Source organism: Melozone crissalis, unplaced genomic scaffold (genome assembly GCF_028551555.1).
Source record: "Melozone crissalis strain CALT ecotype California unplaced genomic scaffold, PUWL_Pcris_2 ptg000080l_1, whole genome shotgun sequence".
In the NCBI taxonomy this organism is placed as follows: Eukaryota; Metazoa; Chordata; class Aves; order Passeriformes; family Passerellidae; genus Melozone; species Melozone crissalis.
In genome coordinates, this window is record NW_026535857.1 from 11330 (window position 1) to 82035 (window position 70706).

Genomic DNA, 70706 nt, shown 5'->3' on the forward strand with positions numbered 1-70706 from the left:
GCAGGACAGGATAAACCATTCCCATCCCAGCAGGGCAGGACTGGATAAACCATTCCCATCCCAGCAATCCCATCCCAGGGCAGGACAGGATAAACCATTCCCATCCCAAGGCAGGACTGGATAAACCATTCCCATCCCATCAATCCCATCCCAACAGGACAGGATAAACCATTCCCATCCCAGCAGGGCAGGACTGGATAAACCATTCCCATCCCAGCAATCCCATCCCAGGGCAGGACAGGATAAACCATTCCCATCCCAAGGCAGGACTGGATAAACCATTCCCACCCCAGCAATCCCATCCCAGGGCAGGACTGGATAAACCATTCCCATCCCAGCAATCCCATCCCAACAGGGCAGGATAAACCATTCCCATCCCAAGGCAGGACTGGATAAACCATTCCCACCCCAGCAATCCCATCCCAGGGCAGGACTGGATAAACCATTCCCATCCCAGCAATCCCATCCCAACAGGGCAGGATAAACCATTCCCATCCCAAGGCAGGACAGGATAAACCATTCCCATCCCAGCAGGACAGGACTGGATAAACCATTCCCATCCCAGCAATCCCATCCCAACAGGACAGGATAAACCATCCCCATCCCAAGGCAGGACAGGATAAACCATTCCCATCCCAGCAGGACAGGACTGGATAAACCATGCCCATCCCAGCAATCCCATCCCAAGGCAGGACTGGATAAACCATTCCCATCCCAAGGCAGGACTGGATAAACCATTCCCATCCCAACAGGACTGGATAAACCATTCCCATCCCAGCAGGGCAGGACTGGATAAACCATTCCCATCCCAAGGCAGGACTGGATAAACCATTCCCATGGGGTTGCTGTGGGAGGCTGAGCCAGGTCAGGGGTGCCCAGGGCTGATTCCAGCTGGGAATTCCAAGCTCTGGAGCAGCTCAGCATTCCCTGATCCCATTGTTGATCCCATTTCTGATCCCTCCAGCTGAGCCAGGCAGGTTTGGGTTGGATTTTAGGGAACATTTCTCCATGGAAAATGAGGATGTGGAGGCTGCAGATGTTTTTCAGGATTTATCTGGATGGGTTTGGAGCTGCAGGGGATTCCTGGCACTCTGCAACCCTCAGAGAGCTGCACTCAAACTCAGATTTTACCTCCCAGCAAAACCCAAATCCCACTGGATGGGCAGGGAATTTTAGGGAATTTCAGCAGTTTCGTGTTCCTGCATCCAAAACAAAACACAAAAAATCCTCTTTGTGCCATCAGCAAACCCGGGAGTTTCCAAATTCCCACCTGGAATTTTGCTCCTCCTGTTCTTTTGTTTGGCTCCAACAAAAGAATTCCAAAGGAAATGTTTCATCCAGGAGGGAAAAAACGCTGGAAAATTCCAGCCTGGAGGGGAAACGATGGAGCTTTTCCTGCTGCATTAAAATGTTTCCATTTTAATGGAAAAATTAAAGGGAAATAAAAAATAAAAACTCCCTGGGAGGGTCAGGCTGGATGAGGAGTTGGAATTTTCCCCATTCCTGGCTGGACAAAGCCACGTCCACCCCACTGGGATGGAAAAATTCCTCAGGGCAGGAATCCTCCAGCTAAAATCCATTCCTTGGCTTTTCCAAGAAATTTTAATGGAAAAATTAAAGGGAAATAAAAAATAAAAACTCCTTGGGATGGATGAGGAGCTGGAATTTTCCCCCATTCCTGGCTGGACAAAGCCACGTCCACCCCACTGGGATGGAAAAATTCCTCAGGGCAGGAATCCTCCAGCTAAAATTGGATTTTCCAACCTCCCTCCTGCTCCTTTCAGCTGCTCAGGAAATTCAAAATGTACTTCTGGCACGTTTCACACATTCACTGATGAAAATCAGGAGGTTTTATCCCAAAACTCCAATTTTGTCGCCTCACCCGGGGCTGTGGCTTCGCTCAGGTGACACCTGACTCTCCCCAAGGCACCAGCACTGGGATTTTGGCACTTGGACAACAAAAAAACAACATTTTGCTTGCAAAATCAGCCAGTTCTGGGATTTTTCAGCCAGTTCTGGGATCTTCCAGGGAGCTGAGAAAGCAGCAGTGTCAGGAACAATCTCCCTGAGGCACAGAAATTCCCTTTGGGAAAAGGGAAAAAAATCAAAACAAATCCTCCAACCGCATTCCCTGTGGATCCTCTCTCTGGCTGGGGAAATCACGCCCTGAAAATTCCCAATCAAAACAACCCAAACCCAAAGGTTCCCTCAGAATTGGTGGGGTCTCACCATCAAAAAATATTCCAGATTGGGCAAAAAGCTGAATTTATCCCCCCAAAAAAATCAACAATTGAATTTCTGGTCTTAAAAGGATCCTAAGCAAAACAAGGAATTGGGGACTTTGGGAAAGAAAATCCCAAGGTTGGATTTTAAGGAATACTTAAAATGGGAATGGGGAATATTCAAGCTGGCTCTGCTGTTGGCAAAACCTGCAGGTTTAGGAGCACTAAAAAGAAATAAATTTTATGCAAATTTTGCAAAAAACCAATTTCAGAGCCACCTAACAGGCTGTGGTGCAAGGCAATTAATTGTAATTAATCACAATCCTTCCCAGGGGAGATAAGAGTTTCTGAAATGCTCTGATAACGATTTTTTTTGGCTGGAAAACAACAATTTCTGTGAAATCACACACTTGGTTACAACAGAATTTATATAAAAAATTCCTTCTAGAGCAGAGCAGAGATTTCCAGATCTGACCACAGCAAAACCCCGTGTTTTATAAAAAATAAAATGGTTTAGAGAAACCAAAATGAGCTTGGAGCTGGACTAAGAAATATCCACTTTGGGGTGAACCCATTAATTTTATGTTCTGATTTGAGCAGCCCAAAAAAAGCAGACCACCTCCTGCACCATTCTGGATCATTCTGGATCATCCCAGAACACAGGTTTTTTATTAAAAACCCTTGGTTTCCCTGGAGCAAGGAGCACGATTTACAATTCTTTTTGTGCTTGTTCCATCCATCCCAGATTATCGTCCCTTTAGGAGAGCACACCTGGAGCTGGGCGAGCTCTGCCGCAATCCAAACCTCCGCGGGATAATTCGAGGACAATCCGGGATTAGAATTGCGCAAGACCGGAGCAAAACCGCATTTTTCTCCCCTTATAAGGCCAAATTTCAGCCCTGCAGCTGCTCCAAAGGGAGACCGAGAGACCCCCAGCCCATGAGGAGAGGCTCATCCCCCATCCACGCTGTTTTCACTCCCAAATCCCACTCCCAGCATCACCCAGCACGTGTGTCCAAAAAAGCACCGTGACTTTCCCAGCCGCTCAGGCCTCGGGATCAACCCCTTGGAAAAGCCAACGTGTCGCTGGTGAGCCGGAGAATTTCAAAACCATCTGGGCTCCTACGTGTCCCAGGCTTGCGGGAGCTCGGGGTCGGGGCCTCACCGGCAGCAGCGGGCACGGAGAGCGGCAAAGGCGGCGTGGCCGCTGCTCCGCTCCCCAGGGAATGCGGGATGGAGCCGGGAACGCTCCGTTACCCAGGATGGAGCCGGTAAATGGTCTTTTCCCCGGGGAAAAGTGCGATGGAGAGGTAACCCTTTGCTGCCCAGAGAAGGGCGGGATGGAGGCAGCAATCCCCACTCCTACACGCACATTTCTGCCAGGGCAGGGCGGGATGGAGCCGGGAATCCTCCTCTCCTTAAGGAAGGGCGGGATGGAGCCAGGAACTCTCTTCTGCTTAAGAAGGGCACGATGGAGCCGGGAACCCTTCCCTCTTTAAGGAAGGGCACGATGGAGCCGGTCGCCTTCCCCTCTCCAAAGGAAGAGCGGCATGGAGCCAGTAATTCCTTCCCTCCTAGGGGAAGAGCGGCATGAAGCCGCTCGCTTTCCCTTCTCCCAGCGAACAGCGGGAAGGAGCCGCTCGCCTTTCCCTCCCTCAAGCAAGAGCGGCATGGAGCCGGTAACCACCGCCCAAGTCGCAGCGAAGGGCGCGATGGAGCCCGCCCGCCCTCACCCCCCGACCCCCCGGCCCCGCTTACCCGTGCCCGGCTCGCCGCTCTCCCCACGCCGCCTCTCGCCCATGGCCGGGGCTCGCTCGGGGCCGTCCCTCAGGCCGCCCTCATGGCCGCCCCGCCCGGCCCCGGCGCGGCGCCGCTACCGGGCCGGCGGCATGAGGCGGCGCGGGGCAGCCGCCGCCATCCGCCGGCCCCAGGAAGTGGAAGGACGGAGCAGGAGGGGGAGGAGAGAGAGATTGAGAGGGAGGGAGGGAAGGAGGGGACGTGGGGCGGGAGCGGCGCGGAAAAAAACAGAAAGTGAAAACTGAACCGGAAAGACAGCGAGGGGCCGCCCGCGGGTTTTCCTCTTCCCGCGGTCACCGGCCGCTGGCTGCCCGGAGCCGGCCTGTCTCCTTCCGTCCCTCATGGCTGCTCCCTCGTTATCAGCTCCCGGCTCGGCCATCCGTGTTTGCCGGTGGTGGGGATCTTGCCCCAATCTTGCCCTGTCCTCCTCCTCGATCACCTCTGCCCCTCCATGCCTGACTTCAGCTATCTCCGCTGCCCCTTCCCTCATCCCCTCACAGCATGGGGAGAGACCCCTTTCTCCTCCTCAGTCCTTCCCCAGCAGTGTTTTCTCTTTTTTGAGTCTTCCCTCAGTTTCCCCCAATTCCCTTCCCGACCAATTCAATGTTTGTTCAGCTCTTCCCACTGCCCCTTCCTTCCCTCATTTTTCTGCTTTGAGCCCTCATCTTCCTTCCCCAGAGCCATGTTTTGGATCTGCCCTCAGTCCCCAAACTCCTTCCCTTGTCCCCTCACATCATGGCCAGAGCTCTTTTTCTCACCGCAGTCTTTCCCCCTCAGTATTTTCCCTTTGTGTTCCTTGTTTCGGGCCTTTCCTCAGTCCCAAAATTTCTTTCCTTAATCCCTCACACTTCACATCATGGCCAGAGCCCCCTCCCTCCCCTCAGTCCTTCTCCCTCAGTATTTTATCTCAATCCCCTTCCTGATCCCCTCAGCCATACCTGACCTCAGTTCTTCCCACAACTACTCAAGGACAAACTCTCTCCTTGCTGGGCTGATCTCGGCAGATTCCAGGTGGTGCAGAAAAATTGAATTATTTATCTTCTTTTTCTGCTTAGACATCTATTTCCATGTGTGTGTGTGGCCTGGAGCCACCCTGTGAGGGACTTAGGGGGTATCCCAATCCATGGGGGACAAGGGGACATCGGGAACAGGGATGGGGCTGAGGGAAGCACTGACGTGAGGGACACGATAAAGGGGTGAGGAGATGAGGGAAGGGGATGGAATGGATAATGAAATATGGGAGAAAGGCCCTGAGGGGATCAGGGAAGGGGTTTGGGGATGATTGAGGTAAGGCTCTCAGGGGGAAGGACTGAGGTGAAGGAAGGGGTTAAGGAATGATGTGAGGGGTGAGGGACAGAAGGGATAATGAAATATGGGGAGAAGGCCCTGAGGGAAAGGGCCGAGGGAAGAGCCAAAATGAGGGGCTGAGGGGATCAGGAAGGGGATTGAGGGCAGGGGTTTTGAGGAGATTGAGGGAAGGCTCTGAGGGGGAAGGACTGAGGTGAGAGAAGATCCAAAATGAGAGACTGAGGAAAAACCCTGGGCCAGGACAGATAAAAAATGGGGAAAGGCCCTGAGGGAAGAGCCAAAATGAGGGGCTGAGGGAAAACACTGAGGGGGGAGACTGAGGTGAAGGAAGGGGTTAAGGAATGATGTGAGGGGTGAGGGAAGAGGGACTGAGAGAAGATCCAAAATGAAAAACTGAGAAAAAGCCCTGGGCCAGAACAGATAAAAAATTATGGGGAAAGGCCCTGAGGAAAGGGGCTGAGGGAAGAGCCAAAATAAGGGGCTGAGGAAAAACACTGAGGGGCAAGGACTGAGGTGAAGGAAGGGGTTTAAGGAATGATGTGAGGAAATGAGGAAAGATCCAAACCAAAGCTCTGTGGAAGGCACTGAGGTGAGGAAAGAAGGCTGAGGGGATGAGGGTGAGTGACAGAGAAATGGGGTGAGGAGCTGAGGGAAGGGGATGGAATGGATAAAGAAATATGGGAGAAAGGCCCTGAGGGAAGGGGCTGAGGGGATCAGGGGAGGGATTTTGGGGGCATTGAGGGAAGGCTCTAAAGGGGAAGGACTGAGGGGGAAGGAAGAGATTTAAGGAATTATGTGAGGGATGAAGAAAAGAAGGAATCAGAGGAAGGGGTCTGAGGGAAGATCCAAAATGAGAAAATGAGGCAAAACCCTGGGTCAGAACAGATAGAAAATGATGGGAAAGGTGCTGAGGGAAGAGCCAAAATTAGGGGATCAGGGAAGGGGTTTTGGGGGGTTGGGGGAAGGGTCTGAGGGGCAAGGACAGAGGTGAAGGAAAGGACTCAGGGAATGATGTGAGGGGTGAGGAAAACAAGGAATGAGAGGAAGGGGTCTGAGGGAAGATCCAAAATGAGAAACTGAGGAAAAACACTGGGCCAGAACAGATGCAAAATGATGGGGGAAGGCCCTGAGGGAAGAGCCAAAATGAGGGGCTGAGAGGATCAGGGAAGGATTTTGAGGGCATTGAGGGAAGGCTCTGAGGGGGAAGGACTGAGGAGGAAGGAAGGGATTTAAGGAATGATGTGAGGGAAAGAAGGAACAAGAAACAAGGAATGAGAAACAAGGAATGAAAGGAAAGGGACTGAGGGAAGATCCAAAATGAGAAACTGAGGAAAACCACTGGGCCAGAACAGATAGAAAATGATGGGGAAAGGCCCTGAGGGAAAGGCCTGAGGGAAGAACCAAAATGAGGGGCTGAGGGAAAACCCTCAGAACAGAACAGATAAAAAATGATGGGGGGAGGCCCTGAGGGAAGGGGCTGAGGGAAGAGCCAAAATGAGGGGCTGAGGAAAAACCCTGGGCCAGAAAAGATAAAAAATCGTGAGGGAAGGGGCTGAGGGAAGAGCCAAACTGAGGGGCTGAGGAAAACAACTGGGCCAGAGCAGATAAAAAGTGATGGTAAAAAGCTCTGAGGGAAGGGGCTCATTAAAGTCCCTCCTGATGGTTCTGAGTTGCCTCACCCCAGTATTGAACCCAACATGGGACAGAAAAAGCCAAGGAGGATTTTTAGGCTTTGCCATGCTTGGCAGAAACACCAAAACCACATCCAACAGCGAGTGTTGCAATCGGCTTTGGAGAGGGAACAGGGAGATCTGGACTTGCCCAACCTTTTACACAAGAGGGTTTAGGAACAGCCCGTGCTGAACGCCGGGGCAAAGGTTGTGTTTGGCTGAGCAAGGAGCCTTGCAGGGGATTCCTCTTGGCATTCCTCTTGGCACCGAGACCCGTGGTGCTGAATCCATCATAAATGATTTATGGAGAGGCCGACTCCTGATCCCTGCTGAGCTGTCTCCATGCTCAGTGCCCAGGCTTGTGGGATCTCAGCACAGCAGCCCTGATGTGCAGAGTCACCGAGACCACCCTTGGGGGGCTCGGAGGTCCTGGAACGTTGCCAGAAGTGTTTGGTGGTTGGACTTTGATCCTGCACAGGAAACAACACCTGTGTGAGGATGGGAGGATCCCACGGGGATAAATGGTGAAGGGAGAGGTTAATTATAGAGTGAAACACGGGTTTTAGAATCTCGGTACAGGGGGGTCTAGAGAAACAAGATGGAGGAATTAGGGCGCGTCCTGTCCTCCTTCTTCTTCTTGGCCTCCATCTTCTGTGGTGGTGGTGGCACTTTGGGATTGGTCCTTACTAAAAGTGCACTTGTCAATGAGGGTGAAAGGTATTGGGGAGAAAAGGTAAATATCCTACACGTAGTTTAGGGTATAAAGATCAGTGACCGCCCTGAGGGCTCTCGGTGTGCTCATGGCTGGCGTGCTGTGCGGACCTCTGTCGGGCCGGGAGAAAATCTTGTAGATAAAAACTAATAAACACTGAAGACCGAGAAAAAACCTGAAGATTCCTCTCGTCCTTTGGAGCGCGGGCTGTCCCAAGGCCATCCCGAGCCTTTCCAGGCCATCGAAACAGCCGAGAACGGGACACAGGCTGGGCTTCAGCTCTGCCTTTGCAGCAAAGATTGGCAAACAAATTCAAACATAAGGAACGAAAATGGGCCGGCCCATTTATGAGTCACTCATTAGCCAAATGAGTCAGGAACGGGCCCTTGTGGGATTTCACTCACCCTAAGAATTTGCTAGGGCAGCAGCAGAGTGCAAAGTGCTGCTGCCCAGTGGGGAAAATGAAGTCAGGAGGGAGAAAAAGTGATTTTGGGGGGGGGGCAGGGCACCTTTTATAGCAGTTTTTATAGCATGTATTTATATTATAATATAAATAATATAAATAATAGTATATATTATAATAGTATAAATGTTATATATAATAATATATTATATTGTATTATATTGTATTATGTCGTATTATGTTATATTATATTATATTATATTATATTTATTATATTGTATTATATTATATTATATTATATTATATTATATTGTGTTGTATTTATTGTATTACATTGTATTACATTGTATTACATTACACTACATTACATTATACTATATTATACTATATTATACTATATTATATTATATTATGTTATGTTATGTTATGTTATATTATATTTATTATATATTATATATTATATATTATATTATATTTATTTTATTTATTATATTTTATTTATTATATTTATTATATTATATATTTACATTATTTATTATTTATTGTTATTTATTTATAGCATTTATCACAGCAAATTTGCCAGATCCATGGGTTTTTCTAGCTCCTTCTGGAAGATGAAAACCTGGAATTCTTGCTGAGACAGAAATATGTTCCTGGCTGTCCTTAAAGGGGGGAAAATCCACAGCTTTGACCTGAGAGGTGTGAGGGGGTCTCTGTGATTTTGGGGTTTCCATCTCCAGTGGGATCACCCAGTCACTGTCCCAATGAAATCCAAATATTTTGGTGTTGGGAGCTGCTTCTGGTGAGGAAATGTAGAATTTCAGCTCCTTTTTATGGAGCTGAAATTAGAAAAACAAAAAATTCCAAGGAATTTTATGATCAGTACTCCTGATGGTTTGGATTGAATCATCCTAAAATATTTTCCAATTATTTTAATTATAAATATTTTGTTCCTTTTGCTGAGGAGGTCAGAGCCCATTTAAAGTGGAGTTTCTCTGTCCCTTTTGGTGCCTCATGGCTTTTGTGGGTGGTGACAAGCCAGGCCCATGATGTCACCATGGTGGGGACCTGGCAATGTTTCATTTTGGCTTCTTTGGAACCTTGACTCCAGTGGGATCATCCAGTCAGTGTCCCCAATGAAATCCAAATATTTTGGTGTTGGGAGCTGCTTCTGCTGAGGAAATGCAGAATTTCAGCTCCTTTTTCAATGCTTAGAAAAGCAAAAAATTCCAAGGAATTTTATGATCAGCACTTCTGATGGTTTGGACTGGATCACCCTAAAAATATTATCCCATTATTTTAATTATAAATATTTTGTTCCTTTTGCTGAGGAGAGGAACTGGAGCCTCTGGAGGTCAGAGCCCATTTAAAGTGGAGTTTCTCTGTCCCTTTTGGGGCCTCATGGCTTTTGTGGGTGGTGACAAGCCAGGCCCAGATGTCACCGTGGTGGGGACCTGGTTCCTGGCAAGGTTTCATTTTGGCTTCTTTGGAACCTTGACTCATAAAGTTCTGGTGCACTTAAATGTGAATTTGAAGAAGTCATTTGGAGTTTGATTTCCCTCTTTTATTCAGAAAAAAACTGAATTATCCTGTTGGTTGTTCCATGGAGGAGAAGAGTTGGAATGGAATAATGGAATGGTGGAATGATGGAATGATGGAATGATGGAATGATGGAATGGTGGAATAATGGAATGGTGGAATGATGGAATGGTGGAATAATGGAATGATAGAATGATGGAATGGTGGAATGATGGAATGATGGAATGGTGGAATGATGGAATTATGGAATGGTGGAATGATGGAATAACGGAATGATGGAAATGGAATGATGGAAATGGAATGATGGAATAACGGAATGATGGAATAACGGAATGATGGAATAATGGAATGATGGAATAATGGAATGATGGAATAACGGAATGATGGAATAACGGAATGATGGAACGATGGAATGATGCAATGATGGAATGGTGGAATGATGGAATGATGGAATAATGGAATGACAGAATGACGGAGTGATGGAATGATGGAACGACGGAACGACGGAACAACGGAATAATGGAATAAAGGAATGATGGAATGGTGGAATGATGGAATAACGGAATGATGGAGTGATGGAATAATGGAATAATGGAATGATGGAATGATGGAATGATGGAATAATGGAACGATGGAATAATGGAATGAAGGAATGATGGAATGAAGGAATGATGGAATGATGGAATGATGGAATAATGGAATGATGGAATGATGTAATGACGGAACGACGGAACGATGGAACGACGGAACGACGGAATAATGGAATGATGGAACGATGGAACGATGGAACAATGGAATAATGGAATGATGGAATAATGGAATATTGGAATGATGGAATGATGGAATGATGGAGTGATGGAAAAATGGAATGATGGAATGGTGGAATGGTGGAATGGTGGAATGACGGAATGATGGAATGACAGAATGACGGAATGATGGAATGATGGAGTGATGGAATGATGGAATAACAGAATGACGAAATGACGGAATAATGGAATGATGGAATGATGGAATGATGGAATGATGGAATGATGGAATAATGGAATGATGGAATAACGGAATGATGGAATAACAGAATGACGAAATGACGGAATAATGGAATATTGGAATGATGGAATGATGGAATGATGGAAATAATGGAATGATGGAACAATGGAACGATGGAACGATGGAACGATGGAATAATGGAATGATGGAATAATGAAAAAATGGAATAATGGGATGATGGAATAATGGAATAATGGAATAATGGAACGACTCAGGTGGGAGGAGGGAGCAGCAGTTGCTGATGACATCAGGGCAAAGCAAATAATTAAATGTATTAATTACTGACAGTGTGGGGCAGTGCCAGGAGCCAGGGTGAGAACACAACCTGCAAACACCGGATGGGATCCTGCTCCTGCCCTGCCTTAATCCCACATGGAATTCATCAAAAACCTGAATTTCTCTGCTTTTCCCTTATTTATCACCCTGGAAATTCTGATTTTTCTCCTATTTCTTCATTACTTTGGGTGGGGAGGGACCTCCAACATCTCCTGGTTCCACATTCCAGGAATTCCTCCATGGCCACTCCCACCATCCCAGGGTTCCCAAACTCACCCTGGGCTCCTGCAGGGATGGGACAACCTCAGCTTCTCGGGAATTCCATCCCAGAAATTTGGGTTGCTTTCCCTTCATCTCCTAAAATTTGGGATCATTTCTGTCTCTTCCATCAACTTTTAAACCCAATTTTCACCACAAGGCAGCGATTTCTGCAATTTTCTCCCAAATCTGGGATTTTCTGCTCATCAGCTCAAGTGGGGAAAAATTTTTTCTCCCCATTTTCTGCTCTGATTTCTCTAAAGGGTGTCAAACACAAAAAAAAAAAAAGGCATAAAATGCAAAATCTGGACATTTTAACCCAAAATTTTGCTTTATTCCACACCAGTGCCAAGGGGGGTGTGAACCCTTACCCCGTTCTTCACTCACTCAGAAAAACTCATTTAATCTCTAAGATCTCACAGCAAATTTAATTTAATTTTATTTTATTTTATTTTATTTTGTTTTATTTTATTTTTAAAAATTTTATTTTATTATTTTATTAAATTTTTATTTTATTTTATTTTGTTTAATCTTCATTTTAATAAATTGTATGTTATTAAATGTAATTTTAATTTATTTTATTAAATTGTATTAAATTGTATTAAATTTTTATTTTATTGTATTAAATCTTCATTTTATGAATTTTTTATTTTATTTATTTAATTTATTCATTTATTTTATTTTAGGCCGAATTTTATTTCCCTTTCATTTTGTCACACCTGTCAAAAATTGTGAAAACCATCAAAAATACCCCATGAAAGAGCATTTTAAAATTTCCCCTTTAATTTTCTTAATTCTTTCCAAACATTTGTGAAAACCATCAAAAATACCCCATGAAAGAGAATTTTATTTAATTTCCCCTTTAATTTTGTTAATTCTGTCCAAAAAAATGTGAAAATAATCAAAAATACCCCGTGAAAGAGAATTTTGTTTTATTTCCACTTTAATTTTGTTAATTCTGTCCAAAAAAATTATGAAAATCATCAAAAATACCCCAAAAAAGAGAATTTTATTTTATTTCCACTTTAATTTTGTTAATTCTGTCAAAAAAAAAGTGAAAATAATTAAAAATACCTGAAAAAAGGCTTGAACTAAACCAAATTTATTTGAATTTTGTGGTGCAACTGTTAAACCGCAGAGAATCCTCAGGAAATGACTCAGAGCTGGCAAGGAAGGCAGAAAATTCTCATTTTTTTCAAGTCTTTGCCATCCCCCCCTGCTATTTTTCACCCAAAATCTCAATTTCATCTCTTCATTCTTAAAAACAATAATTCCTGCTGCTGCTTAGCTGACAAATTTACAATATAAACCTCAATTATTTGTAAATATTGAGGTTAAATGTGAATTCTTGACATTGATTTTTGCTCTTTTCCAGGTACAGCTGGAGGCAGCGGATTGGAGATCTTTCCTAAAGGTTTGATCCTGGAAAAAATCTTGGAATTATGGAATTATTTGGGATCTAAAGGGACCTAAAACTCCTCCAATTCCATGGGCAGGGACACTTCCACAATCCCAAATTTCTCCAAGCACCATCCAGCAGTTCCAGGCACGGAGCAGCCACAATTTCCTTGGAAAAAAATCTCAATTTTTTGGGAGATGCCAGCCTGGAAAAATGCAATGGAACAACTGCAGTTTTTATGGGATTATTGCCATGGATTTTCCAGCTCCATCATTCCAAACCAGAATGAATTTAGGGAATTTCATCTTCATGCAGGGGCAAAATTGGGATTTTCTCCCAAACTGTTATTTTCTCCAAAACTGGTATTATCTCCAAAACTGATATTTTCTCCCAAATTAGTATTTTTAAGAGAAAAACACACACGAAAAATCCATATATGAAAAATCCTCAATTTCTCCCTTGGCAGGATGGAGCAATTGCAGCTTTTATGGGATTATTGCCATGGATTTTCCAGCTCCATCATTCCAAACCAGAAGTTTCCCACTGCATTCATGGAATCTCATCCTCCTGCAGGGGCAAAATTGAGATTTTCTCCCAAAATTGGTATTTTCTCCAAAACTGGTATTGTCTCCAAAATGGATATTTTCTCCCAAATTGGTATTTTCAGGAGAAAAATGCACATGAAAAATCGATATATGAAAAATCTTCCAATTCTCCCTTGGCAGGATGGAGCAATTGCAGTTTTTATGGGATTATTGCCATGGATTTTCCAGCTCCATCATTTCAAACCAGGATGGATTTATGGAATCTCATCCTCCTGCAGGGGCAAAATTGTGATTTTCTCCAAAATGGCTATTTTCTCCAAAATTGGTATATTCTCCCAAATGGATATTCCAGTTCTCCCTTGCCAGGATGGGGCAGTTGCATTTTTTATGGGATTATTGCCATGGATTTTCCAGTTCCATCATTTCAAACCAGTCCCCCCTGTTCCCCATCCCAGTGTCCCCAGTGCCCCTGTCCCACATCCCAGTCCCTTCGTTCCCCATCCCAGTCCCCCATTCCCCATCCCAGTCCCCCCGTCCCCCCATTCCAGTACCCCCAGTACCCTGTTCCCCATCCCAGTCCCCCCAGTTCCCCTGTCCTCCATCCCAGTCTCTTGTTCTCCACCCCAGTCCCCCCAGTCCCCCCGTTCCCCATCCCAGTCCCCCCGTTCCCCATCCCAGTACCCTGTCCCCCATCCCAGTCTCCCCAGTCCCCCCGTTCCCCATCCCAGTACCCTGTCCCCCATCCCAGTCTCCCCAGTTCCCCCGTTCCCCATCCCAGTCTCCCTGTTCTCCATCCCAGTTCCCTCAGTCCCCCCGTTCCCCATCCCAATCCCCCAGTTCCCTATCCCAGTACTCCCAGTCCCCCCGTTCCCATTCCAGTACCCCCAATCCCCCCGTTCCCCATCCCAGTCCCCCCTATTCCCCCATCCCAGTCCCATCTCCCCATCCCAGTTCCCCCAGTCCCCCCGTTCCCCATCCCAGTACCCCCAGTTCCCCTGTCCTCCATCCCAGTCCCCCGTTCCCCATCCCAGTCCCCCCGTCCCCCCATTCCAGTACCCCCAGTACCCTGTCCCCCCATCCCAGTACCCTGTTCCCCATCCCAGTCCCCCCGGTCCTCTGTCCCCCATCCCAGTCCCCCGAGTACCCTGTTCCTCTATCCCAGTCCCCCGTTCCCCATCCCAGTCCCCCCAGTTCCCACGTTCCCCATCCCAGTCCCCCCAGTTCCGCCGTTCCCATCCCAGTACCCCCAGTCCCCCGTTCCCCATCCCAGTACCTCCTGTCCCCTATTCCCCATCCCAGTCTCCCCAGTACCTTGTCCCCCATCCCAGTCCCCCGTTCCCATCCCAGTCCCCCGTTCCCCATCCCAGTGCCCCGTTCCCCATCCCAGTCCCCCGTTCCCGTCCCAGTCCCCCCGGTTCCCGCCCCATTCCCCCATCGCGGCCGGTTCCCGCACTACAACTCCCGGCGTGCTCCGCGGCGGGCCCTGCGGCCCCTCAGGCCCCGGCTCGGGACGAGGCCGCAGCGGCGGCTCCGCGGGGCTGGGCCATGGAGAGCCCCGGCGGCAGCGGCTCCCTGAGGGGCGACATCGGTGCGTGGGCAGCGGGCCGGGCCGGGCACACCGCGGGCAGCGCCGGGAACGGGGCTGGGAGCGGGGCCGGCCGGGAAGAGGCGGCAGCTGCGCGGGGCGGCGGGTGCGGGGGCTGCGGGATGGGCTGTGGGGCTCGCGGGGTGGGTTTGGTGGTTACAGTGGGATTTTGGGTATTACAGAGTGCTCCGCGGGTTTAAGGATGGGTTTTGGGGGTTGCAGGAGGGGTTTGGAGGCTGCAGGACGGTTTTGGGGTGTAGGGTGTGATTTGGGTGTTAAAGAGGGGTTTGGGGGTTACAGGATGGGCTCTGGGGGTTGCGGGGCGGTTTGGGCAGCGAGTGGCCTCTGGCAAGGAAAGGGATGAGAGGATGCTCGGGACAGCGTCAGGACACGGCAGCGATCCTTGCTCCTCCCTAAATCCCGGGGAACGATCCTTGTTCCACCTCCCTAATTCCTGGGGAACGATCCTTGTTATACCTCCCTAATTCCCGGGGAATGATCCTTGTTCCTTCCTAATTCCCGGGGAACGATCCTTGTTACACCTCCCTAATTCCCGGGGAACGATCCTTGTTCCACCTCCCTAAATCCCGGGGAACGATCCTTGTTTCTCCCTAAATCCCGGGAACGATCCTTGTTACACCTCCCTAAATCCCGGGGAACGATCCTTGTTCCACCTCCCTAATTCCTGGGGAACGATCCTTGTTACACCTCCCTAATTCCCGGGGAACGATCCTTGTTCCACCTCCATAATTCCCGGGGAACGATCCTTCTTCTTCCCTAATTCCCGGGGAACGATCCTTGTTCTTCCCTAATTCCTGGGGAACGATCCTTGTTCCACCTCCCTAAATCCCGGGGAACGATCCTTGTTACACCTCCCTAATTCCCAGGGGAACGATCCGTGTTCCTCCCTAAATCCCCGCGTGCGGTGTTGTGGGGCTGTGGCATTGGGATATTCCCACCTTGGAGCCGCGGTGCCCAAATCCCAGCGGCTGCTCCCGGGTCACCCCCGGGGTTCGTGTCCCGATTCCCGGGGCAGGGACAGCTCCCACTGCCCCAGGCTGCTCCAGCCCCAGTGTCCAGCCTGGCCTAGGCCATTGCAGGGATCAGGGGCAGCCCCAGCTGCTCTGGGAATCCCTTCCCAAAATCCCACCCCAGGCTCCCTCTCCAGGGAATTCCCTCCATTCCCAGCTCTCCCAGCCTGCCATTGGATCCATCCCCACCCCGACTCCTCTCCAGGAAGGAATTTTGGGATCTGGGGGCTTCACTGGGAACCTCAGCACTCCAGGAAGGGTCTCCCTTCCCTTTGCCATCCCCAGCTTCCATAAAAATCCCTGGGGATGGATTCTGAGTGTCCCAAATCCCAGAATGGTTTGGGTGGGAAGGGCCCTTCAAGCCCATCCCATTCCAGTCCCACCATCCCAGGCTGCTCCAGCCTGGCCTTGGGCACTGCAGGGATCAGGGGCAGCCCCAGCTGCTCTGGCAATGCCAGCCCAGGCAGGAATTGCTCATGGCCAAGGTCCCGTCCATGGCTGCAGGTGACATTGTCCCCTCACGGTGCCACATGGGCCGGAATTGCCCCGTGCTGGCTGCCAAGCAAAGGTGTTGGAGGTGGGAGCTTCTTTTTCCAAGCTCCATGGACTTTTGGGACGGGATTTTTGGGTTAGGCCGAGTTTTTCCTTCATCCCAGCTCTCCTTGTTCCTGCAGGAATGCAGAGTTTGGGAAGGGATTTTCGAGTTGGGCTGAGTTTTTCCTTCATCCCAGCTCTTTTCCCATGCTCCTCCAGGAATCCAGATCTCCATGGATATTTTCTCCAAAATTTGAATTTTCAGGAGAAAAACACACGTGAAAAATCCATATATGAAAAAATCCTCCATTTCTCCCTTGGCAGGATGGAGCAATTGCAGTTTTTATGGAATTATTGCCATAAATTTTCCAGCTCCGTCATTTCAAACCAGAATGGATTTAGGGAATTTCATCCTCCTGCAGGGGCAAAATTGGTATTTTTTCCCAAATTGGTATTTTCTCCCAAATTGGTATATTCTCCCAAATGGATATTTCCAGGAGAAAAACATACATGAAAAATCCATACATGAAAAATCCTCCATTTCTCCCTTGGCAGGATGGAGCAATTGCAGTTTTTATGGAATTATTGCCATGGATTTTCCAGCTCCATCATTTCAAACCAGAAGGTTTCCCACTGGATTTAGGGAATTTCATCCTCCTGCAAGGGCAAAATTGGGTTTCTCCCAAATTGGTATTTTCTCCAAAACTGGTATATTCTCCCAAACTGGTATTTCCTCCCAAATTGGTATATTCTCCCAAATTGGTATTTTCTCCCAAAGTGGTAATTTTCTCCAAATTGGTATATTCTCCCAAATGGGTATTTTTTCCCATATGGATATTTTCTCCCAAATTGGTATTTTCTCCCAAATTGCTATTTTCTCCCAAAACGGATATTTCTCCCAAATGGGTATTTTCTCCCAAACTGGTAATTTTCTCCCAAACTGGCATATTCTCCCAAATTGATGCATTTTCCCAAATGGCTATTTTCTCTCAATGGATATTTTCTCCAAAACTGGTATTTTCTCCCAAATTGGTATTTTTCTCCCAAATTGGCATTTTCTCCAAAATTGCTAGTTTTCTCCAAATGGATATTTTCTCCAAGCTGATAATTTTCTCCCAAATTGGTATTTTCTCCCAAACTGGTAATTTTCTCCCAAATTGGTAATTTTCTCCCAAATTGGTATTTTCTCCCAAATGGGTATTTTTTCCCCATATGGATATTTTCTCCAAATTGGTATATTCTCCCAAATTGGTATTTTTTCCCAAACTGGTATATTCTCCCAAATCGATGCATTCTCCCAAATGGACATTTTCTCCCAAACTGGTACATTCTCCAAATTGTTATTTTCTCCCTAGTGAATATTTTCTCCCAGACTGTTACTTTCCAGAAGACCAACGTGGATTTTTCCATCCCCGCAGTGACCGAGGCCGGGGCGGATTTTTTACGTTACGAAGCGGAACAGAAATTACTAAAAATAACATTTTAAAAAAATTTTTTCCCTAACAAAAAAAAAAAAAAAAAAAGGAATTTACTAAAATCTCCCCCCATTTGCAGGTTTCTGGGCGGACCGGACGCCGGTGCACGAGGCCGCGCGGCGCGGGGAGATCGCGCAGCTGCGGCGGCTGATCGAGAGCGGGGCCTGCGTCAACGCCGTCACCTACGACTCCATCACGCCCCTGCACGAGGCCAGCCTGCGCGGGCAGGCCCAGTGCGTGCGGCTGCTGCTGGAGGCGGGGGCGCAGGTGGGACCCCTGGTCCTGCTGGGAACGGGACTTGGGACTGCTCTGGTCCCGCTGGGAATGGGACTTGGGACTGCTCTGGTCCCACTGGGAACGGGACTGGGGGTGGTGGGACTGCTCTGGTCCTGCTGGGAATGGGACTGGGGATGGTGGGACCCCTGGTCCTGCTGGGAACGGGACTGGGGATGGTGGGACTGCTCTGGTCCTGCTGGGAATGGGACTGGGGATGGTGGGACTGCTCTGGTCCCACTGGGAACGGGACTGGGGATGGTGGGACTGCTCTGGTCCTGCCCCTGATCCCGCTGGGAATGGGACTGGGGATGGTGGGACTGCTCTGGTCCTGCTGGGAATGGGACTGGGGGTGGTGGGAGCTGGGTGGGGGAGCTGGGAATGGGCTGGAGGGGCTGAGGGAGCTGGGAAGGGTCTGGAGAACCAGGAGGGGCTGAGGGAGCTGGGCAGGGTCTGGAGAACCGGGAGGGGCTGAGGGAGCTGGGAAGGGAATGGAGAACCAGGAGGGGCTGAGGGAGCTGGGCAGGGGCTGAGCCTGGAGCAAAGGAGGCTCAGGGGGGACCTGGTGGCTCTGCACAAGTCCCTGCCAGGAGGGGACAGCCCTGCTTTTAACCTGTTTTTCCTGCTTTTCCCTGCTTTTAACCTTCTTTTCCCTACTTTTCCCTACTTCTAACCTGCTTTTCCCTACATTTAACCTTCTTTTCCCTACTTTTAACCTCCTTTTAACATGCTTTCCCCTGCTTTCCCTTACTTTTAACCTGCTTTTCCCTACTTTTAACCTGCTTTTCCCTGCTTTTCACTTGCTTTTCCTTGCTTTTAACCTGCTTTCTCTTGCTTTTCGCTACTTTTAACCCACTTTTAACCTGCTTTTCCTTACTTTTAACCTGCTTTTCCCTACTTTTAAACTGCTTCTAACCTGCTTTCAACCCACTTTTCCCTACTTTTAACCTGCTTTTCCCCTGCTTTTCCCTACTTTTAACTTGCCTTTCCCCTACTTTTCCCTACTTTTTAAACTGTTTTCCCCTGGTTTTCCCTGTTTGTTTTTAACCTGTTTTCTCCCGTTTTTCCCCTATTTTTAACCTGTTTTCCTCCCTTTTTCCCCTATTTTTAACCGTTTCCCCCTGTTTTTCCCCTGTTTTTCCCTGTTTTCCCCTGTTTTTAACCTGTTTTCCCCTGTTTCTAACCTGTTTTCCCCTGGTTTTCCCCTGTTTTTAACCTGTTTTTCCTGTTTTTCCCTGTTTTTCCCGTTTTCCCTGTTTTTAACCTGTTTTTAACCTGTTTTTCCCCTGTCTTTCAGTTTTTCCCATTTTCCCTGTTTTTAACCTGTTTTCCCATTTTCCCCTGTTTTTCCCGTTTTCCCCTATTTTTAACCTGTTTTTCCCCCGTTTTTCCCTGTTTCTACCCGTTTTCCACAGGTGGACGCGCGGACATCGACGGCAGCACGCCGCTGTGCGACGCCTGCGCCTCGGGCAGCGTCGAGTGCGTGCGGGTGCTGCTGTCGCACGGCGCCAAGGTGAACCCGCCGCTGTACACGGCCTCGCCCCTGCACGAGGCCTGCATGAACGGTAACCGGGGGGGATTCGGGGGCTTCCTGGGAATTCTGGGGGTGGCATGGCGGGGGCAATTCCGGGGTTATCCCAGGGCAGCGCCGGGGGCACTCCAGGGAAGATTCCGGGGCAATATGTGGGTAATTCCAGGGTCATTTCAGGGCCGTTCCACGGCAGTTCCAAGGCAATTCCAGGGTCATTCCAGGGTTATTCCAGGGCAATTCCAAGGTCATTCCAGGGCAGGAGAATTCCAGGGCAATTCCAGGGTCATTCCAGGGCAATTCCAGGAACAATTCCTTGGTCATTCCAGGAGAATTCCAGGGCAGTTCCTGGGCCATTGCCGGGTTATTCCAGGGCAATTCCAGGGTCATTAATTCCATGGTCATTCCAGGGCACTTCCAGGACCATTCCAGGCTCATTCCAGGAGAATTCTGGGGTCATTCCATGGCAGTTCCAGGAGAATTCCAGGGCGATTCCAAGGTCATTCCAGGGCAGGAGAATTCCAGGGCCATTTCAGGGCAATTCCTTGGTCATTCCAGGGTCATTCCAGGGCCATTTCTGGGCAGTTCTGGGGTCATTCCAGGAGAATTCCAGGAGAATTCCAGAGCAATTCCTGGGTCATTGCAGGGTTGTTCCAGGGCAGTTTCAGGAGAATTCCAGGGCAGTTCCTGGGCCATTCCAGGGTAATTCCAGGGCCATTCGGGGCAATTCCTTGGGCATTTCAGGGGTATTCCAGGGCAATTCCTGGGAAATTCCAGGGCCATTCTAGGGCAGTTCCAGGGTCATTAATTCCAGGGTCATTCCAGGACCGTTCCAAGGTCATTCTAGGGTAATTCCAGGGTAATTCCAGGGCAATTCCAGAGTCATTAATTCCAGGGTCATTCCAGGGCCATTCGTGGGCCATTGCAGGGTCATTCCAGGGTGATTCCAGGCCGGTTCCCAGTTTTCAGTGGGAATTCCCAAGTTTCAATGGGAATTCCATCCCCTTGGGGCAGGAATTCCCAGTTTTCATCAGGAATTTCCAGTTTCCATTGGGAATTCCCAGTTTCCATTGGGAATTCCCGGTTTTCATTGGGAATTCCTGGTTTTTAGTGTGAATTCCCAGTTTTCAGTGGGAATTCCATCCCGTTGGGGCAGGAATTCCCAGTTTCCATTGGGAATACCCAGTTTTCATCAGGAATTCCCGGTTTCCATTGGCCATTCCCGGTTTCCGTTGTGAATTCCCAGTTTCCATTGGCCATTCCCGGTTTCCATTGGGCATTCCCAGTTTCCATTGGCGATTCCCAGTTTCCGTCGGGCATTCCCAGTTTCCATTGGCCATTCCCAGTTTCCATTGGCCATTCCCAGTTTCCGTCGGGCATTCCCAGTTTCCATTGGCCATTCCCAGTTTCCATTGGCGATTCCCAGTTTCCGTCGGGCATTCCCAGTTCCCACTGGCCATTCCCAGTTCCCGTTGGCCATTCCTGTTTCCATTGGCCATTCCCAGTTCCGTTTGCCATTCCCAGTTCCCGTTGGCCATTCCCGGTTCCCACTGGCCATTCCCAGTTCCCGTTGGCCATTCCCGTTCCCATTGGCCATTCCCGGTTCCCGTTGGCCATTCCCGTTCCCGTTGGCCATTCCCGTTCCCATTGGGTTTCCCGTGTTTCCCGTGGCAGGCAGCCCCGAGTGCGTGCAGCTCCTGATCGACGTGGGGGCCAACCTGGAGGCGCACGACTGCCACTTCGGGACCCCCCTGCACGTGGCCTGTGCCCGCGAGCACCTGGACTGCGCCAAGCTGCTGCTGCAGGCGGGTACGGCCCCGACCCGCCCCGGGGAGCGGCTGCTGCTCACACAGCTCTGCTCCACTGGTGATCCCATTGCTGATCCCATTGCTGAGCCCATTGCTGAGCCCATTGGTGATCCTGTTCTCCCTGCTGACACAGCTCTGCTCCACTGGTGATCCCATTCCTGATCCCATTGGTGATCCCATTGGTGATCCCATTGCTGATCCATTGCTGATCCTGTTCTCCCTGCTCACACAGCTCTGCTCCACTGGTGATCCCATTGGTGATCCATTGCTGATCCATTGCTGATCCTGTTCTCCCTGCTGACACAGCTCTGCTCCACTGGTGATCCCATTGCTGATCCCATTGCTGATCCATTGCTGAGCCCATTGCTGATCCTGTTCTCCCTGCTCACACAGCTCTGCTCCACTGGTGATCCCATTGCTGATCCCATTGCTGATCCATTGCTGAGCCCACTGGTGATCCCATTGCTGATCCTGTTCTCCCTGCTGACACAGCTCTGCTCCATTGGTGATCCTATTGGTGATCCCATTGGTGATCCCATTGCTGATCCTGTTCTCCCTGCTGACACAGTTCTGCTCCATTGGTGATCCTATTGGTGATCCCACTGGTGATCCCATTGCTGAGCCCATTGCTGATCCTGTTCTCCCTGCTGACACAGCTCTGCTCCACTGGTGATCCCATTGCTGATCCCATTGCTGAGCCCATTGCTGATCCCATTGCTGATCCTGTTCTCCCTGCTGACACAGCTCTGCTCCACTGGTGATCCCATTGCTGATCCTATTGCTGATCCATTGCTGAGCCCATTGCTGAGCCCATTGGTGATCCATTGCTGATCCATTGCTGATCCCATTGCTGATCCATTGCTGATCCATTGCTGATCCTGTTCTCCCTGCACACACAGCTCTGCTCCACTGGTGATCCCATTGCTGATCCCATTGCTGATCCATTGCTGAGCCCATTGCTGATCCTGTTCTCCCTGCACACACAGCTCTGCTCCACTGGTGATCCCATTGCTGATCCCATTGCTGATCCATTGCTGAGCCCATTGCTGATCCTGTTCTCCCTGCTGACACAGCTCTGCTCCACTGGTGATCCCATTGCTGAGCCCATTGGTGATCCCATTGGTGATCCCATTGCTGAGCCCATTGCTGATCCTGTTCTCCCTGCTGACACAGCTCTGCTCCATTGCTGATCCCATTGCTGAGCCCATTGCTGATCCTGTTCTCCATGCTCACACAGCTCTGCTCCATTGGTGATCCCATTGGTGATCCCATTGCTGATCCCATTGCTGATCCCATTGCTGATCCTGTTCTCCCTGCTGACACAGCTCTGCTCCACTGGTGATCCCATTGGTGATCCCATTGGTGATCCCATTGCTGATCCTGTTCTCCCTGCTGACACAGCTCTGCTCCACTGGTGATCCCATTGGTGATCCCATTGCTGAGGCCATTGCTGAGCCCATTGGTGATCCCATTGCTGATCCTGTACTTCCCTGAACAGACACATCTCATCCCATTCCTGATCCATTCCTCATCCCATTCCTGATCCTGTTTTTCCCTGCACACACCCCTCTGCTCCCATTGCTGATCCCACTCCTGATCCCGTTCTTCCCTGCACACACCCCTCTGGTCCCACTGCTGATCCCATTTCTTGATCCCCTTCTTCCCTGCACAGACCCCTCTGATCCATTGCTGATCCCATTGTTGGTCCCATTCCTGATCCCATCTCTGGTCCCACTGTTGATCCCATTCCTGATCCCATTGGTGATCCCATTGCTGATCCTGTTCTCCCTGCACACACAGCTCTGCTCCATTGGTGATCCCATTGCTGAGCCCATTCCTGAGCCCATCTCTGATCCCAGTGTTGGTCCCATTCCTGATCCCACTGCTGATCCCATTTCTTGATCCCCTTCTTCCCTGCACAGACCCCTCTGGTCCCATGGCTGAAACCAGTGTTGGTCCCATTCCTGATCCCATTCCGGATCCCATTCCTGATCCCATTCCTGATCCCCTTGCTGATCCTGTTCTTCCCTGCGCAGACCCCTCTGATCCCATTCCTGGTCACATTCCTGATCCCATTTCTGTTGCCATTTCTGATCCCTTTTCCCCCACATAAATTTCTTTTTCCCTGGCCAGATCCTCTTTTCTCTGCCTGGATTTCCTTTTCCCTGGCTAAATCCCCTCTTCCCTGGATAAATCCCCTTTTCCGTGGATAAATTTCCTTTTCCCACCTGGATTTCCGTTTTCCTGGCTGGGTTTCCTTTTCCCTGCTCAAATTCCCTTCTCCCTGGCCATATCCCATTTTCCCTGCCTGAATCCTCTTTTCTCTGGCTAAACTCCTTTTTTCCCCAGATAAATTCCCTTTTTCCTGCCTGGATTTCTTCCCTTTTTCCTGTCTGGATCCCCTTTTCTCTGGCTAAATTTCCTTCTCCTGCCTGGATTTCCATTTCCCCCCCTAGATTTCCTCTCCCTTGGATAAATTCCCTTTTCCCACCTGGATTTCCTTTTCCCTGGCTATAACCCCTTTTCCCTGCCTGGATCCCCTTTTCTCTGGCTAAATTCCCTTTTCCCTGGATAAAAATTCCCTTTCCCTGCCTGGATTCCCTTTTCCCTGGCTAAATCCCCTTTTCCCACCTGGCTTTCCTTTTCCTGGTTGGATTTATTCCCTTTTCCCTGTCTGGATCCCCTTTTCCCTGCCCATATCCCCTTTTCTCTGGCTAAATTCCCTTTTCTCTGGCTAAATTCCCTTTTTCCTGGATAAATTCCCCTTTTCCTGCCTGGATTTATTCCCTTTTCCCTAGATTAATTTCCTTTACCTGCCTGGATTTCCATTTTCCTGGCCAGATTCCCTTTTCCCTGAATAAATTCCCTTTTCCTTGGATAAATTTCCATTTCCCTGCCCGGATTCCTTTTTCCCTGGCTAAATCCCCTTTTCCCACATGGCTTGCCTTTTCCCTGTCTGGATCCCCTTTTCTTTGGCCAAATTCCTTTTTCCCTGGCCAAATCCCCTTTTCATGGGTAAAAATTCCCTTTTCCCTGCCTGAATCCCCTTTTCCCTGGCCAAATCCCCTTTTCCCTGCCTGAATCCCCTTTTCTTTGGCCAAATTCCCTTTTCCCTGTCTGGATCCCCTTTTCTCTGCCCATATCCCCTTTTCCCTGGCTAAATCCCCTTTTCCCACCTGGCTTTCCTTTTCCTGCTGGGATTTATTCTCTTTTCCCTGGATAAATTTCCTTTTCCCTGGCCAGATTTCCTTTTCCCTGGATAAAAATTCCCTTTTCCTTGGATAAAAATTCCTTTTCCCTGGCTAAATTCCCTTTTCCCTGGATAAATTCCCTTTTCCCTGGATAAATTTCCATTTTCCTGCCCGGATTCCCTTTTCCCTGGCCAAATCCCCTTTTCCCACCTGGCTTTCCTTTTCCTGCTGGGATTTATTCCCTTTTCCCTGGATAAATTTTCTTTTCCCTGAATAAATTCCCTTTTCCCTGGATAAATTTCTTCTTCCCTGCCTGAATTCCCTTTTCCCTGGATAAATCCCCTTTTCCCTGGATAAATTTCCTTTTCCTTGGCCAGTTCCCCTTTTCTCTGCCTGGATTCCCTTTTCACTGGCCAGCTTCCCTTTTCCCTGCCTAAATCCTATTTTCCCTGTATAAATTTCCTTCTCCTGCCTGGATTCCCTTTTCCCAGGCTAAATTCCCTTTTACATGGTTAAATTCCCTTTTACCTGGTTAAATTCCCTTTTCCTTGAGATAAGTCCCCTTTTCCCCCCTATCTTTCCCTTTCCCTGCTGGATTTATCCCTTTTCCCCCCTGTTTTTCCCTTTCCCTGTCCATATTTATCCCTTTTCCCCCCTGTTTTTCCCTTTCCCTGCTGGATTTATCCCTTTTCCCCCCTGTTTTTCCCTTTCCCTGTCCATATTTATCCCTTTTCCCCCCTGTTTTTCCCTTTCCCTGTCCATATTCACCCCTTCCCCCCCGGAATATCCCGCAGGAGCCAATGTGAACGCGGCCAAGCTGCACGAGACGGCGCTGCACCACGCGGCCAAGGTGAGGAACGTGGACCTGGTGGAGCTGCTGGTGGAGTTTGGGGGCAACATCTACGCCCGGGACAACCGGGGCAAGAAACCCTCGGACTACACCTGGAGCAGCAGCCCCGCGGCCAAGTGCTTCGAGTTCTACGAGAGTGAGTGGGGAAATGCCCTTTGTGTTGGGAATTCGGACATCTAATCACCTTTGTCCTGGAAATTCAGCCATCAAATCCCCTTTTTATTGGGAATTCGGCCATCAAATCCCCTTTCTGATCCCATTTTTGTCCCATGTTCCCATTTCTCCTGTTTCTGATCCCATTTTTTTCCCATTTCAGATCCCATATTCCCATTTCTGAACCCATTTCTGATCCCGTTTCTGATCCCATTTCTGATCCCATGTTTCCCTTTCCAATCCCATGTTCCCATTTCTGATCCCATTTCTGATCCCATTTCTGATCCCATTTTTATCCCCTTTCTGATCCCATGTTCCTGTTCCTGATCTTATTTTCCCATTTCTGATCCTGTTTTTATCCCATTCCTGATCCCATATTCCCATTTCTGGTCCCATTTTTATCCTGTTTTTGATCCCGTATTCCCGTTTCTGATCCTGTTTTCCCATTTCTGACCCCATTCCTGATCCCACATTCCCATTTCTGACCCCATTCCTGATCCCATATTCCCATTTCTGACCCCATTCCTGATCCCACATTCCCATTTCTGACCCCATTCCTGATCCCATATTCCCATTTCTGATCCCATTTCTGATCCCATTATTCCCATTTCCCCGCAGAGACGCCGCTGAGCCTGTGCTGGGTCTCGGTGCGCAGAGCCGCCGGGGCCTGCACCAGATCTCAGACCCCATATTCCCATTTTGATCCCATGTTCCTCTTTCTGATCCCATATTCCCATTTCTGATCCCGTTTCTGATCCCATATTCCCATTTTGATCCCATTACTGATCCCATATGTTTCCCATTTCTGATCCCATTTCTGATCCCATATTCCCATTTCTGATCCCATGTTCCTATTCTGATTCCGTTTCTGATCCCATGTTTCCGTTTCTGATCCCACGTTTCCGTTTCTGATCCCATGTTTTTCCCATTTCTGATCCCATTGTTCCTGTTCCCGATCCTGTTTTTATCCTGTTTCTGATCCCATGTTCCCATTTCTGATCCCGTTTTTATCCCATTTCTGATCCTGTTTTTATCCCATTTCTGACCCCACATTCCCATTTTGATCCCATGTTCCTGTTTCCAATCGCATGTTCCCATTTTGATCCCATTTCTGATCCCATATGTTTCCCATTTCTGATCCCATTTCTGATCCCATTTTGATCCCATTTCTGATCCCATTTTGATCCCATTTCTGATCCCGTGTTCCTGTTCCTGATCTTATTTTCCCATTTCTGATCCCATTTTTATCCTGTTTCTGATCCCATTTCTGATCCCATTTTTATCCCATTTCGGATCTCATTTTTATCCTGTTTCTGATCGCATTTTTGATCCCATTTCTGCTCCCATGTTCCCATTTCTGTTTCCATATTCCCATTTCAAATCCCCTATTCCCATCTCTGACCCCACATTCCCATTTCTGACCCCATTTCTGATCCCCTATTCCCATTTCTGACCCCACATTCCCGTTTTTATCCCGTTTCTAACCCCATTTTTCCCGTTTCTCCCGCAGAGACGCCGCTGAGCCTGCTGCAGCTGTGCCGGGTGTCGGTGCGCAGAGCCGCCGGCCGCCGGGGCCTGCACCAGATCTCCAAGCTGCAGATCCCCCCTCGGCTCATCCGGTACCTGTCCTACAACTGACAGAGCCAGGAAACCGGGAAACCCCGGGAAAACCCCGGGAAAACCCCGGGAAAACCCCAGGACAAACCCCGGACAAACCCGGGACAAACCCCACGGCCTCGGAGGAATTCTCCTGCTCTTCTACCTCCCCCCCAATTAATCCCCGCGTTAATTTAATTTAATTTAATTTAATTCCAGGCACTGCTGTAAATAGGATTTGCCGGGAGCTCCTCTTTTCTGTGAGTTTTCTTGGCGTGGCCCAGGTGGAATTTCAGCCTCTCCCAAGGTTGATTTTCCTGGATTTCCTCTGGGGGAAAGGAAATGGGATAACTGTGGGGTGGGGATCATTCCAGCTGGGAATTCCGTGCTCTGGAGCAGCCGTGATCCCACTTTGATCCCATTTTTGCCTGCACAGACATTTCCAAAATGGGAAAATTGGATTCCTCGGGATTCCAAAATGGGAAAATTGGGTGAATCCTTTGGCTTTTCCCACCCCTCCTGCACGTCACAAAATCCTTGGATCCTAAAAAACCCCAAACTCCCTCACTTGGAGATGGATCCTGAGCTTTTGGTGGTGCCCTAAAACCGAAATCCCGGATTTTCCATGGATTCAGGAACTTGGGAAGTGCTGGAAAGGGCAGGAACTCCTCAGAGCTGGAATTTGGGCACCTGGGATTTATTCCTGATTAAAGGGAATCAGGGAGAAAATACCAATTTGGGAGAAAATTACCAATTTGGGAGAAAATACCAATTTGGGAGAAAATAGTAATTTGGGAGAAAATATCCATATGGGAAAAAAAATACCCATTTGGGAGAATATACCAGTTTGGGAGAAAATTACCAGTTTAGGAGAAAATATCCATTTGGGAGAAAATACCAGTTTTGGAGAAAATGCCAATCTGGGAGAAAATATTCATTTGGGAGAAAATATCAGTTTAGGGAAAAATACCAATTTGGGAGAAAATACAAATTTTGGAGAATATACCAATTTGGGAGGAAATACCAGTTTGGGAGAATATACCAGTTTTGGAGAAAATAGCAATTTTGGAGAAACCCAGTTTTGCCCTTGCAGGAGGACGAAATTCCATAAATCCAGTGGGAAACTTCTGGTTTGAAACGATGGAGCTGGAAAATCCATGGCAATAATTCCATAAAAACTGCAATTGCTCCATCCTGCCAAGGGAGAAATGGAGGATTTTTCATGTATGGATTTTTCATGTGTGTTTTTCTCCTGAAAATTCAAATTTTGGAGAAAATATCCATGGAGATCTGGATTCCTGGAGGAGCATGGGAAAAGAGCTGGGATGAAGGAAAAACTCAGCCCAACTCAAAAATCCCTTCCCAAACTCTGCATTCCTGCAGGAACAAGGAGAGCTGGGATGAAGGAAAAACTCGGCCTAACCCAAAAATCCCGTCCCAAAAGTCCATGGAGCTTGGAAAAAGAAGCTCCCACCTCCAACACCTTTGCTTGGCAGCCAGCACGGGGCAATTCCGGCCCATGTGGCACCGTGAGGGGACAATGTCACCTGCAGCCATGGACGGGACCTTGGCCATGAGCAATTCCTGCCTGGGCTGGCATTGCCAGAGCAGCTGGGGCTGCCCCTGATCCCTGCAGTGCCCAAGGCCAGGCTGGAGCAGCCTGGGATGGTGGGACTGGAATGGGATGGGCTTGAAGGGCCCTTCCCACCCAAACCATTCTGGGATTTGGGACACTCAGAATCCATCCCCAGGGATTTTTATGGAAGTTGGGGATGGCAAAGGGAAGGGAGACCCTTCCTGGAGTGCTGAGGTTCCCAGTGAAGCCCCCAGACCCCAAAATCCCTTCCTGGAGAGGAGTCGGGGTGGGGATGGATCCAATGGCAGGCTGGGAGAGCTGGGAATGGAGGGAATTCCCTGGAGAGGGAGCCTGGGGTGGGATTTTGGGAAGGGATTCCCAGAGCAGCTGGGGCTGCCCCTGAGCCCTGCAATGGCCAAGGTTGGACACTGGGATCAGGAATTGTCGCTGCCCTTGGAATGGGGCTGGAATTGGAGGATCCCGAAGGTCCCACCCAACCCATTCCACGATTCCATAAAAACCCCACAATGTCCCTCCCCTTCCCAAAACCTTTCATTCCTCGTTTTCCATGAAAAACCTGGGGAAGGAAATCTGGGACCGGGGAATCTCCCAGAGAAATCCTGAGCCCTGGGAGGAATCAGAGGCTGGAAAAATCCCAAAAAGCTGGCAGGGAAACGATGCTGGGAAAAACGGGATAATCCCTTTTTATTTTCCCCTAAGGAATCCTCTCCAGCCACTCCTCATCCCGGAGCCGGCTGGGATGGGGAGGAGCCGCCCGGGGCTTTTGGAGGAGGAAATTTTGGGAGGCATCGAGGGTCAAACTCCCACAATTCCCACAAAAACCCTGTGAAATCCGCGCGATTGGGATGCGGGAGCCTCTCCCGGCGCGGCGCCGCTTGGCGGAGCTGCTGCCCCCGGGAAAGCTCCGGGAACGGCAACGCCCGAACGGCCGGGTCCGCCCCGCTCGCCCCAAACCCGGGAAAACCGGGAATTTCTGCTCCCCGCATCCCAAATGCCTCTGATCCCAAATGCCTCTGATCCCAAATCCCTCTGGATCCCAAATCCCTCTGATCCCAAATCCCCTCTGATCCCAAATCCCTCTGGATCCCAAATCCCTCTGATCCCAAATTCCCTTCAATCCCAAATCCGTCTGATCCCAAATTCCTCTGATCCCAAATTCCTCTGATCCCAAATGCCCTCTGATCCCAAATCCCTCTGGATCCCAAATTCCCTTCAATCCCAAATCCCTCTGGATCCCAAATCCCTCTGATCCCAAATCCCTCTGGATCCCAAATTCCCTTCGATCCCAAATCCCTCTGATCCCAAATTCCCTTCGATCCCAAATTCCCTTCAATCCCAAATTCCCTTTGGTCCTAAATCCCTCTGATCCCAAATCCCTCTGATCCCAAATTCCCTTCGATCCCAGATTCCTCTGATCCCAAATCCCCTCTGATCCCAAATCCCCTTCAATCCCAAATCCCCTCTGATCCCAAATCCCCTTCGATCCCAAATCCCCTCTGATCCCAAATCCCTCTGATCCCAAATTCCTCTGATCCCAAATCCCCTCTGATCCCAAATTCCCTTCGATCCCAGCAAATCCCAGTCCGCAAACACCGACCCCGCTAATCCCAGAGTTGGGAATTCCGATTATTTTTTGATTTTTGGGAATAACAAATCCCCTCCAGAGGGTTCAGTTCCCACCTCCAGACTCCCAATTCCAGAGCTGAAATAAAATCCCCTCTGCTCTCGGCTCGGGGCAGGCGCGTTCTTGAGGAGAAAAGCCGGAATTTCGGGAAAACTGGGAATGGGGGGGAAGGGGGGCACGGGGCGGGCTGTGCCTCTGGATGGGAAAAATCGGGAAAAACAGGAAAATTGATATTCCTTCTTTTCAGCTTCTTTTATTTTGTTTTATTTTATTTTATTTTATTTTATTTTATTTTATTTTATTTTATATTTTATTTTATCTTCTATTTTATCTTATTTTATATTTTATCTCTTATTTTATTTTTTATTTTTGATTTCAGTTTATTCTATATTTTATCATTTTTTATATTTTATTTTATCTTATTTTATATTTTATTTTATTCTACATTTTATCTTATTTCATATTTTATTTTATATTCTATTTTATCTCATTTTATTTTATTTTATTTTATTCTATTCTATTTCATTTTAATCTATATTTTGTTTTAAATCTTTTTTTATATATCTATTATTTATTTTATTTTATATTATTTTTATTTTATTTTAGTCTATATTTTATCTTATTTCATCTCATATTTTATTTTATTTTATTCTATATTTTATCTTTTTAAATTTTATTCTATATTTTATCTTTTATTTTATTTTATTTTATTTTATTTTATATTTTATTTTATTTTATTTTATTTTTATTTTATTTCTTTTATTTTATTCTCCTTCCCAGAGCTGATTTGGGATCAGTTTGGGAATTCCAGGTGGGTTTTTCGAGGGAGAAGTGGAGCTGGCAATGGGGGGTGTGGGAATTTTAATTGTTCATCCCTGGGGTGTTTCTGGAGCAGCAGCTCCGTCCTCCCGCTTATCCCGGAGGGAAAAAGAGGGAAAAGATTCCCAAATCCCTCCTGCTCCCATAAATTCCCGTCTGTGAAATTCCCGTTTGTGGAATTCCTGTCTGTGCAATTCCTGTCTGTGGAATTCCCTTTGTGGAATTCCTGTTTGTGAAATTCCCGTTTGTGAAATTCCCATTTGTGGAATTCCCATTTGTGGAATTCCCGTCTGTGGAATTCCCATCTGTGGAATTCCCATCTGTGAAATTCCCATTTGTGGAATTCCCGTTTGTGGAATTCCCATCTGTGGAATTCCCATTTGTGGAATTCCCATTTGTGGAATTCCCGTCTGTGGAATTCCCGTCTGTGGAATTCCCGTTTGTGGAATTCCCGGCAGCTCCAGCGGGGCTGGGATCCGAGGGCTCCGCTGTGTCCCCCGTGGGACTCCCGGCGTTCCGGGAATTTGGGAATTTGGAGAGGGTTTGGTGGGAATTCACCCCTGCAGTCGCCGCCCTGTGGAATCTGCGGGTCCCGGCGCGGCTCCTGTGGGATTTGGGATCTTTCCCGGCGTTCCCAAAGCCCCCAGACTCCTTTTCCAGGTTCATGAATTCCCTCCCGGCCGGGCTGGAGCCGCCTGTGCCCATCCCGGGCTGCTGGAATCCATTCCCTGCTCGGAGTTCTGGATTTCAGGTTCCCAAATCCCTGGGATTGATCCCCCGGGAATGTTTTGGGGATTGGGGTTTGGGAAAACGCTGGGCAGTGAAGGGGAGAGGAGCCCTGTGGGGTGTGCCGGGATTGTCCCGTCCCAAAGCCTCGTCCTTGTCCCCTGGTCCCCTCTCCGGTGCCACTTGTCCCCACCTCCTGGTTTTTCAGGTCCCCCTTTCTTGTCCCCTTTTTCTCCTGTTCCCGTTCATCCCCAGCCCAAAATCTCATCCTTGTCTCCTTGTCCCTTCTCCTGATCCAGCTTTTTTCCATCTCTGTTTTTCCTTGTCCCCTGGTCCTACTGGTCCCTTCTTCTCCTGGTGCCACTTGTCCCCACCTCCTGGTTTTTCAGTTCCCCGTTTTTTGTCCCGTTCTCCTCCTGTTCCCGTTCATCCCCAGCCCAAAGTCCTGTCCTTGTCCCCTCTCCTGATCCCAAATGTCCTTGTCCCCTTGTTCCTTCTCCTGATCCAGCTTGTCCCCATCTCCTGCTCACAATTTTCCTTGTCCTCTTGTCCCCTGGTCCTACTGGTCCCTTCTTCTCCTGGTGCCACTTGTCCCCACCTCCTGGTTTTCAAGTCCCCATTTTTTTCCATTCTCCTCCTGTTTGTCTTTATTCCCAGCTCAAAGTCTTGTCCTTGTCCCCTCTCCTGATCCCAAATGTCCCTTCTCTGGATCCTTCTTGTCCTTGTCCTCTCGTCCTTTCTCCTGATCAAGTTTTCAAGTTTTTCTCCACCTCTTGCTCCCAATTTTCCTTGTCCTCTGGTCCCTTCTGGTGCCCCTTGTCCCCATCTCCTGCTTTTCCAGGTCCCCTTTTTTTGTCCCGTTTTTCTCCTGTTCCCATTTATCCCCAGCCCAAAGTCTTGTCCTTGTCCCCTGGTCTTTTCCCCTGATCCAGCTTTTCTCCACCTCTTGCTCCCAACTTTTCCTTGTCCCCTGGTCCCTTCTCCTGGTGCCACTTGTTCCCATCTCCTGGTTTTCAGGTCCCCTTTTGTCATCCCATTCTCCTCCTGTTCCCATTTATCCCCAGCCCAAAGTCTCGTCCTTGTCCCTTTGTCCCTTCTCCTGATCCAGCTTTTCTCCACCTGTTGCTCCCACTTTTCCTTGTCCCCTCTCTTGTCCCCATCTCCTGATTTTTTCATTTCTCCCACAGACGGGATTTTCTCCTTTCACAAATCACCCCAAAGTGGAAAATCCCTTTAAAAGAGGCTGAACAAACACCCCTGGGAAATGGAACCGTTTCTTTTTCCCACGTTTTGGTCACATTTTCCCCTCTCCTGGTCCCTCCTGTCCCCTCCCTTGTCCCCAGCTCTGCTCCCCCTTATTTCCCTCTCCCCATCCCCTTTGTCCCCTCTCCTTCTCCCCATTCCCATCTCCCTGTCCTGCTCGTTCCCTCTCCTCATCCCCACAATTCCATGAGGGATTAATGCTAAAACCCCAAATTTTGGGAGATAAACCCAAATCAGGATTTTCTCCCCATCTGGTTCAACCTCAGCCCCGGTGCTGGAATTGGCACCAAATTCTTCCCTTCTCCACCATTTTGCCCATCCCTGGATGACGTTTCCCACATTTCCCCGTGCCTGATTTTGGGGTGATTTGTGTGGTTTTTTCACTTCTCCACCAGACAGGATTTTCTCCTTCCACAAAAAAAAGCCCAAAAGTGGAAAACCAGGGAGGAAAACCCCTTTAAAACAGGTAAAACAAAAACACCCCAGGGAAATGGAACCGTTTCTTTTTTCCAAAGCAAACATTGGAAAAACGAGTTTATAAATGGAATTTTGGGCTTTGTTTTTGTGCAGAACCTGCCTTGATTTCCCAGCCCAGCTCCCCTCACCCACCAACCTGCAGCACTCCTGCTTCCCAAGTTTTTCCAGACTTTTGGAGCCATTTTTTTCAGACTTTTTGAGCCGTTTTTTTCAGACTTTTTGAGCCGTTTTTCCAGACTTTTGGAGCCGTTTTTCCAGACTTTTCTCTGGCAGCTGGAGGTGCAGGGGCCTCCCCTTCCCGCAGACATTTCCCAGGCACCACGTCATGTTTGCTCGGGGCAGAGTCACTGCTGGGGAGGGGGCAGGGAGCTCGGACCCACAGGGCTTGGAGAGGGGAAAAATGGGGAAAAACTGGGAAAAAAATCCTGCTTTTCCTCTGGGAAAACCTTGGGAGGTCTGGGGGTTGTTTTCCCAAGTTTAATTAATTGTGGTTTTAAAGCCTCGTTGTTGAACGGGGGTGGGAACGTCTCGGGTTGCTGAAATTAAAGGGAATGGGGAGAATTTGGGATTGATCCCACAGGGTTGGAGCAAACATCTCCGGTCCTTTAGGATGGGGGATGCTGGGGGGGCTCCTGAGCTGCTTTTTTTCCTTAAAAGTTCAATTTTAGGGCAAAACCAGTGTCCAGGTGAGCAGGGAAAGGGGAGCAATGGGGGCAGAGCTGGATCTGTGGGTTTGGGTGGTCCTGGAGCCCTCGGTGGATTTTTTGGTTGGAAAATACCTGGAAAGGTGGTGGGAGATTGTCCATGGTGGGGGTGGGAGCAGCTGGATCCAGGAGATTTCCCCTCCAGTGCCATCCCAAGGGATCCCCCAGTCACATCCCATTCCAGTGATCCCATGTCCCACCCCAAACCCACCCCAGGTCCCATCCCAGGGGTTCCTCATGGTCCAGTCCATGGATCCCATCCCAGATCCCATCCCAGGTGATCCCTGCTCCAGATCCCACACTGGATGATCCCATGTGATCCCTATCCCAAATCCCACACCGGACGATCCTCCAGGATCCATTCCAGGTTATCCCTAACGCAGGATGATCTCCCAGGACCCATCCCAGGTGATCCCTGTCCCAGTTCCCAGATCTCATGATCCCACAGGATCCATCCCAGGTGATCCCTATCCCAGATCCCACACCGGATGATCCTCCAGGATCCATTCCAGGTTATCCCCAACTCAGGATGATCTCCCAGATCCCATCCCAGGGATAGGGTGGCTTAGATGATCCCACAGGACCCATTCCAGGTGATTCCTGTCCCGGTTCCCACACCAGATGATCCCACAGGATCCATTCCAGGTGACCCCTCTCCCAAATCCCGCACTGGATGAATCCCCAGGTCCAATCCCAGGTGATTCCTACACCAGATGGTTCCCAGTTCCCATCCCAGGTGATCCCTGTCCCAATTCCCAGATCAGATGATCCCACAGGACCCATCCCAGATGATTCCTATCCGAAATCCCACACCAGATGATCCTCCAGGATCCATTCCAGGTTATCCCTAACTCTGGATGATCTCCCAGATCCCATCCCAGCTTATTCCTACCCCAGGTCCTGGCTCAGATGATCTCCCAGGACCCATCCCAGGTGATTCCTGTCCCAATTCCCAGATCAGATGATCCCACAGGACCCATCCAGCTGACCCCTATCCCAAATCCCACACCAGATGATCCTCCAGGATCCATCCCAGATGATTCCCTATCCCAAATCCCACACCAGATGATCTTTCAGGATCCATCCCAGATGATTCCCTATCCCAAATCCCACACCAGATGATCTTTCAGGATCCATCCCAGATGATTCCCTATCCCAAATCCCACACCAGATGATCTTTCAGGTCCAGTCCCAGATGATTCCTATCCCAGGTGATTCCCAGTTCCCATCCCAGGTGATCCCTGCCCCAAATCCCATCTATCAATCCCCATCCCTGGTGCAGGGAACGTCCTGACCAAGCCTTAGGGTGGAAAATCGGGATCAGGGAGGGATCAGGGATCCTCCAAACTTCCCAGGCTCCGAATGCATCCCCTGGACCTCGATTAATTTAATAATTAACCAACAGCAGATGGAATTCCACTGGTCATGGATCTGCCAGGCCGGATCCTGCAATTCCAGGATTCCAATTCCAATGGAGCTCCTTCTCCTCCAGAGGAACACTTTGGGGAGGAAAACCTGGATTTGGGAAGCAAAATCCTCTCCTTTTCCTGCTGAAACAAACAGGACCATCCTGTCCATCCATGTGTCCATCCCAAAGGATGCTGGTGGGAATTTCCCACTGCTCTCCCGAGCACCAAATTTGGGGATAAATGGGAAAAATGGATGAACTTGCTCTGTTGCTGATGGAGCTGCTGGGTTGGGATCCAGGCTCCCATTCAGGATCATCATCCGGAAAAACCATCCTGGGATGAGTGGAAAAAACACTCTGGAAATTAAACAACCCAAAAATAGAAGGAGAAAAAAAGGTCAGGCCTAAAAATACCGGGATCAGTTTGGAGTTGGATCCTGGCATGAAATAAATAATCCAGGTTTATGGGCAGGACTAATTTTAGCCATTCATTGCCACAGCCCGGCGTGACCCTGGCATTTTTTCCGGCTGGATTTTGGTGGATTTGGGGATTTTGGTGGATTTGGGGATTTTGGGGCTGGACTTTGCCCCGCTCCAGCCCTGGGAGGGGGAGGGAGAAGGAGCTGGGAGCGAGCGTGGGCGCGCTGGGCTCTGCCGGGACCCGCCCGGTTTTCCCGGGAAAACAACCGGGATTGCCAAAGTTCCCAGCCCCGGGGATGGGCTGGATCCAAGGTCCCCACGGAGCAGCTCGGCCCCGTTTGCTCGTTAGCGACAGAGCATTAATTAGAGCCACAAAATGAATTTTCCTCCCAATTCCTCTGTGGGGGGAATGATCCCATCCCAGGGTTCCCCCTCGTTGTGGGGAAACTGAGTCACGGCGAGTTTGGGAAAGGTGAATCCAGCTCTGCTCAGCTTTGGGGTGGGGATTAGGGATAAATCCAGTTTTTCCTAGGTTGGAAGAGGGAAAAGGACGCCTGAGGTCCTGGGGGTGGAGGCAGATCCCAAAATGATGAGATTTGGGATGGGGATGGCCACATCCTGGTCTCCAGCATCTTTCCAGCTTTTTGGGAAGAGGATGGAGATGAGGAGGGGTTTGAGCCTGACCAGAATGATTTGAGGGAACATTTTCAGCAGGGATCCCAAGGAGAAGGAGAATGAAGCAGCCACGAGGATGTGGGGGGACGTTTTTATTGGACTCAGGGATGTCAGGGAATTCTCAGTGGCCTCTGGAATATCTACAGACACGAGACATCCCATGGGGACCCCAAATCCATCTGCACCCCACATCCGATGCAGACGCCGTTGGTGACGCTCCAACTGGGATAAAAGAGGATTTTTCCAGCCTGGAGAAGGTGGGAGGGGATGGAGGGGCTGGGGGAGAACCACCACAACCTCTGTTCCCTATTGGGGAAAAAAAAGAAGGAAAAATTAAATTAAAAAAAAAAAAAAGCACCACAAAAATCGATTTTTCCAACCACCAAGACAAGGAGGGTTGGAAAGAATCCCCAGGATTTGGGGATTTTCCATGGACACTGCATCCCAGGGAGTTACCTGCGGAATGGAGCTGGAGGTGGCTGGCGGGGCCGTCACTTCTCCGTCATCATCCTCACGAACTCCTCGTAGTTGACCTGCCCGTCGTTGTTGCAGTCGGCCTCCTTGATCATCTCGTCCACCTCCTCGTCCGTCAGCTTCTCGCCCAGGTTGGTCATGACGTGCCGCAGCTCGGCCGCGCTGATGTAGCCGTTGCCGTCCTTGTCGAACACCCGGAACGCCTCCCGGATCTCCTCCTCGCTGTCCGTGTCCCTCATCTTCCTCGCCATCAGCGACAGGAACTCGGGGAAGTCGATGGTGCCGCTGCCGTCGGCGTCCACCTCGCCCACCATGTCCTGCAGCTCGGCCTCGGTGGGGTTCTGGCCCAGCGAGCGCATGACGGTGCCCAGCTCCCGCGTGGTGATGCAGCCGTCGCCGTCGCGGTCGAAGAGCGAGAACGCCTCCTTGAACTCGGCGATCTTCTCCTCCGACAGCCGCTCGGCCATGGCGCTCCCGCCGCACGCGGCTCTGCCCCGGCTCGCCGCGCCGGGAGGACGAGGAGGAGGAGATGGAGATGGAGCCTCCTCCCTCGCGGGGCCTCTCCCTGCGCCAGGAGGAGCGAGGCAGGAATGGGAGTGGATCCAGGAGCTTTGGGAGCTGGGGAAGAGGCGTCACCCAACCCCCTTGGGCTGCCCTGGCTCTCGTCCCGCTGCTCCCAGGGTGGAGTTTCAGATCCCAGCAAAGCCCTAATTAGGGATCTGGGCTCTGGTTTCGGGGCAGGCGGCACTGGGGGTGACACACGCGGTTTCCCCAGTTTTAGGGTGTTTTGGAGAGGACTGGGGCTGTACAAAGGAGGGGAGGGTCGCCCCCAGTCTCCCCAGCCCCAGGCGGTGCTGGCAGCGCATCAGAGGCACCAGGGGAGGATCCCCGAGCAGGCCCTGGCAGATCCCGGCTGTGCGGAGCTGCCGGGGCCCTGAGTCACCTCCGGGGCCTCCTCCGGGGCTGGAGCAGGGCAGGGCTGTGGGGTCCTGCCCTCTTCCTCAGGGCTGGGCTGAGGGATCTCCCCATTGTCAGGCTGGGTTTACTCATCTCTTACTCAGGGTGTAAAGGAGGGGACAGTGACAAACAAGGGAGCGTTTCTCTGTCCAGCCATCCATGGATCCCATCCATCCATCCATGGATTCCATCCATCCATGAATTCCATCCATCCATCCATGGATTCCATCCATCCATCCATGGATTCCATCCATCAATCCATCCATCCATCCATCCATGGATTCCATCCATCCATCCATCCATCATCCATCCATCCATCCATCCATCCATCCATCCATCCATCATCCATCCATCCATCCATCCATCCATCCATCCATCCATCATCCATCCATCCATCCATCCATCCATCCATCATCCATCCATCCATCCATCCATCCATCCATCCATCATCCATCCATCCATCATCCATCCATCCATCCATCCATCCATCCATCCATCCCTCTTTCCTCTGTGCCCACAACAGCCCAGTGACCTTTCCCCAGCCGGATCAAGGAGCTGCTGGACCTGGAAATCCCTCAGCAGAAGATAATTTGACTTTCTCAGCTATGGGAAATCGGCACCAGTTGATCCCAGTTTAACCCAGCGAGGAATTCGAGCTGTGGGATTGGGAAGGACACAAACCAAAACCCAGCCCATGAGACACCTGAGGAATGGTGGGATCAATCTGGGAGGGTTTTGCCCTCCTGGGGAAAACCTCACATGGAGAAAGCTCAGGGCATGTGGAACGCTGCAATTCCCGGGAGGAATTGTGGGAGCGGTGCTGGGAACCTGTCTGGTGAGAGGTTTCGGGGAGGGGAGGCCCTGGCAGCTCCTCCTGAGCAAGAGCTGCTCCCTAATTACCCGTCTGATTGCCCTCACTCGCTGCTCCGCTCCAGCTTTAATTAGCTCCAGCCCAAACCGGCGGGAAGAGCACAGGGGAGACGGAGCTGGCTCGGATCCGCCCGGGAGAAGCAAATCCCGACAGATCCCCGGGGTTTGGAGGCCGGGGAGGGTCCAGGGGCTGGTCCAAACCATGGCAGAGGGGCTGGAGCTCAGCTGGGGGGGATTTGGGGTCCCTGTGTCACCTGGCTGGGGGTGCAGGGGTGGTGCCGTCTGGGGTGGCCCTTGGTGAGGATCAAAGCTGGAATCTGCTGCTTCCTTCCCATGAAATCCCTGTGACTGGCATCCCATTGCTGGTATCCACCATCTCCCAGCCCATGGATCCCATCTCATCCCATCCCTGTGACTGGCATCCCATTGCTGGTATCCATCATCTCCCATCCCATCCCATGGATCCCATCCCATGACCAGCACTCCCATGACCAGCATCCCTCATCTCTCATCCCATTCCATCCCATCCCATTCCATTCCCATGACCAGCACCTATCACCTCTCATCCCATCCCATTCCTTTACATCCCTGTGACCATCACTCACTGCCAGCACTCACCATCTCCCATCCCATCCCATGGATCCCATCCCATCCCATCCCATCCCATCCCATCCCATCCCATCCCATCCCATGGATCCCATCCCACATCACTTTTCAGGAGAAGGTCAAAGCCAGCCCTTGATTTTGTCTGTGCTTTAAGTGTGCCTCATTTATCAGGATAACGATCCCAATAAAACCTCCTGCTGCCCCATAAAACCCCAGGATTTATGGCCCAGTCACAGCACCGGGGTGGGCTGCAGGGTCGGGCAGGGAAGGGGAGACCACCGTGGTGGGATGGGGGGCGCGCAGCCGCCGCCGCCGCCGGGGTTTGGCGGCTGAATTTCCCGGGATGGCTCCACCTGGAGCTGGAAAGTTGGAGCTGTGATGGAGGAGGGGCCCCCCAAAGCCCCACACGGAGCTTTCCAGGCTCGGTGTCTGCATTTGAGGGGCCCCGTGCAGGGAATGGGGGAAATTCCCGCAGAGCAGGAGGTGCAAAGCTTCCAGCTGGATCCTGCCGAGGCGCTCGGCTGCCAGCGCCAGCCCAGATGTGCACAGATGTGTCTGGGTCTGCAGCTGCAGACACGGCGGGGGGCGGCAGGGGGATGAATCCATGGAAAAAGAGAAAGTTGGGAGGCGGGGAGGGAAAGGGCTCCGGCAGGGGAAGCTCCGTGGGGCCCTCCTGGCCCTGCACGGGCCCAGACCGATCCCAGGCTGCGGGCAGGGGGAGGGATCTGCACAAATCCCGGCAGAAACAACGCCGAGGTTTAGTGTGGAAAGTGGGATTGTGGAGAGGGTGGGCTCGGGGTTGATCCCAGGATGGCTGTGAGGGTCTCGGCGCTGTTGGAGTCAAATTTGGGATTTTGTGGTTTGTGGTTTGTTTTAGACTTTGCTTCCATGGAGTTCCCAAAGCCAAGGGCAGCTCCCAAAGCTGGAGCGAAGGGACCCCGATCCCCGATGTCCCCGTGGAGAAGAGGCTGGATTGGGATTGGGAATTCCCGGAGATGACTCGGCCCCACAGTGACCCCGGCTGCGATCCCGGCTCCGGGAAGGTCCCACCTGGGAGCCCCGGGGGCGCGGGCAGTGGGGCGGAGCCGGGCGGGGCCCCAGGGCAAAGCCGGATCCCGGAGCTGCTTACCCAGGGCGGAGGCGCCGCAGCCCCGGGCACGGAGCCGGCCCAGCCCCTTCCTGGCACCGCGACGGCACCACGGGCTCCCCTCCGCCCTCGGGAACTCCGTCCTGCTGCATCCCGGGGCTCCACACCCATGGGATGGGGGTCCCGGCTCAGCAGAGGCGCGGAGAGCCGGGAGCCCGTGGGATTCCATGGTTGGAATCCAGGGGAGCAGCGATTGTTTAGTCTGGAGGAGGGAGGGCTGAGCCGGCTGCACATTCCTGCAGGAGGGACGGGGCAGGGAGGGGAACCAGCACGAGTTGTGGGGAATTATTTAAAGGGAATTGCTTCCAAAGGGAACGAAGGAGTTCTGGCTGATTTGCTGTCGGCTGCGGGGTGAGGAGACACAGACCCAGCCCGGCAGACAGGCCTGGGATTTCCTCTCCCCGTGCTCCAGAGCTCACTGATGCTTTTCTGCAGGCAGAGCCTTATCCCAGCTTCTCCCTGCTCGGGAAGGGCTGAATTCCCTCTGGATAAATCAGCCTCAGAGGTCAGGGCTCAGCTGGGAATCCCGTCCCTAAAACCGAGCAAACCGAGTGGCTCCTTCCCTCCCGGGGGACAGGCCCAGCCTGGGGCCGGGATCACTCACCCTGGGGGAGATCCTGGCATCCATCATCTCCCATGCCACGGATCCCATCTGTAAATGTGCAAATCCTGTCCCTAAAACTGGATTTAGGGAGCTGCTCCTTCCCTCCCAGGGGACAGGGCCAGCCTGGAGCCGGGATTGCTCTCCTGGAGCTGGGATTGCTCTCCTGGAGCCGGGATTGCTCTCCTGGAGCTGCAGCCCAGCCTGGACACCCCATGCAAGTTCAGGCTGGAGGTTTTTGGGAAGACTGGATGGGTTTATCCTGGTACAGCAACTCCCTGGAAGCTTCCTTGGGATCAGCCCAGCAGGATCCCCCTCCCAAGGATTTCACATTGACTGAATGAGGACCCTCCTGCTGATGGGGGTGCAATCCCACTGCTCCCTTTCCCTGGGAACCGAGCACAGTCCATGAACTCAGCTGCTGTGCTCGTGTCCTGCCTGGACAGGGCTGGAGCTGTGAAATTCCAGCTTGTCCTGCCTGGACACGGAACAATCATGGCAGGGGACAGGGGTTCCTCCTGGAGCCTCAGCTTGGAGAGATCCATCCTTGCCCAGGGGCAGCTCCCGAGCACGGACACGGCCCTCGCTCCCTCCCTCCCTCCCTCCCAGCAGCACTCGGTGAGGCAGGAGAGGCTGTCAGGAATTTAATGGAACTTGGCACTGGAAACTGTACAACATTTACAGAGAACCACGCACTGTGTCTATGTACACCCTCTGCCCACTCCCAACGCTCCCAGCCGGACATGGACAGGCAGTGACAGTCCCTGGATGTGGAGTCACCGCTCCCCAAGCCTGGATTTCGGGATGTGGCTCCCCAGTCCTGGATTTCAGGTGACAAGGACTGCAGGATCCCAATCCCCAATCCTGGATCTAAAGTGACAGGGATTGGAGGATCCCAGTCCTGGATCTCAGGTCACAGGGACTGCAGGATCCCAATCCTGAATCTCAGGTGACAGGGATTAGAGGATCCCAGTCCCCAGTCCTGGATTTTGGGATATGGCTCCTCCAATCGTGGATTTCAGGTGGCAGGGACTGCAGGAGCCCAGTCCTGGATTTTGGGTCACAAGGACTGCAGGATCCCAATCCTGGATTTCAGGTGACAAGGACTGCAGGATCCCAATCCTGGATTTCAGGTGACAAGGACTGCAGAATCCCAGTTTCCCTATCCTGGATTTTAGGATATGGCTCCCCCATCCTGGATTTCAGCTGGCAGGGACTGCAGGAGCCCAGTCCCCCATCCTGGATTTTGGGTCACAGGGACTGCAGGATCCCAATCCTGGATCTCAGGTGACAGGGATTAGAGGATCCCAGTCCCCAGTCCTGGATTTTGGGATATGGCTCCCCCAGTCGTGGATTTCAGCTGGCAGGGACTGCAGGATCCCAGTTCCCCATCCTGGATTTTGGGTCACAGGGACTGCAGGATCCCAATCCTGGATTTTGGGTCACAGGGACTGCAGGATCCCAATCCTGGATTTTGGGTCACAGGGACTGCAGGATCCCAGTGCCCATCCTGGATTTTGGGTCACAGGGACTGCAGGATCCCAGTGCCCATCCTGCATTTTGCGGTGCTCAGAGCTGTCACCACTTTGCTGCCCACGACTCTGCAGTGCCATTCCCAAGCTGGGTCTCTCCCTGGGTTTTCCCTGCATCTTTGGAGTGCTAGAAGATGGCAGTGCTGCCACCCTGAGTATTTACAACCACTCCTCCTCCTCCTCTCCTCACAGCTCCAACTCTTCCTCTCCTCTACCTTTCTACCACATGCAAGAACCCCTTGGTTGCCTCCAAGTCCTGCTTCCCGTTGGGAAGTGTTTCATTTCCAAAAGGCAACAAAAACACGGAATCTACCTTCACTCCCTGCTACCCCTCTACTCACTGCTCCCCAAACCCTTGTACAACGTGCCTACAACCTTCCTACACCCTAGAGTAAAGCAGTTCTCTTTCAGTAGTGTCTCCCCCCAGCCCGTGGATTGCTCTGGGACAGTTGGGACACCACCCCTCGGAGCACGAAGGATCAAGTACTGGAAAGGAAATGCCAAGTCTGAGCAACAAAAATACAAAAATAAAAAAAAACCAATCAAAGGAAACAAAAAAAAAAAAAAACCAACCACCCCAAAATCCCAACCCCCAAACTTGAAACAAAACTAATAAAAAAATTAAATAGTTGGCAGGATACAAGAGTGAGACAGAGGAATGTACAAAGGACACACAAAGATCAAAGATTCCAGTAGGTGAATTGAGAACCTGTTGAATTGGGGTCTGTTTTTGTAGGATTTTCCTTTTGGAACATGCAAGTTTGCAGGAATTACCATAACCACACACCAGAGTGACTTCAGGTGCTGAGTCCTTTAAAGGACTTCTGCAGTGTTGATCAAAACCCCTGGTGCTGCCCAAAATTCCACTTTATTTTCCATCCTCTACCCCCAAAATTCCACTTTATCTTCCATCCTCTACCATGGCTGTGGGAAACTTGCAGGAACCCCAATTTGCTCTTCAGAAGTGCCACGAGGGTTTTGGGAACCCCTCATGGATTCAAAAACAGCCCCCAGCTCAACAGTGACCGCACACCAGTAGCTGCCATTCCAACACAACCCCAGGCTCTGATCCGCAGAGCGCTCCCGAGCGCTCCCGGTACAAAATGTACACGGAATTAATTATTTATAAATTAACAGTTTTCCCAACCCCAGGCGCCTTTGGCGGGGCTCCCGTGCCTCCTTACGCTACACCAGCGTTTCTTTCCGCTTCCCGCCGAGCTGCTTCTCCCTGCATTTGCGGTGCCCCGATGAGCTCCTGTGGGGTTTGAGCCCCTCGGCTTCCCCCGAGTCCGGCAGGGCCGCGCTCTGCTCCGGCTCCGCGTGGGGCGTTCCCTGGCGCTGCTGGGCCGGGGCGCCGGGCGCACGGGGATCGTTGGCGTTGTTGGGGTTGTTCTCCTCGCACTCCTCGCTCAGCTCGGGCAGCTCGGCGAGCTCGGGGCCGGCAGCGCTCCTGCGGAAGGGGGCGACGGCGGCGCGGATGCAGCTCAGCCACTGCTGCTTGTGGAACACGTCGTTGGCCTGCAGCGTGTGCGACTGGCCCGGGCCGGGCTCCTGGAAACGCACTCGGAAGATGTTTTTGGCTGGGGGTAAAGGGAAATGCACGTCAGCTCTGAGTTGGCATTTAGAGAGTCCATTGGTAGGTTTGAAATCCCAACAAAACCCCCTCAAATCCCAAAAATCCAGCAGGGAGACAAAGGTGTTTTCTAATCTGAGCCCCAGCTGTGAATTCATGGCTGATTGGATCTGTGTTGGGGAAGATGAAACAGGAAAGCCTCATAAATATGACTGTCCGGCAAAAGATTTTGAGAATATGGAAACTATGAGTGAGATTGAAATGAAAGCAAGGTTTGAGATCCCTCAGTTACTGAACAACTGGAAAACAATGGTGTGGCCAGCTGAAGGTGATCTCCTTTTGATGGAACAACACCCTCGGCTTGCAGACAGGCCCAAGGGTCAGGGCAGACCCTACAGCTTGGCAGAAGGGCCCAAAGAGGAGTTTTTAGGGTTTAAAATGTAACACAGTGTGGTAATGTAATGATTCTTATAGGCTGTATGGCAATGCTGTAGGATCTGTATATTGTAGTACATTGGTTAGTGAGAAACAGAATATTCAACACAGAAGATTTATTGTATTGTAACGGGAACTTCACTCTCTTATGCTTCTGCTCTCTTACCCTCTCACCCTCTCTCCCCTCTCTTCTCTCGGGCCTGCTCTGAGCTGTGGCTGCAGCTCCCAGCAGGGCCCTGCACCCAGGCCCTTTGCAATGAACCCCAAATCCCAGCAGGCCCTGCATGCATTCCCTTTGCAATAAACCCCAAATCCCAGCAGGGCCCTGCACCCAGGCCCTTTGCAATGAACCCCAAATCCCAGCAGGCCCCTGCACCCAGGCCCTGTGCAATAAACCCCAAATCCCAGCAGGGCCCTGCACCCAGGCCCTTTGCAATAAACCCCAAATCCCAGCAGGCCCTGCATGCATTCCCTTTGCAATGAACCCCAAATCCCAGCAGGGCCCTGCTCCCAGGCCCTTTGCAATAACCCCAAATTCCACCACCTGGCTGCAGAGATCTCTCGTCTCCGTCCTTCCCACCCCCCGACGCTCCTAGAGATCCGTACCTTTATCAGAATTGCCAAAAGCCCCCCGGAAGGAGCCCCCCATTTTGACATCTCCATCCTGGAGGTCCTCGAGGAGCAGCTCCTGCACAGGGATGGGCTGCCGGTACACCTGGAACGCCTGGCGCTCGTTGCGGGTCACCGGCCGCGTCAGCACCAGGATTTCTTGGAAGAGGAAGACGTAGAGCTTCTGGAAGGGAAAAGATCCCAGTATTCACTCTGTGCTCCATGAGGTCACACATCCTGTGGGATTCAAGGCCACCTTATCTGCAGTTTCACCCACAATAACTTTCAGAGTCTCCGGTGACAATGGCAAGGTCTGGCACACACCAGGATTACATCAGCGTCTTTATTATTTTATTGATCCCTAGAAAGGGAACGAATGATGATTCCCAGGTGCCCGGGATAGGATGATTAGGAGCCATATCTTTCCTGTGTGCATGGAATGCCTCGTGTGCACGAGTAAAACAGCCAATTAAACAAACAAAACCCCCAATCAACAGAGAAAACTTGAGGAGATTTGAGGTTGAAATCAGGACAAAAGGCAGCAAAGCCCGGAGTGCAGTGGGTGGGAGATAAACTCCAGGCAGCCCAGCCCAAAGCAAACAGGCTTCATAGGAACCCTTTTGTTTGGAAGAGCCAGGGCTCCTAATGGGGAATGTCAGAGCATTACTGGGAGTAAACAGTGGCAGGAAATCCCTCTGGATGGATGGAGAGCACTTTCCGTGGGCACGCTGTGCTAATGATTTTCCAGCTTCCCAAAGGCAATTGTGGAGCTGTCAGCAGGAAACTTTCCCTTACAGCCTAAATGAGGCTGACAATTAAGAGATTTTCCTCTGCTCTTTTATCCAATATCCAAACTATCCCGTAAGGGATAGTCCTGCTCTGAGTTTAAACCAGGTTTGAGAATTAATTAGTAAAAAAGGAGGGACTCACATGTCCATTTTTGTTCTTCAGCTCCCCGTGGCACAGCAAAGCTTTGCTGCCTTCAATCCTTGGATCCTTCTGCTTCTCATCCAGGTACTCCAGCTTGTCAATGTAGTACTGGCACTCAGACTCGCCCTTCTTCAGGTTGATGTCAGAGAGGACTCCTTGGATTATAGATATCTGAACACCCAAACAAATGATTAAGAGGGATTAAGTGCTTCCCTGTGTGACCTCTGCTCGTCTCCTTCACAACTCCCAAGGATGCAATCCACGTGAACTCATCCCTCACTTTCCCTGTCATGGATTTGAAACCCCCCCCGGGACCTGCTGAGGTTTAAGGACGATTTCTGGAGCTCCCCCATCCCACGCCCGGGTCAGAACAAGCCAAGCAGGATCACTCACAGCCTCCTGCAGGATGTGGATGTCGGGGTGCTCCTTGGGGGTGTGCCTCAGGATCTCCTTGAGGAGCAGGGGGTATTTGACCAGGCGGCTCCGAGGGATGTCCAGGAAGCTCCACAGGTCCAGCTTGCGGCTGAAGGGAGACTCGAGGCAGCGCTGCAGGAAATCCTGCACCCTCCTGTCCTGCTTCTTCTGGTCCAGCAGCGCTTTGGCTGCCAGCTGGTTGCTGCAGTAGCCTTTGTAGGCGTGCAGTCGGGGTAGCTGCAGGGAACAGAGGAGATTTAGGGGTCAGATTCCCTGTGGGAAAAGCCGATGTCACTCACATGGCAAACTCAGGGAGTTCCACAGCACCCACTGGGGTACTTTTACCAATAAAAAGATATGGGAGGGTGTTGTGAGGAGGATGAGCACACAGAGCCCATGAAGCTCCAAATGTCTGGATGGGTAAATGGAGCCCATGAAGCTCCCAGAGTCTGGATCCTGTGAGGAGGATGAGCACAGGAAGCCCATGAAGCTCCCAGAGTTTGGATCCTGTGAGGAGGATGAGCACACAGAGCCCATGAAGCTCCCAATGTCTGGATGAGCACATGGAGCCCATGAAGCTCCCAGAGTTTGGATGAGCACACAGAGCCCATGAAGCTCCCAGAGTTTGGATGAGCACAGAGAGCCCATGAAGCTCCCAATGTCTGGATGAGCACAGGGAGCCCATGAAGCTCCCAGAGTTTGGATGAGCACACAGAGCCCATGAAGCTCCCAATGTCTGGATGAGCACAGGGAGCCCATGAAGCTCCCAATGTCTGGATGAGCACATGGAGCCCATGAAGCTCCCAGAGTTTGGATGAGCACATGGAGCCCATGAAGCTCCCAGAGTTTGGATGAGCACACAGAGCCCATGAAGCTCCCAGAGTTTGGATGAGCACACAGAGCCCATGAAGCTCCAAATGTCTGGATGAGCACATGGAGCCCATGAAGCTCCCAATGTTTGGATGAGCACTCAGAGCCCATGAAGCTCCCAATGTCTGGATGAGCACACAGAGCCCATGAAGCTCCCAGAGTCTGGATGAGCACACAGAGCCCATGAAGCTCCCAGAGTTCGGATGAGCACACAGAGCCCATGAAGCTCCCAATGTTTGGATGAGCACATGGAGCCCATGAAGCTCCCAGAGTTTGGATGAGCACACAGAGCCCATGAAGCTCCCAGAGTTTGGATGAGCACACAGAGCCCATGAAGCTCCCAATGTTTGGATGAGCACACAGAGCCCATGAAGCTCCCAGTGTCTGGATGAGCACACAGAGCCCATGAAGCTCCCAATGTTTGGATGAGCACACACACAGATCCCATGAAGCTCCCAGACTTTGGATGAGCACATGGAGCCCATGAAGCTCCCAGAGTTTGGATGAGCACACAGAGCCCATGAAGCTCCCAATGTTTGGATGAGCACACAGAGCCCATGAAGCTCCCAGAGTTTGGATGAGCACACGGAGCCCATGAAGCTCCCAGGGTTCGGATGAGCACACAGAGCCCATGAAGCTCCCAATGTTTGGATGAGCACACGGAGCCCATGAAGCTCCCAGAGTTTGGATGAGCACACAGAGCCCATGAAGCTCCCAATGTTTGGATGAGCACACAGAGCCCATGAAGCTCCCAATGTTTGGATGAGCACATGGAGCCCACGAAGCTCCCAATGTTTGCAATCAGCAGGGATAACACTTCTGGAATCGCACTGGGACAAAGAGTCCAGGAGACACAGACATTTCAGCCCTAGATCAGGGTGAATTCAGGGCCAATTCCAGCCATCACAATCCCACTGTTTTCAGCACTGCCAGGATTTCCCTTCCAGTCTGCACTGGGAGCCACTGAAGCCCCAGAGCTCTGTAGCTTCTGCCTTTAAATGTTCCCCAAGCTCAGTTTTAGCCTGTTGATGTTGATTCCAGGTTCTGAACTCACCCACTTCACAAGGATGGGCCCAATCTGCTCCACGGTTCCATCTGGTTTTGTTGCTTCTCCCAAGCTTGCCAGTAAGTCTGGAATGGAAACAGAGAAAGAGGAATTGCACCAATGCCCTAAAGAGTAACAGGAGAAAGCAGAGAGGTTCAATCCCAGCGAGCACAAAGCACCCAGCTGCTCTTACCTTCATGCAGAGGAATGTAGGAATCCAAGTCCCCAAAAATGTGGGTGAGCTCCTCCTCAGACATGATGGAGAGCTTCAGCATGGGGTCGTGGTAGGCCTGTCAAATGAAATATATTCAAATGTGCCTCAAAGCTGATGATTTAAACAGATTTAAATGTGTCAAAGCTGATGATTTAAACTGATTTAAACGTGTCAAAGCTGATGATTTAAACTGATTTAAATGTGTCAAAGCCGATGATTTAAACTGATTCAAATGCGTCTCAAAGCTGATGATTTAAACAGATTTATAAGGTGAAAGAAGTGAAGGCAACAGAAAGGTAACACTGATTTGACGCTAGAATATTCACTCAGTGTGAGTATGGAGGAATTAAATGAAAAGCATTTTCCTGTGTGGATATTCCCAGCTGGGAGAGGGAGTCCCCAGGCAGCTCTGCACAACCCTTTTATGGCTGGGTTTGCTGCAATCACACCAGTGCTGGCCCAGTGCTCACGTCAGCTTTCTGGGCCAGCTTTCAGACTGGGGGTTCTGGGCTGATAAAGCTCCCACGTCACGTTTGCAGCTGGAAAAATCCCTCACTGTTCCCTGGAATGTCGTCACTGACTGCAGGAAAAATCCCACTCACCTTTCTGGCCAGCTTCAGGTCTTCAATCAGGTCCTGCTCTCCCCTGGACATTTCATAGATGGCCTGGGAGGGAGGATAAAGCACCCAGAGTTATTCTGAATCCCAGATTTGTCAGCCAGAGCCTTTCAGCTGCCATGATGAACAGCCTGCCCTGAATGGGCCCTTGGCCACCCCAATCCCTCGGGGGGCACCTGGGCATGACAACCCTGAGTAAATCTGCAGTCCCAGCCCTGAGAAAGCAGCTTTGCTTCCAAGGGTGTGAAAGCCCTGCTGGCCCCTGCACGAGCCAAATTAAACAGCAGAGCCTTTTCAATCAGTGCCTTTGGGCAGGCAGGGCAAACACAAAACCCCCGAAACCGCAGAGGTCAAAGCCCAGGCGGCTCCGGCGGCTCCACAAGATTTGTCCAAGAGCTCCAGGAAAAGGCAAGCCAAGGCCTTGCTGCCCGGCTCCCAGCCAAGTGTCAGGAGCTTCAGGAGAAAGACAGCTGGCTCTGCGAGGAACCTGAGGCTGGGGCAGCTGCAGAGCAGCCAGCGGGGCCGGGGCTGGGATTTCAGGAATGCCGTGGAAAGTTTGGCATCTCCGAAGGGTCACACTGGGAGGTGAATTCCAGAGTGGAATCCTCCTTTTCCCATGGCTGACAGACATAAATCTCAGCTTTAGGTGCACAGGAAGATGCAGCCCCCCAGGGCTGTTCCTCCTTTCCCAGCAAGGGAAGGGACAGAAGGCCTCGGCTGCTGTTCCCAATCCCGTTTTCCATGGGTGTTTCCATGAGGTTTCACCTCCTGGCGCTTGATTTCCTTGGTGCTCAGGGATTCCTTGGTGTTCACATCCAACATCTCAGACCAAAGGACACTGTTCCTTCTCTTGGGGGGAGTGGGAGCAGCAGACCTGCTGCAGGACTTCTGGGCACAGCCAGGGGATTTGCTGTCGCTGCGGAGGGTGAACGACTGCAGGGATTGAAAAATTAATGAAAAATATTAAAAACAATGTGGAGAGCCAAGATTTCAGGAGTATTAGATTATCCATTCCCAATCCCTCATCCCCCTGGGTTATCCAGGGCAGGAAAACACACCCAGACACTTTTCCTCAGATAAAGAAAAGCTTTAATCAAGCTGCTGAGGAAGCCCAGAGCTTGGCAAGGCTTTCCATGCCCCTCTCCCTGCGAGGAAGAAGGGAAGGCAAAGCTTGGCTCTGTTTCCCAGGTATGAGGAAGTAAATAAACAAAGATCATAACTCTTGTTCTGAAGAGGTTAATGAGAAGCCACTTGAACTCTGCCCCGTGTTTTGCAAGGTTCCTATGCCAGCAGTGCTGTTATCTGCAGGTGAGAGCACAGAGCCCCTGGCAGGGCTGCAGTGCCAGTGCTGGGCAGCAGGGCCAGCTCCATCACGCTGCAGCACACGTGGGGGCACTTTATCAGCTCTTTATCTGCAGCACCCGATTGTATTTACTGTTGAACCTGTTTGTACAGCTCTTTATACCCGTGCTCTCCTGAGGGAGCACCCTCCAGCCCCAAGAAAGCTCACACAGAGCTCCAAGGGATGTCCCAAACCCCCATGGAGTGCCTGTTCCACCCCATCTCACCAATCCCTTGCCCAAACCTGCAGGTTTTTACCTGGATTGTTTGCCCAAAGCATCAAACTGCCCCATTTCTGACAGGGGACATCAGGCTGGCCAGGGAGGTGACTCAAGCTAAAGTTCACACAGAGGTCCAAGAGGTGTCCCAAACCCCACAGGCTGCCTGTTCCACCCCATCCAACCAATAAATCTCCAAGTTTTGCCCTGTTTTTACCTGGATTGTCTGCCCAAAGCACGGAACTGCCCCATTTCTGACAGGGGAGATCAGGCTGGCCAGGGAGGTGACTCTCACACAGAGCTCCAAGAAATGCCGCAAACCCCCACAGGGTGCCTGTTCCACCCCATCCCACCAATCCCTTGCCCAAATCTCCAAGTTTTGCCCTGTTTTTACCTGGATTGTTTGCCCAAAGTGTTGAACTGCCCCATTTCTGACAGGGGACATCAGGTTGACCAGGGAAGTGACTCGTGCTGAAGCTCACACAGAGCTCCAGGAAATGTCCCAAAACCCCATGGAGTGCCTGTTCCACCCCATCCAAGCAATCCCTTGCCCAAATCTCCAAGTTTTGCTGTGTTTTTACCTGGATTGGACATGGATTGTACACCTAATTAAGTACCACCTCACATCAAATCACCACTTTGGATTTGAAGCAGCTGCCTGATACCGACACTTCATAATGTCCTATGATTATTCGTCTACATTTCCATCTGCTGATAAGGATCTTACTCTTCTAGTGTATTAATTACAATCGATTTCCAGTCCTTAGAATGTGGTTTAAGCCCAGAGAAGAGTAATAAACATAATCCTATTCATGCTGGCCCTATCACTGACCCTGAACATCCTCCTAACTGCACTAGAAGTGTCAAACTGCCCCATTTCTGACAGGGGAGATCAGGCTGGCCAGGGAGGTGACTCGTGCTGAAGCTCACACAGAGCTCCAGGAAATGTCCCAAACCCCCACAGGTGCCTGTTCCACCCCCATCCAACCAATAAATCTCCAAGTTTTGCTGTGTTTTTACCTGGATTGTTTGCCCAAAGCACGGAACTGCCCCATTTCTGACAGGGGAGATCAGGCTGGCCAGGGAGGTGATTTGTGCTAAAGCTCACACAGAGCTCCAGGAAATGCCCCAAAATCTCATGGGGTGCCTGTTCCACCCCATCCCACCAATCCCTTGCCCAAAGCTGCAGGTTTTTGCCTGGATTGTTTGCCCAAAGCACCAAACTGCCCCATTTCTGACAGGGGAGATCAGGCTGGCCAGGGAGGTGACTCTCACACAGAGCTCCAGGAAATGCCCCAAACCCCTGTTCCACCCCATCCCACCAATAAATCTCCAAGTTTTGCCCTGTTTTTACCTGGATTGTCTGCCCAAAGCGCCGAACTGCCCCATTTCTGACGGGGGAGATGAGGTTGGCCAGGGAGGTGACTCGAGCTAAAGGCCGGACCCGTTTCGTGCTTGGCTCCTGCAAAGCAAGCAGAGAACAAATTGTCCTGGCTGTGCCTCCCTCGGAAATTTCTCAGGCAGCTTCCAAAAGCATAAACCCACTTAAGGAGTGGCAAACACAGCAAGGAGAGCGTTTGGAAGAAGCCATTCATCTTTCAAGGCTATAAATATTTGTCTGAACTTTAAGGCTGCAATTAAACTGCAGAGGTTTTTGCCCAGTGTTAAAAGAGGTGAGAGAACATCAGCGAGAATTCAAAATAGGGCTCCAGCAGGGACTGTTATGCTTTGAACAGAAATAGATTAAAGTGTTTTCTGACACTCTGTGGCAGCTAAAGATGGAGCTGGGATGTGCTTCTCCATTTTCTCATCTTTTCCTCTGGAGCAAGAATGTGTTTTTCCATTTTATTTTGGAGAGCAGGGCAGCAGTGGGGGCCCCGGGCAGCTCCTTGAACAAGCAGCAAACAACCACAAGCTGAACATTCCTGCGAGGGACACGCACGCAGATAAAGCTGAAATCCTCCAGTTTGCACAGTTTCCTCCTCCTGCTGCTCTCCCCCACCCCTGCAACGACTGCAATTTTTCTTACACGTTGTTTAGATTTGAAAGCTGGAGCTTCTGCTTTTCCCCGCCGCTAATCCCTGCCCGCAGCTCAAGTCTGTCCCGACCCAAACGCTGCCAAGAAAGAGGAAACGCCCCTGGAAAGCTCCTGCTGCTTCAGCTTTGAACATTCTGTTGGCAACTCGACGTGTTTGACATCAAAAACATTGTGTGGGGAGGGCTGGGCAGGAAAGGTGTGCACAGGGGGAAGTGGGCAGAGATGGGCTCCGAGTTCAGGGCTGCAGGATTGTCCTGGTGCTGCCAACAGCTGGCACAGGGCTGGACTGACTCATCCTCAGCACTAAGCTCTCACCAGGACAGGGAAGCAGAGCAGCCCGGTTTGGGTTCATCTCGGTTAAAACTGGTTAATTATTGCTGGATTTGTACTCTTTCAAAAGCTCTGCGCTGTTTCCATTCCCAGCCCAGCTCGGGGGCCAAACCCTTCGCTCAGAGGCGACAAATGTTGAAAACAAAACTAAAAAAAAAAAAAAAAAAAAAAAAAGGGGAATAGGAACACCCAGAGCTGGATTCCAGTCACGAAGGAGCACAAAAGCTACGTGTGTGTGTGTAAGATCTGATTTCAGCAACCCGAGCCCAGCAGCGGCCCTGCCCACACGCGGCGTTGGGCAATGCAGGAGGAGCAGGAGGAGGAGGAGGAGGTGAGCTCACCCTGAGCTCAGCCTTCAAACTTGCAGGGGGGGAACATGAAAAGAAACAATTTATGAGCCGTGCAGGAAGAAAAGAGCTCTTGGCACGGCACGAAGCTGTGCTATAAACGTTTGGGGAATGTCAGAGTTAGGAGGGCACAATAAACATGGAGAAAAGCTGTAAAAGTGTCCTCGGTCATGGGATCCTCAGCTGGGTTTAAGTGGGGCACCAGGAACTCCAAGTGGGACACCAGGAACTCCTCCACTGACTCCAGACAGGGAAAGGTTGGATAGCTAGGCCAGACTCAAAGACAGCAAGGAAAGTTTAACGCGTTCCAGATGTTTCTGAGTGGAAGAAGAGGGAGGTGTTTACTTCTAGAAATTCATCTATCAGTGAGGAGGATAAATAAAGGGACGCGGGCCTAGAGAAGCTTAACAAAGTGCAGGAGTGAATCAGGCAAGATGCAGACACAAAGCCACCCACGGCTCCGGCGAGGCCAGGGATAAAAATAGCCTGGAAAAGCAAAATGTGACACTGCAAACGAAAAGCAAGAAACCTCGAGGCTCCAGCAGGTCACTGGCGAGGGGTCAGCGCTGCAGAGATCCAGTGACAGGGCCGTGCGGGAATGCGGGAATGCCGTCCCTGCACATCTGCGACACGTGCCCGAGGGCTGCCAGCAGGAATTCCCGAGCTCAGCTTAGCAAACGCCATTTCTCCTCTCATAAAAAAAAAATTCCCACTTTGTGTCTGAGCGCTCCTCAGACACGGCCCGACTGCCAAAAAACCCCATCTGGTTGTTGTTCTGCTCCCGAGGATCGGTTGATCCGGAGCAGGGGGAGGAAAATCAAACCCTGGAAGCTCGCCCTGGCTGAGCTGTGCTGGAGCCGGGTCAGGCTCCCCGGCCGGCCGGTGTAAGCCGAGACCCGGGCGGTTCGTGCTGCGGATAACTCGGGCTCGGGAGGGTTTTTTATAGCTCTGTACTCGCAAACAATGACTCTCCTGTCTCCACGCCGCCTTCCTTACAGGAGCCGGATTACAATAAAGTCTGGGAGGTTTCTGTAACAATCCAGGGGTGTTACAGCACTCGCGAATAATTCAAACCCCAGCGGGCTCAACGGCTCCATCAGGAAATATTATTTTCCCAGAGAACTCTTCATTAAATTGAATTAACACATCACGAGAGCAGCCACTGAAGGTAATTTTGTGCCAGGCCAGATTTCACACCCCTGAAATTCCTTCAAGTGCTCCTAAGTGCAGGTTAACTCCTGAAAAGATTGCACCTTGCTGGAAAGAGAACCAGGCATTACTTTTGAGCAAGGATTTTTTTTCAGCAGCACGCCCACAACCTTTCCCCTGCGCTGGGTAATAATTAGTGGTTTTTACGAGGATCCCTTGCTCGAGTGCGATTCCTACGTGCCGCACACAGCCCCACACAGCACGGTGAGCAATGGCAAAGCCACGCGTGACAGAAACTCTTCCTCCCGAGCCAATTCAGCAAAAAAAAAGGGATTTTAGTCAGCAGCCTGAGTAATTCCTGCCAGAAGTCACCAACCACCTGAGCACCGCCATGGGAGATTCACACGCAGAGCCTCAAGAGGAACGATCGGAGCTTTCCCAAATCCAACGGCCCCCATATTCCCGACCAAACCCCAGCTCAGACAGAAGTGTTGGCTCACTCCAGAATTCAGAATTCGAGGCGATTTAGTCCCCTCCCAGAGCTCTGGTTTCTGTTATTTCTCCCCCAACATCTGGTTTCCCTTTTGCACAATGGGATTGCCCAAGTTTGGCTGTTGCAAAGCCGGCATTTGCTGAGGTTGGTGACTCGGCGCTGAGCCCTCAAACCCCAGCCATGTCTGGAGACGCCTATTTTTTTTTTTTTTTTAAACTTTTCCAGCTCATCTCGCCACTAATCTGAGCAATAAACCCAGCCCAGGGCTGCCGGGCCCTACCTGGCTGCTGAACTTTTGCTCCTGTCGCAGCAGGAGGCTCGGGAACACCTCCGAGGAGAGCAATTATTGGATCTGCATAACAACACGCGATAAAAATAACAATACTGCCAGCGAACACACGGCCCTCAAAGCCGACCAACCCCACCGGGGGCTTCTCTAAGGTTTAAGCAGCAAATGAGCACCTAATCAGGAAAAATCCTGTCAGTGGAAAGAGCACTGAGAGACAGGAGATTTTATAATGGAAACAGCCGATTTTAAAATGAAAACCTGCGAATTTTTAATGAAAAGGCACCTGGGGGGAGCGGGGTCAGGTGAGGCACCGAGATTGGTTTTGGCTCAGTTTTTGGGGCTATGATTTTAAATACAGATCTATCTGTAACGTATATACATGTATATAAAATGCATATAAAAAGATATGTACATATACATGGACTTAAACATATATACAGTTTATAAATCGGTGGATGAGGCGCCGACGTCGGTTGTGACTGCCTGGTCTCACTCTTTGGGGGCTATGAGCTTAAGTATATCGCACACACACACACACATATATATACATATATATATATATATACACACACACAAAATATACGTACACACAGAGATGAACTTAAACATATATATATGGAGAGAGTTTTTTAAACCGCTGGCTACCCCCCGCTCTGGCCGGCTCGCCCCCCCCCCTCAGACGCGGAGAGCGGGAAGCTGAGAGGGATCCCCTTCCCCACTCTCCCCTCAACTAAATCCCATTTTCCCCCCTGTTCCGCTCACCTCCTGCTCCCTGAAGTGCTGGTTCTGCGCGTCGATGACCCGGATAGTCCTTTTGATGGGCAGCAGCCCGCCGAGCTCGTCGTGCGCCACCATGGCGGCGGCACCCCCGACCCTCCCTCAGCCCGCGCTCATCGCGCTCTGCGCCCGCCGCGCGCCGCACCCCCGACCTCACCGCAGGGGGCGGGGCCAGCACACAAACCACGCCTCCCTGCATGGCAAGCCACGCCCCCTTCAGTGCCCGGGCACTGCGGCCCCTCCCGGAGCCCCAAATCCTTCCAGAACTCTCCCAAAAAATTCTCCCAAAAATCGCTCCTGCTCCTTCCTCTGCGTGCTGTGTGCAGCTGGGGGCTCCTCAGGACAGGAGGGAGCTGGGGCAGGGCCACAGGAGGGATGTGAGCATGGCCCAGGCCCTGCAGCGTCTCCGTGCCCAGGGGGAGGCTGAGGGAGCTGGGGCTGCTCAGGGCAGGGGGACACAGCTGAGGGACCCATCCATGGGGATCCATGGGCACAGAGCCCATCCATGGGGATCCATGGGCACAGGGACCCATCCATGGGGATCCATGGGCACAGAGCCCATCCATGGGGATCCATGGGCACAGGGACCCATCCATGGGGATCCATGGGCACAGAGCCCATCCATGGGGATCCATGGGCACAGGGACCCATCCATGGGGATCCATGGGCACAGAGCCCATCCATGGGGATCCATGGGCACAGGGACCCATCCATGGGGATCCATGGGCACAGAGCCCATCCATGGGGATCCATGGGCACAGGGACCCATCCATGGGGATCCATGGGCACAGAGCCCATCCATGGGGATCCATGGGCACAGGGACCCATCCATGGGGATCCATGGGCACAGAGCCCATCCATGGGGATCCATGGGCACAGGGACCCATCCATGGGGATCCATGGGGATCCATGGGCTGAGGGACCCATCCATGGGGATCCATGGCTGAGGGACCCATCCATGGGCACAGGGACCCATCCATGGGGATCCATGGGCACAGGGACCCATCCATGGGGATCCATGGGCTGAGGGACCCATCCATGGGCACAGGGACCCATCCATGGGGATCCATGGGCACAGGGACCCATCCATGGGCACAGGGACCCATCCATGGGGATCCATGGGCTGAGGGACCCATCCATGGGCACAGGGACCCATCCATGGGGATCCATGGGCACAGAGCCCATCCATGGGGATCCATGGGCACAGGGACCCATCCATGGGGATCCATGGGCACGGGAGCCCAGAGTGGGGCTGGAATTCCCTCCCTGGGGACATTCCCAGACACATCCCTGTGCCCTGTGCCCTGGGATGGCCCTGCTGGAGCAGGGAGTGGGACCAGTGACCCACTGGGGTCCTTTCCAACCTCGCCCATCCTGGGATTCTGTGAAAAACGGGACCTCCACGAGGCTCTGCTGCGAGGAGGGCAGAGAGTCCGTCCCATCCCACAGAGCCAAGCCTATATTTGCTTTTTTCCCCATTTTTAGTGTTTTTTCCTGGCACTTGCAGCGTGGCGGGACAACCTCCTGTTAACAGCGGCTCTCCTTGCCAACGCTGGAGTATATAAAACCTTCGCTGCTGCAAAATGTTTAAAAAAATATTAATTCTTGTCTAGACCTGTGCTTTAAAGTCTGCTCTGAGCTTTACAGGCGCGCTGGCAGCGCTGTGGGCCGGGCTGAGCCGCTCTCCCAGGGGAGCCTGTCTCGGCAGGCCCGGCTGGAGCTGCTCAGCCTTTGCATTTTCTGTTTGTTTGTTCAGCTCCTTTTATTCCTGGCACTGCTGAAGAAATAAAAGCTTTCTTGTGCTGGTAAAAATAAACTCGAGTCGGTTTGGCTGCCTACCTGTGCTGCTTCAAGGGGGGAAATTTGGGGTGGGTTCCAGCAAACAGCGTTTATCAGAGTCAAGGAGGAGGAGAAAAAGGAAAATCCTGCCGTGCCCTCCCCTGGATTTTTGATTTTTGGCTTTGTTTGCTTCTCTCAGCAAATCTGCAGCCACTTAACCTCTGCCATGCAAGGCCAGCACACTGAGGATTCCCAGAAATTCAGGATACACCGAGTCTCCCCTTGCTGAAGGGACAGACTGTGACTCTTCCAGACACAAAAATGCTTTCCTGGATTACCGAAATCTGCTATTTTTAACACCAAGTGACGCTGACTCTGGGGAGGAGCACACAAACCCTGCCTTGAACTGATCTTTTTTTAGAGAGTATCAAACCCATTTCTCCTAAAATCCAAGTTCCAAGCCTTGTTGAACTCAACCTGAAGATTCGGGATAAAATCCAAGTTCCAAGCCTTGTTAAACTTGACCTAAAGATTCAGGATAAAACCCAAGGTCTGAGCCTTGTTGAACTTGGCCTGAAGATTCAGGATAAAACCCAAGGTCTGAGCCTTGTTAAACTCGACCTAAAGATTCAGGATAAAACCCACGGTCCAAGCCTTGTTAAACTCAACCGAAAGATTCAGGATAAAACCCAAGGTCTGAGCCTTGTTAAACCTGACCTAAAGATTCAGGATAAAATCCAAGTTCCAAGCCTTCTTAAACTTGACCTAAAGATTCAGGATAAAACCCAAGGTCTGAGCCTTGTTAAACTTGACCCAAAGATTCAGGATAAAACCCAAGGTCTGAGCCTTGTTAAACTTGACCCAAAGATTCAGGATAAAACCCAAGGTCTGAGCCTTGTTAAACTTGACCTGAAATTCAGGATAAAACCCAAGGTCTGAGCCTTGTTGAACTTGGCCTGAAGATTCAGGATAAAACCCAAGGTCTGAGCCTTGTTGAACTTGGCCTGAAGATTCAGGATAAAACCCAAGGTCTGAGCCTTGTTAAACTCGACTGAAGATTCAGGAGCTCATTTCTCTGCAGGGAGATGGGAAAGGCAAGCGGGGGATGAGCAGGAGTGAGGGGAGGTGAGGCAGAGTCACGCCGAGGTGACACCGACACGCTCCCGGTGCGTCCCGTGTTCCAGAGCTCCTCCTGGGGACATCTGAGCTGTTTGGGGACATTTGGTGACGCGGGTGTCACATTGTCCCCAGGGCAGGGCCACGTGGTGCAGCCACGGGCGATCCCTGACTCTGCGGTGACACCTGGGCAGGTGAGGAACCCGTGGTGATGCAAGGCCAGGTGAGGTGACGGTGAGGTGACGGTGAGGTGACATTCCTGGCCTGACGGGACAGAGCTGCAGGGCTGGCTCTGGGCCAGCAGAGGGATCTGTGTGCTGGGACACGCCCTGCCCGTGGAGAAAGGCTGGGAGCCACCAAGGCCCTGGGAGGAGCAGCTCCCAGCCGGCCACTCTGGGGTGGGATGGATTCTGTGGGGCAGCTGGGTCTGTACAAAATCAACAGCAATGGGGCAAATCCATCCTGGGTGGTGGAGGTGAGCACCATGAACCCACCCAAGGGATGGACATGAGCACCATGAACCCACCCAAGGGACGGACATGAGCACCATAAACCCATCCTGAGGGATGGACATGAGCACCATGAACCCACCCAAGGGATGGACATGAGCACCATGAACCCACCCAAGGGATGGACATGAGCACCATGAACCCATCCTGAGGGATGGACATGAGCACCATAAACCCATCCTGAGGGATGGACATGGGCACCATGAACCCACCCAAGGGATGGACATGAGCACCATGAACCCATCCTGAGGGATGGACATGAGCACCATAAACCCATCCTGAGGGATGGACATGAGCACCATGAACCCACCCAAGGGATGGACATGGGCACCATGAACCCATCCTGAGGGATGGACATGGGCACCATGAACCCATCCTGAGGGATGGACATGAGCACCATAAACCCATCCTGAGGGATGGACATGGGCACCATGAACCCATCCTGAGGGATGGACATGAGCACCATAAACCCATCCTGAGGGATGGACATGAGCACCATAAACCCATCCTGAGGGATGGACATGATCATAAATCCATCCCAAGGGATGGACATGATCATAAACTCATCCTGAGGGATGGACATGAGCACCATAAATCCATCCCAAGGGATGGACATGAGCACCATAAATCCATCCCAAGGGATGGACATGATCATAAATCCATCCCAAGAGATGGAGATGAGCACCCTAAATCCATCCCAAGGGATGGACATGAGCACCATAAATCCATCCCAAGGGATGCAGATAAACACCACAAACCCATCCCAAGGGATGGAGATGAGAACCACAAATCCATCCCAGGTGATAGACATGAGTACCATAAACCCATCTTGAGTGACGATCACCATAAATGCATCCTAAGTGGTGGAGATGATGACCATAGACCCCTCCCAAGGGATGGACATGGGCACCATAAATCCATCCCTAGTGATGGAGATAAACACCAAAAATCCATCCCAAGGGATGGAGATGAGCACCATAAACCCATCCCAAGTGATGCAGATAAACACCAAAAATCCATCCTAAGTGGTGGAGATGATGACCATAAATCCATGCCAAGGGATGGAGATGAGCATCATAAACCAAACCCAAGTGATGGACACGGCCACCACAAACCCATCCTAAGTGATGAAGATAAACACCAAAAATCCATCCCGAGGGATGGAGATGATCACCATAAACCCATCCAAGGGATGGAGATAAACACCAAAAATCCATCCCGAGGGATGGAGATGATCACCATAAACCCATCCAAGGGATGGAGATAAACACCAAAAATCCATCCCAAGGGATGGAGATGAGCACCACAAACCCATTCCACAGGATGGACACAATCCCCATAAATCCATCCCAAGGGATGGAGATGAGCACCACAGACCCATCCAAGGGCTGGAGATGATGACCATAAATCCATAAATCCATAGACCCATCCCATAGGATGGACACAATCCCCATAAATCCATCCCAGTGGATGGAGATGAGCACCATAAACCCATCCAAGGGCTGGAGATGATGACCATAGACCCATCCAAGGGCTGGAGATGAGCACCACAGACCCATCCAAGGGCTGGAGACGATGACCATAAATCCATAAATCCATAAACCCATCCCAAGGCCACAAAGCTGGAGGAGGCTGCAGGCAGCCAGGCTGGGATGTGCCCCAGGACAGGACCCAGAACCTCTCCCAGGATCTCATCCCTGGGACCCCAGCCTGGCTCTGGGTGTGCTCCGATAGCTCCACGTCCCTCACCTGCCCCTGCTCCACTTCTGTCCCGTTCTCGGCTGCTCTAATGGCCTGGAAAGGCTCGGGATGGCCTTGGGACAGCCCGCGCTCCACAGGACGAAAGGAGTCTTCAGGTTTTCCCGTCTTCAGTGTTGTTTATTAATTCTTATCTACAAGATTTTCTCCCGGCCTGACAGAGGTCTGCACAGCACGTCGGCCATGGACACACTGAGAGCCCTCGGGGCGGTCACTGATCTTTATACCAAAAACTACGTGTAGGATATTTACCTTTTCTCCCCAATACCTTTCACCCTCATTGACAAGTGCACTTTTAGTAAGGACCAATCCCAAAGTGCCACCACCACCACAGAAGATGGAGGCCAAGAAGAAGAAGAAGGACAGGACACGCCCCAATTCCTCCATCTTGTCCCCTTAGAACCCCCCTGTACTGAGATTCTAAAACCTGTGTTTCACACTACAATTAACCTATCCTTTCACCATTTATCCCCGTGGGATCCTCCCATCCTCACACAGGTGTTGTTTCCCGTGCAGGATCAAAGTCCAACCACCAAACACTTCTGGCAACATTCCAGGACCTCCGAGCCCCCCAAGGGTGGTCTCGGTGTCTCTGCACATCAGGAATGCTGTGCTGAGATCCCACACACTTCTGCTGTGGAGAGGGAACATCTTAAATTTCCTGGAGCCCACTGGGTGCAAACCCATCCAGAACGAGGCTGAGCAGCCCGGGAACGCTCGGATAAAAGCCAAAATATGGGAAAAGGAAAGAGCAACGGCCCAGCTTGATGGATTTCCCTATAAACCCTGTGCTGCCATCCCAGCTTGGGACACATCCCTCAGTCCAAGAGCGCTCCCAGTGCTCCCTTCCCCCTGCTCCCCGTCCTTCAGGAGCCTCAGGAACGCAGCCAGGCCGGCCCGTGGACACCAGCCATGGAACCAGACCAGTTCTTCCTGCTCTGCTGCCAGGGGGCACCCACAGCGTTCCTGGCCTGCATTCCCATGGAGATTTTCACTTCCAGGAGCAAAATCCCTCGGTGATTCCTGTCCTGGTATCAAATCAGGAGCTGGGAAGAGCTGGAGTGACAGGGGATCACCCAGCCCTCAGCTCTCCTCTCATTTTCAGGCTGGGGTTTCATTCCCACTGAGCTGTTTCCCTTGAGTCCTGGGCAGCCTCATCCCTGTGACATTCCTGGAATTTATTCCTGGAAGAGCTGGCACCAAATAAAAACCCTCTCCGGGGTATTGCCATGCCGGTTTGTTATTTCAGCCCCAAAGCACCATCCACTAAATTTGAGACGAACAAAGGATGAGCTCTGAAGAAAACAAACATTCAAATTCCAAAATCCCAGCATGCAATTCCAGGTCGATGGGAAAATTTTAGGGATAGAAATGCTGGGTTGTTGAAGTGACACCTGGCATCTGCCTCGTGCCAGGGGTTGCCAAAGCGTGGCCATTCAGGAATGTTGTCCCCAAGAGCTGAAAATGTCCCCAGGGTGGACACACACAGCCTGAACAGGGGGACACACACAGCCTGGGCAGGGGGACACACACAGCCTGCGCAGGGGGACACACACAGCCTGGGCAGGGACACACACAGCCTGGGCAGGGGGACACACACAGCCTGAACAGGGGGACACACACAGCCTGCGCAGGGACACACACAGCCTGAACAGGGACACACACAGCCTGAACAGGGGGACACACAGCCTGAACAGGGGGACACACACAGCCTGAACAGGGGGACACACACAGCCTGGGCAGGGGGACACACACAGCCTGGGCAGGGGGACACACACAGCTTGAACAGGGGGACACACACAGCCTGAACAGGGGGACACACACAGCCTGAGCAGGGGGACACACACAGCCTGGGCAGGGGGACACACACAGCCTGCGCAGGGACACACACAGCCTGAGCAGGGGGACACACACAGCTTGAACAGGGGGACACACACAGCCTGAACAGGGGGACACACACAGCCTGGGCAGGGGGACACACACAGCCTGGGCAGGGACACACACAGCCTGGGCAGGGGGACACACACAGCCTGAACAGGGGGACACACACAGCCTGGGCAGGGACACACACAGCCTGGGCAGGGGGACACACACAGCCTGGGCAGGGGGACACACACAGCCTGATCCTGCATTTTCTCTTGGAGAAACTCGAGGAAATGAGGTGTGAGAGCAGCAGGAACACATAAAAATCCCAGCAGGATTGGGATTTTCAGGAGAATCCTTAGAGCACCCTGGTCTGGCCATGCCACCAATCCCAAATTATTCCTCACTGTCGCAGACATTTTTTTATAAAATTTTGTTTTTAAAACTTGTTCGTTTTCTGGGAAGAAAAGCTTCAGAAAGAAAATGTAACCAATTGTTATCAGCTGCTGTAGATGCAATAAGATGCACCTGTGATTGATTCATGTTCCATGTGTACAATATTGGAGCCAATCACAAGACAAGCTCTCTAAAATATAGAAACAGAAAATTCTCTTGTTTAAAGATTCTTTCTATTCTTAGCTTAGCAGCATCTACAACCTCTCTCTTTATTCTTATTAGTATAGTTATAATGTATTATATATCATATATCAATAAATCCAACCTTCTAATCAAGAAACAAGATTCTCGTCTTTCTCTCACCCCAGCGACCACCTCAAATTACTGTAATACCTCAGATTTCAGCTTTTCTATTTTTCCCATTCTGTGCTGCTTTAGTGTGTGGGTCTGGGCTTCACATTCAGGGATGGTGAGCTCTGTGCACAGAGCAGGGAGACAAAACAATTCCTGCTCCAGCTGGGCACCAAGGACAAATGAGCCAAATCTCAGCCCAGGAGCACAAACCCCGTGGGCTGCAGAGAGAAAAACAAGCAGGGTGGGAGTGCCTGGGCTAAAGCTGGAATGGGACAATGAACTGCAAGGTGCAAATGGAGCAGAACTGATCCCAGGGAGAGACCCCGGGAGCGCTCGTGCATTTTGGGGCCGTTTTGGGTCATCTTGGGTGCAGCCCTGGCTGGGCTCTGGTGCTGCCCAAGGTGCAGCCATGGAGGAGATCCTGTGAATGAATCCCTGATTTATTCTGGGACTCTGCCCAGCCTCTGTCCTAGCTCAGCCTTCTCAATGATCGGGGGGGATAAAAGCCCCAAAATTCCCAACATTCTGCTGGCAGGGAGCTGAGGGCTCTGCCAGGAGCTGCTCCCCATTCCCAGAGCACAGCAGGACACGTCCCCCATGGAACCACCAGGGATGGAGGTGGAAAAACACCCCTGGCAGTGAAGGACAAACCTCCCAGGGCACTGCAGGAGCTGCCTGGCTTTGCTAGCACTGAACTCAGAGACTGCAGGAAAGAACAGGGAAGGGAAGCAGCTGAAATCCGAGAAATCCATTGTCCCAACATCTTGGGTGCAGCCCTGGCTGGGCTCTGGTGCTGCCCAAGGTGCAGCCATGGATCCTTTCCATAAATCCCTGCTTTGTTCTGGGACTCTGCCCAAGCTCAGATTCTCAAGGCATCAGTTTGTGGTGACCATGAAGGGACAGAAGGCATCTGGGAAACCCCAGGACCAGAGCAATGTCCAGCTCTGGGATGGCTCCATTTGATCCCCAATCCAAGAATCAGGAATCAAAGCTCTCTGCTGGAGAGGAGAAGTTTGGAGCTGTGGCACTGCATGGTGGGTGCTCCTCAGTGGGCAGTTTTCCCCAATTTTCCCAGATCCTGGAACGTGGAATCCATCAGGATTCCATTCCTTCCTATTGAAAGCGAAGGGAGCCGACCCATCTTTGTTGATCAGCATCCAACTCCGATTTATTGATCAAATCAGCCACCTTTTATAACAGAGTTAATTAACTTCATGCAGATTGCAAAACTCGAGCTCACCATAGGTCAGAGATTACACATCAACCCCTCCTTTTGTCTTCAATACCAAGATTTGTGTTCTCAAAACTTGCTTTTACTTTCCCAAAGCAGCCAGAGATAGAATGTTCACCTGTTGTGAGAAAACTGCCTGAGAGCCCTGGTATGAAAGGTTCTCAAGGCCTTCATGTTTGTCACCTTTGCTTTCCCATACCTTATCCAAGGACAAGAAATCCACTTGTTATTGAAAACAACCTGAGAACTTCTGCTGTTTACATAAACGTGCCTGAGAACTCCTGTTGTTTACAGAAACAGGCTGTGAGAATGAGCTGCTTACAGCAGCCTTTTACTTCTCCATCAGCTGGATATTTTCATGGCCTTTTTCCTTCAAGCCATGTCTGAGCAAAAATCTCCAAAACCTTCCAAGCAGAGCCTGGGATGTTTTAACCCCTTGGGCAGCCGCGAATTTAATGGAAAACAAAATCACCCGGTCCCTCCCCACTCCCAGTCTGAAACCCCATTCCCAATCAGAATCCCCATTCCCAGTTTGAATCCCCATTCCCAGTCTGAAACCCCATTCCCAGTCTGAATCCCCATTCCCAGTTTGAATCCCCATTCCCAGTCAGAAACCCCATTCCCAGTTTGAAACCCCATTCCCAGTCTGAAACCCCATTCCCAGTCTGAAACCCCATTCCCAGTTTGAAACCGCATTCCCAGTTTGAAACCCCATTCCCAGTCTGAATCCCCACTCCCAGTCTGAATCCCCATTCCCAGTTTGAATCCCCATTCCCAGTCTGAATCCCCATTCCCAGTCTGGAACCCCATTCCCAGTTTGAAACCCCACTCCCAGTTTGAATCCCCATTCCCAGTTTGAATCCCCATTCCCAGTCTGGAACCCCATTCCCAGTTTGAATCCCCATTCCCAGTCTGAATCCCCATTCCCAGTCTGAAACCCCATTCCCAGTTTGAATCCCCATTCCCAGTCTGAATCCCCATTCCCAGTCTGAATCCCCATTCCCAGTTTGAAACCCCATTCCCAGTCTGAATCCCCATTCCCAGTCTGAAACCCCATTCCCAGTCTGAATCCCCACTCCCAGTCTGAAACCCCATTCCCAGTTTGAATCCCCATTCCCAGTCTGAATCCCCATTCCCAGTCTGAATCCCCATTCCCAGTTTGAATCCCCATTCCCAGTCTGAATCCCCATTCCCAGTTTGAAACCCCATTCCCAGTCTGAATCCCCATTCCCAGTCTGAAACCCCATTCCCAGTTTGAATCCCCATTCCCAGTCTGAATCCCCATTCCCAGTTTGAAACCCCATTCCCAGTTTGAATCCCCATTCCCAGTCAGAAACCCCATTCCCAGTCTGAAACCCCATTCCCAGTTTGAATCCCCATTCCCAGTCTGAATCCCCATTCCCAGTTTGAATCCCCATTCCCAGTCTGAATCCCCATTCCCAGTCTGGAACCCCATTCCCAGTCTGAATCCCCATTCCCAGTTTGAATCCCCATTCCCAGTCTGAATCCCCATTCCCAGTCTGGAACCCCATTCCCAGTCTGAATCCCCATTTTTGGGAGCTGCCACCACCTGAACCACCCCTCCCTCCGCAGCTATTTTTGCTGGGATATTTTTGGTGGCAGGCTCAGGATGGGACAAACAGGATTTTCCCCTCTGCCTTTGCCATCCCTGCTCAGCGGGACCCCGGCCGTGGCTGTGTTTAACATTCCCCCCCTGGGTATTTATATTGCAGCCAAATTCCGAGCAGGATTCTGGAAAATGAGCAAAAGTCGGCGATGACCCAACCGGAGACCATTGGGTCATCCAGAGCTTGAGGAGCTGCTCTGGAATCCAGGCTTGTTTTGGGATGCTGGGGGCTCACTGGAATTAGCAGCCACTCAAATCCTTTAAACAGCCACAAAAAATCAACTCTGACTGCACTGAAATCCACCCTGGAGCAATTTGGGAATATTTAGGGAAGGTAAGATCAACCCTCGAAGGTTTGGGAAATATTTAGGGAAAGGTAAAATCCACCCTTGCACATTTGGAATATTTAGGGAAGGTAAAATCCACCCTTGAATATTTAGAGAAGGTAAAATCCATCCTTGCACATTTGGAATATTTAGGGAAGGTAAAATCCACCCTTGAATATTTAGAGAAGGTAAAATCAACCCTTGAACATTTTGGAAATCTTTAGGAAAGGTAAAATCCACCCTTGAAGATTTGGGAATATTTAGGAAAGGCAAAATCCACCTTTGAGCATTTTGGGAATATTTAGGGAAGGTAAAATCCACCCTTGAATATTTTGGAAATCTTTAGGAAAGGTAAAATCCACCCTTGAATATTTTAGAAATATTTAGGGAAGGTAAAATCAACCCTTGAACATTTTGGAAATCTTTAGGAAAGGTAAAATCCACCCTTGAACATTTGGGAATATTTAGAAAAAATAAAATCTCTCCTTGAATATTTTGGGAATATTTTGGGAAGGTAAAATCCACCCTTGAAGATTTGGGTATATTTAGGAAAGGCAAAATCAAATCCACCTTTGAATATTCTGGGAATATTTAGGGAAGGTAAAATCCACCCTTGAGCATTTGGGAATCTTTAGGAAAGGTAAATCCCCCCCTTGAATATTTTACAAATATTTAGGGAAAGGTAAAATCCACCCTTGAACATTTGGGAATATTTAGGGAAGGTAAAATCAACCCTTGAATATTCTGGGAATATTTAGGGAAGGTAAAATCCACCCTTGAATATTTTGGAAATCTTTAAGGAAGGTAAAATCCACCACTGAACATTTGGGAATACTTAGAAAAAATAAAATCCCTCCTAGAATATTTTGGGAAGGTAAAATCCACCCTTGAAGATTTGGGAATATTTAGGGAAGGTAAAATCAACCCTTGAATATTTTGGGAATATTTAGGAAATGTAAAATCCACCCTTCAGCATTTGGGAAATATTTAGGGAAGGTAAAATCCACCCTTGCACATTTGGAATATTTAGGGAAGGTAAAATCCACCCTTGAATATTTGAGAATATTTGGGGAAGGTAAAATCCCTCCTGGAATATTTTTGAAATCTTTAGGAAAGGTAAAATCCCCCCTTGAATATTTAGGGGAGTTAAAATCAACCCTTGAATATTTTGGGAATATTTAGGGAAGGTAAAATCAACTCTTGAGCATTTGAGGAATATTTAGGAAAAATAAAATCTCTCCTTGATATTTTGGAAATCTTTAGGAAAGGTAAAATCCACCCTTGAGCATTTGGGAATCTTTAGGAAAGGTAAATCCCCCCCTTGAATATTTTAGAAATATTTAGGGAAGGAAAAATCCACCCTTGAAGATTTGGGAATATTTAGGAAAAATAAAATCCCTCCTAGAATATTTTGGGAATATTTAGGGAAGGTAAAATCCACCCTTGAACCTTTTGGGAATATTTAGGAAAGGTAAAATCTGCCCTGGAACATTTGGGAATATTAAGGGAAAATAAAATCTCTCTATGATATTTTGGAAATCTTTAGGAAAGGTAAAATCCACCCTTGAGCATTTGGGAATATTTAGGGAAAGTAAAATCAACCTTTGAATGTTCTGGGAATATTTTGGTAAGGTAAAATCCCTCCTTGAATATTTTGGTAAGGTAAAATCTCTCCTTGAATATTTTGGGAATATTTAGGAAAGGCAAAATCCACCTTTGAATATTCTGGGAATATTTAGGAAAGGTAAAATCCATCCTTGAGCATTTGGGAATATTTAGGAAAAGTTAAATCCCTCCCCTTCTCCTCTTATTTCAAAGCAATTTTCCCCATTAAAAATAAAATTAAATCAGCGTTTTCTGCCTTTCATGGAGATGCTGTCATCCCAGCCTGTTCCCTTTGATGACGATTGATGATGAGGATGAGATGGATTTAAGTTTTAAGATTATGATTCCCAACCCAAACCATTCCACAATTCCACTTCCCAAACTCCAGGAGAAGTTGGAAATTTGGGTTGAAATCCTCCAAAAATGTGGCAAGAATCCAGGATTTCCTGGACACAAGGATTTCCTCCCCTTCTCCTCTTATTTCAAAGCAATTTTCCCCATTAAAAATAAAACTAAATCAGCGTTTTCTGCCTTTCATGGATTGATGATGATTGATGACGAGGATGAGATGGATTTAAGGTTTAAGATTAAGATTTCCCAACCCAAACCATTCCATAATTCCCCTTCCCAAACTCCAGGAGAAGTTGGAAATTTGGGCTGAAATGCCCCAAAAACGTGAGGAGAGGACACGGGAGGCGAAGGCTCCTCACTGAGATTCCCATCCCTAAATCCCCTCAAGGACAACCCCAGAGGATAAAATTAAACTTCAAGTGCCAAGAATCCAGGATTTTCTGGACACAAGAATTTCCCTCCTTTTCCTCTTTTTTCAAAGCAATTTTCCCCATTAAAAATAAAACTAAATCAGCGTTTTCTGCCTTTCATGGAGATGCTGTCATCCCAGCCTGTTCCCTTTGATGACGATTGATGATGAGGATGAGATGGATTTAAGGTTTAAGATTAAGATTCCCAACCCAAACCATTCCATAATTTCACTTCCCAAACTCCAGGAGAAGTTGGAAATTTGGGTTGAAATCCTCCAAAAATGTGGCAAGAATCCAGGATTTCCTGGACACAAGGATTTCCTCCCTTCTCCTCTTATTTCAAAGCAATTTTCCCCATTAAAAATAAAATTAAATCAGCGTTTTCTGCCTTTCATGGATTGATGACGATTGATGACGAGGATGAGATGGATTTAAGGTTTAAGATTAAGATTTCCCAACCCAAACCATTCCACAATTCCACTTCCCAAACTCCAGGAGAAGTTGGAAATTTGGGCTGAAATGCCCCAAAAACGTGAGGAGAGGACACGGGAGGCGAAGGCTCCTCACTGAGATTCCCATCCCTAAATCCCCT

General features: G+C 50.5%; 3 protein-coding genes across 3 annotated transcripts; 1 reads left to right on the forward strand and 2 right to left on the reverse strand.

The window, feature by feature from the left end:
- The first annotated feature begins 14676 nt into the window (after nucleotides 1–14676).
- On the forward strand, nucleotides 14677–27394 carry ASB13 (ankyrin repeat and SOCS box containing 13). Its single transcript, XM_054290111.1, is given in 7 exon segments — nucleotides 14677–14764; nucleotides 17881–18068; nucleotides 19490–19499; nucleotides 19502–19639; nucleotides 21277–21411; nucleotides 25396–25587; nucleotides 27115–27394. Coding segments are annotated over 7 exon segments (834 nt in total). The 5' UTR covers nucleotides 14677–14721; the 3' UTR covers nucleotides 27243–27394.
- Nucleotides 27395–37163: 9769 nt separating this feature from the next.
- Nucleotides 37164–37854, reverse strand: LOC128946382 (calmodulin, striated muscle). The gene is made up of 2 exons (XM_054290112.1): nucleotides 37370–37854; nucleotides 37164–37219 (listed from the first exon to the last, which is right to left on the reverse strand). Exon 1 carries the CDS (start codon nucleotides 37852–37854, stop codon nucleotides 37405–37407), a length of 450 nt encoding a protein of 149 aa, XP_054146087.1. The 3' UTR covers nucleotides 37164–37219; nucleotides 37370–37404.
- Nucleotides 37855–44105: 6251 nt separating this feature from the next.
- On the reverse strand, nucleotides 44106–56893 carry NET1 (neuroepithelial cell transforming 1). The gene is made up of 10 exons (XM_054290108.1): nucleotides 56775–56893; nucleotides 52721–52828; nucleotides 50573–50740; nucleotides 49793–49855; nucleotides 49170–49266; nucleotides 48986–49062; nucleotides 47041–47298; nucleotides 46648–46818; nucleotides 45715–45901; nucleotides 44106–44680 (listed from the first exon to the last, which is right to left on the reverse strand). Exons 1-10 carry the CDS (start codon nucleotides 56865–56867, stop codon nucleotides 44286–44288), a joined length of 1617 nt encoding a protein of 538 aa, XP_054146083.1. The 5' UTR covers nucleotides 56868–56893; the 3' UTR covers nucleotides 44106–44285.
- Nucleotides 56894–70706: the final 13813 nt, after the last annotated feature.

What these genes read in the sequence shown, in the direction of transcription:
- LOC128946382 (XM_054290112.1), bottom strand. Translation starts at nt 37,854, where the DNA reads ATGGCCGAGCGGCTGTCGGAGGAGAAGATCGCCGAGTTCAAGGAGGCG.
- NET1 (XM_054290108.1), bottom strand. Translation starts at nt 56,867, where the DNA reads ATGGTGGCGCACGACGAGCTCGGCGGGCTGCTGCCCATCAAAAGGACT. An exon ending in GCTTTGGGCAGACAATCCAG is followed by an intron (nt 50,741 to 52,720) that starts GTAAAAACAGGG and finishes CAATCCCTGCAG; the next exon opens with TCGTTCACCCTCCGCAGCGA. An exon ending in CTACATTCCTCTGCATGAAG is followed by an intron (nt 49,063 to 49,169) that starts GTAAGAGCAGCT and finishes TTTCCATTCCAG; the next exon opens with ACTTACTGGCAAGCTTGGGA.